General features: G+C 46.2%; 1 protein-coding gene across 1 annotated transcript; it reads right to left on the bottom strand.

Annotated features, from left to right (window-relative positions):
• Positions 1-35,315: 35,315 nt before the first annotated feature.
• Positions 35,316-70,310, bottom strand: TMEM260 (transmembrane protein 260). The gene is made up of 16 exons (XM_050336457.1): positions 70,157-70,310; positions 65,370-65,401; positions 64,428-64,579; positions 52,514-52,691; positions 49,993-50,106; positions 47,165-47,344; positions 44,877-44,917; positions 44,427-44,510; positions 43,935-44,052; positions 43,412-43,584; positions 41,923-42,094; positions 40,833-40,981; positions 39,332-39,508; positions 38,532-38,585; positions 38,026-38,116; positions 35,316-36,923 (listed from the first exon to the last, which is right to left on the bottom strand). Exons 1-16 carry the CDS (start codon positions 70,308-70,310, stop codon positions 36,651-36,653), a joined length of 2,142 nt encoding a protein of 713 aa, XP_050192414.1. The 3' UTR covers positions 35,316-36,650.
• Between the last annotated feature and the right edge of the window lie 1,577 nt (positions 70,311-71,887).

The raw sequence follows: 71,887 nt of genomic DNA, 5'->3' as shown, positions 1-71,887 counted from the left end.
TCATCGTGCACCATAACGAATGTTTGCTTAAAGATCAATAGGTGAGGCCGGTGTTAATTGTTAAATTAAACATAAACACTGTCAAAACACAGCCCTCGTTATTCTTCCACCTGATGACATGAACCTGGAGGTCCCCTGGTGACCTTATATTCGGGCTCTGTGACCTTCAGGTGGTTTGCATCAGATTATCTGTACCTTATGCAAACTTAGTGTTTTAATTGATCATTTCAGAACGCAGCAGATTGCAGAACTCCTGCAGCTCTCAGGAGGGTTTTCTTTGAAAAATGGTCTCTGAGGAGGGTAGAAGCATCTGTAGGGTACTTGGGAACGTTTGTAGGGCACAGAGTAACCTGGAGGTAAATATGTCACAGTTTGGCTGCAGCTTTTCACAATAACATCCATCCCTAACCTGCCTCAGTTATCCACTGGACTCACCAGAGCCAAGGAAGTGCTGCAAAACAGAGTATTTCAGGTGGCAATTTCCAGATGCTTTGCCTGGTGGGATTCTGTTCCTACTGAAGTCACGGGAAGAGTCACAGTTCTGAGGATGGGCACCATGGATGATGCAGGAAGCCTTTACTGGTGAAATACAGAAATATTTAGAAAAATCACACTGGGCTCCAGCACAGCACAAGGACATTGCTCTCAGTGACTGAGTGTGTACTTGCATTCCTTGCAGCAGTGAACAGGAACTGTTTCCTGCCCTGCTCCACCTTCCTACTGTGCTGCTACTCCAGGTAATTAGAGCTTGCCAGAGGCTGCAAAGAGCCTAAAATAATTACTCTGACATGCATTATCTGTCATTTGCATCTTAGGATGTCAAACTCGCTGTAGAATTTGAAGGGCTGTTCTAAGTCTGGTCCTGTCTGGTTCTTTACAGCACAGGGAGCAAAGCTGCACAGGTTTCACCGGTTTATCAAACAGCATCTTAGAACTATTGAACTACTTTTGTCCCACGAACACTGGTGGGGTCTGTTGCAGAGCCCCTTTCCTCTGTCAGTTAAAAGCTTCCCTCCAACTTCCAGCCTTGATTTATTCAGAGCCAGTTCCTGCCTATTTGTTCTTGTGCCAGCATTTCAGCTTATATAGCTCTTATCCCTCCCTAGTGTTTACCCCCCCCGCCCCCGATGCATTTCTGGAGAGCAGGCCTATCTCTTCCCAGCCTTCATGTTATTAGGCTGAACAAGCCCTGCTCTTTCAGCCTTCTTTCATAAAACAGGTTCTCCATTTCCCCAGTCAGCCCAGTAACCCTGCCAGTCTGAATCTTAAAACACGGGGAACCACAACCGTCCCACTTAGGTTTTCCTCCGTGCCTCCTGCAGCAACATTAACTCTGCAGCAGCTCTGCAATGAAATGGATGTATTCGAGGGCTGTGCTTTGCTCTGCCCACAGCCAGGCTGCACAGTGGCCCCTCTCCATTCCCTGAGCTTTTAACACGGTCTTTCTCAGCATCTGTCTTTCAAGATGAAGAGTCCATGGTTTAAGGCAGCAACTTCTATTATTGGTCCCAACGTGCATTGACTTTGTACTTCACGATACCCAAATTCTGTGTGTTGATCCGAATCACCAACGCTCCCAAATTTTCCACCAGCCCTGTGTTTCATTAGCTCAAGCAGCTCCATAACCGCTTTCCACCTCCTCATTTCTTCTTCCCAAGTCACCCTCCATCCTTGCCCCCTTGAACACTCTTTGACCCATGACAGAACGCTGCTTTTAATCCTCACCTTCTCCATCGTCATCACAGGCTCCCTGCACAGCACAATATATTCAGTTCCCCAGAGGAGCCCAGCTAGTCTGGGGCATCACACTGTTCTTAACTTCTGCTCAGCGAAAGCTCTCCAAGGAGCCCAGCACTATCTCGCTCATAACTTGCATTTATCCCATTTTCATGAGCCTTCACATGTTCAGTTATTTTAAAAGCTGCTCTAAAGCACAGCACAGCATTGAGGTACAGCCAGGAGTTTCCCTAATCACTTTTCAACAGCTGCTCCATCCTTTATTACAGGTGCCTTGAGTGCTACTTCCCAGTCAAATGCTCAGGGCAGAGTACTCAGGCTTTGAACAGTTTATTGAGAGTCTTTGCCACAGGGATGGTGATTTCATGTGTCATTTCCTTCTGCCTCCCAGGGCTGATCTGATGCTTACAGGTTTGAGCACACGAAGCACTTGGAGCTCTGCATGTTGCACATGACCCTCTCCAGTTCTATTCATTCATTCCCATTATCCCTCTCCATCCCTAGGGAAAGCCAGGTGGTGTCTCTTCAATGTCTGAGTGACACACACTAATCCCTAACCCATGCAGGTAGACCCATCCATTCTTTGTGTTTTCATTTACAGGGCCAGTGAGCCTTTTATTGTGTGTGTGTTTTTTTTCCTTACTGTACAAGGTCCTCTCAGTTTCATACCCCAACTTCAGAACTTCATCTCCAAACCTTCAAGACATGGCTTCTTTCCCTGGTCTACCTCTTCTCCCATTCCCAGCACATTCCATCTCACTCCATATACCCATTTCAAAGCTATTATTTATCTGCTAACACCTAAATCACTTCCTGGCAGTTTTTTTCTCATTGGATGCAAATTCTAGATAACTTTCTAGATAAACATTCTTTTTAAAAGAAAAAACAGCATTTTACATGTCCAAACCCTTGAGTTGTCCTACACCCTGGAGGTGTTGAATACCCTGGAAGTGTTCAAAACCAGGCTGGATGTGGCTCTGAGTAAGCTGGTCTAGTGGAATGTGTCCCTGCCCATGACAGGGGGATTGGAACTGGATGATCTTGAAGGTCCCTTTCAACCCAAACCACCCTGTGATTCTACGATATGATTCTATGATACCCTAATTTCACCTGCTTTAGACACTAGCATGAGTTGCTGCTGGCTGTGGAAATGTACAGTCTGGACACTTTGCCTTTATTCCAAGAGGTTTGAGACCACTATTAGTGTTAACATTTGCAATCCCAATGGTTGTACACTCGAGCATCTTCACAGCTCAGGGCAGCTTTGCAGTAACAGGGAACGTGTGAAGCTTTTCCTGCCTGGATCCTGATGTAAAACCTGCTGCTTTTTATAGTCCCTGAGCTGAAGCAAAGGCAACACCTCACATAACAGCTGAGGCTTTGAGCCCAGGTTAACAAGTGACAACCCTTCAGCACCACCATCATCCCGCAGATCAAACTGCCCGCCTGTATGGCTGAGGTTACACTCACATCCCTCTCTCAGCACGACCCAAGTGTTATCGGTGCTACGCAGAAATAAAGTCACCTTTTGATGGGTTCTCGAGTGGAGCCCTGTGCAAACCCTGCGGTTTTAATGTGCTGGAAGGAAGAGCAGCACTTTGATACCCCCCCTCTCCCTTCTGCCAGACATGATTCGTGCTCTGATCTGCCATGACTTGCAATTTCATAACTTCAGAAGTACCACGCAGCAGCAAGGACATGGCTTTTGCTGAAGTCAACAACAAACCCAACACGGTGCTGGGTAAGGCTTCCTGATATTTTCCACTGTATTGTTGGATTAAGGGCTGTTGGTCCTCTTCTAATAAACACGCTTATTCACGTTATGCAGATGTGAGAGCTGATAATTATGTAAAAGCACTTGAGCCTCAGTCATAGCAGGATCCACAATGAAACAGTGATAATAAACACTGAATTTCATCTGGATAAGAAGGACACGCAGAGCCAGGTTTACAAGGACTGCTAAAAATTTAAAACAGCCTCCTCACCCTCCCTTCTTCACGAAAAACTCGGGGAATTAACAACGAAGCAAAGGATGGGAAGAGACAGAAACCTCCAGAATTCAACTTCTCCACACCATTAATTATGGCAGTTAGAAGAATCAAGCGCTTTGGACAGATTTTGCCCGGATTCAGGAAAGCGCTTTAACATGGGTTTAAGTTTACCCTCTGTTTGGAAAGTACTTAAGTATGGGCTTAACTTCGAGCAGACGTTTAAGTCCCCTTGACTTTAACATGTGCTCAAGTGCTACCTACAAAGGAGGCATTTTCCTGAAGCGGGAGACCATCTTGGCTTAGGCACTGGATTAGCTGTCAAGAGACAGGGATTTGTTCCTGGCTCTACCCCTGGCCATCGGCAGGGTGAGCCCAGGCAAATAACATCCCTTCGGTTTCACCACCTGCAAAACGGAGCAAACTCCGCTGCCCTTTTGCAAAACGCTCCGGTGTCGAGGCGTGGAAAGCGTTTGTTTAAGAAGTACACATTCATGTAATTATTTTCGGGGCTTTTCTTATATCATCCTTTCAAAATGACTGGTGCTGGCAGCCGCTGGATAGTGGTGGATCTTGGCTGTGCACCCCCCTTATCCATCCCTGTTAATTCAGAATAAGGCCTGACTTGTTTTGTCTGATTTCCACTCTTTACACATCCCTTCAGAACACCTTATTTTTTATTTTAACATTAAAAAATTCCGTTGAATTTAATGGGTTATTAAGTTGTTGGATGCATTTTACACCTTCATATGTGAAGTGAGTTTGGATTTTCATTAGTTAGAGCTAACACCAATTTTCAATAAAATATTAACCAAACACACAGAGAAATAGTTCATGTGGATCTATCCACTACTTCAATAAAATTAACAGACTTAGATATTTACTCTTGCCCCAGCAGTAATATTTTCCCACATTACATTTCAAACAATGAAATGACACTAAATTCATTTAAAACAAATTTATATTATTGTTATTTTAAACAATACTTAATTCAATTTCAGTGTTTGGCATGCAAAGTTCGAAAATATCAATATTATTGTTTAATGTAAAAAAAAAAATAATAATTCAGCTACAAACTATTAGCATATGCAAGCCTCCCAAATGATTTTCCAGGGCTGGTATTTACATTAAACTGAAAATGAGCAAAACCAGCCAGATGTAACTGTGCCATTCAGAGAAGGGGCTGCTAAGATTTGAAAACCAGAGCGTTCAGCCCCAGTTCCAGCCCTCTCACCTGCACTTGGTGGTAGCTCGTCCAGGGGAGTGTCACCATGGGTTTGCTGCGAAAGAAAAACAGAGGGACATGAAGGTGAAGAGAGATGGGGAGGCAACCCACACACTGCTCACTGGGGAGCTTTATGGCCCATATTTGTTACCAGAAAACCTCCAAATATTTGGCAAATATGTGAGGTTGTTCAGGATGGGGAAGAAAAGGCTCTGGGGAAACCTTAGAGCCCCTTTCAGTGTCTAAAGAGGCTCCCAGAGAGATGGACAGAGCTGGAGTGACAAGGGGTAATAGTTTTAAATTGACAGAGTTAGATGGGATATCAGGAAGAAATTCTTGGCTGTGAGGGTGGGGAGGCCCTGGCACAGCTTGCCCAGAGAAGCTGTGGCTGCCCCATCCCTGGAAGTGTTCAAGGGTGATGGTGTTTGGAGCAATCTGGGCTAGTGGAAGGTGTCCCTGCCCATGTCAGTGGGTGTGGGACTGAATGATCCTTTAAGTTCCCTTCCAACTCAAACCATTCTGTGATCCTCTGTATGACTGGTGGGGTAGCCAGCCAGGATCACCCCTCAACAGCAGCACTGTCCCACAGCCAGAGCAATCCATGGGATCAAACCCTTCTGCACATGGGATTTAAGACCAACTCATGGGGAAGCAGTGTCAGCACAGAGCAGGTAAATTCCACTCTGGCCAAACTGTATTTGAAACAATAGATATTTCTAAGCTTGTAAGCCATGTAGAGAGTCAAGGTAAATAATGTGCTCACGTGTCCCTGAACGCTCCACCAACAGGGAGGAGGTGCTCCATCACCTGGAAACAAGCTGCTCCCTGAAAATTGCCAGGACAGCTCTTGCTGAGCTTTTCTGCCAACAACAACACATCAATGGAGCCTGGGAGAGCCCGCAACAAACCTGTGATTCAAGGCAACCTTTGAGGAAATCACAAAGTATATTTAGATTTGATCTTTAAAAGGGTCTTTTAAAACCCTTCTAACAATGAAGCAGTTGCCCTCTGAGGATGCCTTCCCCATGCTCAGCGCTCAGAGGAGCTGTGATTCAGAATAAAACAAGTGGCTAGAAGAGCATGTGGGTATTTAGTTAATTATATGTCTGGTAAATTTGTGTTTTAAAACAATGCTGCTTGTCTCCTCCCTTTGCAGAGTGCCAGTTCACTGGAGTGCTTCCCATGGATTGGCAATTAGATGTAATTAGGTCTTGTGATTTCCACATTTGTCCTCACGTCACAAAGTTTACTACTGAAAATGCTCATTTTGGTGGTAGGAGGTTTCTAATTGCTCAGGGCCTGCAGCAGTAATAGAAACCATTGGCAGCTGCAGCACCTGAGTTTGCTGTTGGATCAGGTCATTGCTCCTTGCTCCCAACATTTTGGGTGGATTTCGTAGCTCCAGAAATCTCAGCCGGCTCTTTGCCTGCATCAGGGACAGGGGACTTACACCTGCCTGCTGTCTGACAGGTCAAATCAACTAGTAATTTGGGAGGTGGGGAAGGAGTTAAAACCCAAATTGAATAGCTGCTAAAAAGTTAGAGAGGGTGAATTGAGCTCATGTCAGAATTGAAGTGATAATTTACTTTTGGAATTCAGGTCTGTCTGTGACTGCCACTGCCTCAGTTCCCATGCAAGGTGTTTTTCTGCAGTTTGTAGCAGGGACTGGTCCGCTTTGGTTTTCCAAGGACAAGGTGCAACAGGATTAGGATGCAAAGGAAAATATGATCAATCTGGTCTAATGGAAGGTGTTCCTGTCCATGATGGGGGGGTTGGAAAGAGATGGCCTTTAAGGTCCCTTCCAACCCAAGCCATCCTAGGATTCTATAATTCTAAAAATTAGGAAAATCTCTGCAGGGTGAGAATTATGACATGATGAACTAGGCTGGTGGTGGCACAGTTGCTTCTAAGATTTAGGTCTTTAAAAACATTTAGGGAAAGAATTAGCAGGAGTGATTTCAGTTTCCATTGGGTGCTGGAACCGGGAGATGGACTGAATAGCTTCCCAAAAGCCTTTTGAGCCTTATCCTTTGGTTTTGTGAGCAGCACAAGCCTCTCTGAGCCCACCATTGTAGGCATTGTTTCACTGTGTGCGCATTTGTCACGTTAACTCGTATGGGCACCAGTCTCCTCTCCTGGCTGGGTCTTCTAAGCTCTTAAATGCATTCCCCCGAAGAGTGCATAGCAGAAGGGCGTATTTGACAAGCACAAGTGGAGATAAGCAGCCCTGAGGAGTTTCAGGACATCGAAGAAAGAAAATAATCTTCTGGTTTCTTCTTTGCACAAAAAAAAAAAAAAAAAAAAAAAAGATTTAAAATAACTCCATCCCCTCTGGACTGGAGAAAGAGACACTCTAAACCAGATAATCTCCAGCTCTTAGACAGAACATTTTCTCGGTTGATCTCCAAGATCTTTGCTAAGGAGGTCGGCGGTGCGATCCTGTTTTGCTGATGCACACAGGTGTGCAGGTCTGGGTTGTGATCACAGCCCCAGGTGAGGAGGGCCGGGAGCTGTTTTTTCCCCCCCGCTCGTAGGCAGATGCAGGCTGTGCTCAGCACCCCCTGCAGATGGAGAGCACGGTACCTCCAGCCTGTGCATCTGTGTGGGCAGACCTGCTGGGCCCCAGCAGAGCTAAGCTTGCCATGTCTAAGTCCATCAGCAGACACCATAAGACCAGCTCTTTCTTAGCCCAGTGCAGATGCTTTGTGCCCCCCTGACTGCTTGGCATCGAGGACCAAAGGCATGCCTGGGTCACAAAATTCAGGGACTGCTCTTCATTCCTCCACCTCACCACGCTGTGTGGACACATCACTAACAACTGGTTCGTGTTCACCCCACGGGTCACCAGGGTGGAGGAGAAGTAGAGCTGAAGGTGCCATCCGGTTGTCCTGATGCTTTCCAGGCGTGTGTCTTTGCCAGGAGCGGGCACACTCATGGATAACACATGTGGCTGTGCACGTTCCACCTGCAGAGACGGCAGCTCTTTGTCTCAGGAAATGCTGCTGTGACAAAGCTGTTCCCCATCACTCCCTTTTATTAAATATTTGTGACAGTGCTTTTCCTTAAACCCCGCAGTCTTGAGTTCAGGGCTGACAATGGAGAAGAAGCACAGAAACAGTGCATGTGCACAGGGATAACACCTAAAAATCTGAAGTCTGGTGGTCCTGATATCATGTGAGACTTTATTTATTTCTTCAGTGGAACCTTGAGGGGGGAGAAAAAAACAACCACAAGAACTAAAAACTATCTATTTTATTTTTGTCTGGAACTGCAGGGCAGATGAGTTTTGCAGAAGGAATATAAGGCTGCCATCGATTTTATTATTGAGTCAGTTTTAATGAGTCACAGTATTTTTGGAAGGCTTTTAAGATTACTGTAAAGTGCTTAGTTACAGTGGCTACAGGTGCCAAGGCAGGAAAGGAAACAACAAAGAAATGCACAGCAGCTGTATTGCTACGCTTCCCCTCAGAACTGGGATCAGCAGAACAACACACATGGCAAATGCAAAAGAAAATAGGAGAAGATGTAAGAGATGACAGAAGTCAGCATGGTCAGCTGCTACACTAAAGCAAAATGCGTTTTATTTAAGGAACTGTCCAGTGCTCCTTGGCTGCAAGTTGGAAAGGGCCACTGACAGACTCCGGATTGCCAGACGTTCAGTGAATCGTGTGCTTGCCTTTCAAGCTGTCCTTTGGTTGTAAGTCATTTGCTCCCAGAGCTGCCAAGCTCTGCCACTGCCATCCTGCGTTGAATGAAACTGTGGAAACATCTCATTTAGCAGATGAGAGAAGGGAAGGCAGAGAATGGGGGAAAAGAGATGGTGCGAAGAGAAAAAAATATTATTTTTTCTTTGTGACTTGAACTGACTTGCCTTTTTTTTTTTTTTGGCCTGCATCTGAAAACATAGGGAAAGATTTTCAGAGCTCATAAGGATGATCTGTGTTGCAAAATTATTCAGTGTTTCCCACTAAAAAGAAGGTACTAAAAAGCACATTCTAAATATCTGGAGATGGAAAACAAAGAACCTCAGAAATTTCTCGGTAGAGAAAAAACTTCCAGTCACCGTATGATGTGCCACCTGGATTTTCAGATCCTTCCCATGATGTCTGGACTCAGACAGAAGCAGCAACCGTGATTTTGGAGAGCTGGAGCTGGAGCAGGACCCGTTAAACACACACAGGGCTCCTGCATAGCAAGGGATGGGATGCACAGCTGGACGCTCCCGTGTGCAAACACCAGTCTGTACATGCAGATAACTGCACTGCAGCCCAGAAATCACCTCTGGCTCTGCAGGCCCATTTTCAATCTCCTTCTGCCACCCCACCCCTTTCACCAGTGGGGACACAGGCGGAGTTTCCTCCCCGCGGAGGGGCCACCGGCGGCTTCGCGGCCCTGGAGATGCCACACAGCAACCTGGGCGCACAAACAGAGGCGGGGAGAGCAAAGGAAACCACTCATTGTCCCCAGTGGAGCAGGCCCAGCCTTGTGTCTGCTCTTCATGCGTGACTGGCATGAGTCCCACCGCTAAGTCCTTGGCCGGCGGCCAAGCGTGGAGTGGCAGGCACCTGTCCCTGCTGGGAGACCTGGCGACCCCGGCGTGCCCTAACGGTTAGTTCTTTTCTAACATCACGTCTACTCGAATTTACCTCAGGATTCCACACCCCCCCCGCCTCCCTCCCTCCTCCCCTCCGGGTGCCAGGGAGCCGGGCTGGTGCCAACTGCTTCGCCGTGGATAAAGCGGGGAGCGTTCCCGAGCTGCGCGCGGGCACCCTCGAAGCGTTCAGCTGTGCCCTGCTCGCCGGAACAGATGGGGCCCATCAAGGTGTTGGTGTCCTCCAGCACATCAGCAAAACGCCCCAGCACTGGGACGAAGTCAGGGGAGGAAAACAAAAGCCCAGCAGGGATCCCTCTGGACTGTCCCTAAAACATGGTTTGAGGCGTGTGCTGAGTGGTCCCACCGTGGGGGTGGCAGTGGGGCTGAGATCCCTCCCCCCGCCCACTGAAATCCTTCACCCAAGGTCAAGGTCTCTGCACCCAGGGAATCGCAACTCCGTGTTGTTGTTCTTTCCCTGGGCTGCGTTTTGGTTCAATTTCTTTGGGAAGCCCGTCCCAGCATTTCCCTTTTCTTTTCAGCACCTTGCAACGCACAGATCAAAACCTTTCACGAGTGGCCCTGCTGGAAAAGGGGACAAGGAATTTCAGTTCACAGAGACCAGCCAGGAAGGGTTTTTTTTTTTCAGGAAGTTTAGAGCAGAGATAGGACTAGGACATGAATGTCCTTATTCTGCAGCCTGTTTCTTACATAAAACTCCACTTTCTTCAGCGTTTCAAATGCGAGTGGAAATATTTCCAAAGCGTGGAGAATTTTTGAGTGATCTCCCATTATTTCAGCTTTATTTATGGTCTCTTGTCCCAGCATAGGCACAGTTCACTTATCCTTCTGAAGAAAAAGAACAGAAGCTTTCGCTTTCTGACAAACGATCTGCCTCAGAAATTGGGAAGTTCTGTGCACCTCGTCCTCAGTTTTAATGGCATGAAGTTAATCAGATAGAAATAATGACAAATGGTTTGTCTTTGCCAATGAAAATGGAGCTTTATTGTGTGCAGCAGAAGCTGCCTGCTCTGTGATGACTCTGCAGCCACCTTTCTCCTCTTGGAACCAAGGTCTGGAGGTTTCTTTTGTCTGTCCTGTCTCCCTTGACCATGAAGCTTTATGGCCCAAACCCTCACCTGAAAGGAGGATACAATACCTACATCCTTGAAGCGTTATCTCAACAGGCTCTACTACAAAAGAAATAACACGAGGAAAACTAAAGATCCAAATCCTCCCTCTTAGAAATCGATGTTCATTTTGCATTTCAGTTCAAAGAGGCGCAGAAGCCAGCAAAAACAAGGCTGGGAAAACAGAAAGGACTGAGCAAAAAGCACTTCATTCTAGAACCACAGCCCAAGACTGGAGCCAGTAACATTCTCAGGCCTGCTCATCTGTAAAAACAGGCTAAAAACAGCCTAACAGCAGCGAGATGAAGGCAAAGCCATCATTTAGGGCAGTGGCAACTCGTTAACCCAAATGACCTGCATCTCTGGCGAGCGCTGACCCAAGGACTTGCGAATTTACCTCCACTGCCCAATAAACTGTCGCTGCCCGGCTTCTCTAATTAAAATAGTCCTGGATTTGGAGGACCTACCCAGAGAATAAACTGGAATTTATCAGATTAGCTAAGCCAGATCATACGCAGAGCATATAGGCTGGCCAACAGCCTACTTTGGACCAGATTAACCAGCTAAAATAATTGGGGATTTTTGCAAAGTCTGCCCCTAAAGACTGGCATTAAAGAAATGCACCAAAGACTGAGCATATAGTGCAGCCCATTTCTCTTTACCCTGTTTAGTTCTTAGCTTGATGTTCTTTGGCAATTGCTGGGAATCAGCTTTTTATCTTTCGCTAACCAGTGGAAAAAATTCTCTCTCTGCAGCTCCTTCAGGTGAGCTGTGCCAATGGGAACTGGCGGCTCTCTGGAAGGGTAGGGAGGCTGTGTTTAATGTATTCCTACATCAAAACTCAGTTCCCCTCGTTCCTACACTCTGGTCCCTGCATTGTCAGCCTTGGGTAATGAGGAATGATTATTGTGGAGGCTGTGGACTGATGTCTGAGTGAGAGCAGAGCTGTGTTTTGTCCTGACCCAGTCAGATGTCTTTGCTGGAAAAGGATGAGGAGCTAAGAAATTCTTGCAGACTGAAAAGGACAGAACCCAGGTGGCTGTGGAATGCCTTGGGGGCTGTCTGTAAAACAAGGGGCTTTTTCCTGGGAATGTGGTGCAGTGGTGCATCACCCCCACGTGCTCTCAGCCGGTTATGGGCACAGGAGCAGGCAGTGACATCCTGGCAGATGTTTCTCTGTGCCATACAGGCATTGCTGCCACTCAGGCAAAACAGGTTTTGCTTCCAGAGCCAAAGGACTGCAGCCATGGGGAGGAGCAGGAGGAGGAGCAGAGCCAGGAGACACCTGAGAGCTGGATATCCTGCTCCTGTTCTCTGTTCTCCCCCTCCCTCAGCAGCCCCTGCCCAAGCCAGACAGACAGCAGAGCCATGGACATCTTGTTCCCCTCTGTGGGTGCAACCACCCACTTGGCTTGTGCCTGGAGCAGGCTTTGGGCATTCTCAGCACTGCTTTGAACCTTCACACAGCCACTTCAGAGGGGAACCAAGCCTGAAATCTTCTAGCACAATTCTAGGAGGCCCTGCTTTTCAGCATCACAGGTTTCAACCTTTTCCTTTCCTTTTCCTTCAATATTTACTGGGTTTTTCTTGCTACACAGAAATCATATTTAATAAAATGTGTGAAATATCCTAAAACCAGGAATACTGTATTCTACTGACCTCAGCTGTCAGATGCATTCATTCATTTCCCTTCTCCTTACCAAGGATCTTTCTGAACATGAGGGAATAGAAAATAGCAGGGGACAGTAGTAGGGAAATAGCAGGGAAATAAGATGCTGCTGTCCCCAGCCAGCACTGGTCTGGAGCCCATGAGGAAGAGAGGAGAGTAAGTCATTAAAGGACAGAAAAAGACATTCTCCCTCTAGTTTTGACTTTGTCAAGAACATCAGGAGGTTTCTGGTTTGTTATGAAATAAAAGGAGTTAAAAACTCAGCAGGCAACCTTTTCACACAGGAGAACCACAGCTTCATGAGAACTGTGACTGGTTCATCCAGCATCTCATATCACCATATCCTATAACTCATTCCTCCTTCACTCACATCTCTGGACAGGACTGGTTTGAGCCCCACAGAAAAACATGGAAAACCTCACACACCTCTCACCATCTGAAAGCAAATTTCCTTTCTCAGGAGCACACACCCACCCAAGCTCAAAGCAGCAGGCTTGGTGAAGCCCTGGCATTTGCAAACCCAGCCCTGCATGTAGAAGCTGACTCCTCTTCTGAACCCCTAATGGACACCCAAAACAACTCTGCACTTCCAGGCTGAAGTAAGGGAATCTGCTGCTTGCTGCTGGTTAGAGGATCTGATCCCAGGATTACCACGAGGCAAACAAACCAAATGCTATCTGGCCTGCAAATGCATCTTTACATACCCCAAACCAGGGCAGGCATCTGTTTTTTTGGGCAGAGGGACAGCTGCCACAGCAGGAGAGAACAGCTCGGCCCCAGCGTTCGGTCTTGGCCACAGTGACCTGGCTCCTCAGCTTCCACATGTGAAATTTCTTCTGATGTAAGCGAGGGAGCTCCAGGTTCTGAACAACCGCAAAACGGGGATCTGAGCGCTGAGGTGGCTCCCCAGGGTGCTCAGAGAGCTCCCCCAGCTCTAGCTGTGCTCTTACCCAGGAGTGCTCAGAGGATTTGCTGCAGCACCCAGGGCTGAACCCTGAATTCTCCACTGGAGTTAGCATTTCACCCTCTTCTCTAGAAGCAATTCCAGAAGCTGACCTAAGACACCCACATGGGGGATATTATATAACAATGGAGATTGTGTGTGTAGTTTATGTAAAAACACTTAATCTCACAGCTGCTTCCCTCTCCTGTACCCTGGGCAAAAATTCTCCCTTCCATCTCCCGTTTAAATACCTGGTATTTGATCATTTCACAGGCTTGGCAAAACAAGCACAATGGAGGCAATGTTTGCTCAGATCTATTTTTGTGTGTATGTGTGCGTGTGAATTTTTGGCAGAATCAGTGTTTGCAAGGAGCAGATAAAACTTTTCTGTTGAAGAGCCACGGACAGCCAGGAATTGCTGCCTGCCAGCAAATCTCTGCTTGCTGAGGGAGATCATGGCATTGTTAGCCAGGTAGAGGGGCTGGAGACAGGAATCCAGAGAGCTTCCTTGTTAGGCTGTAAATGAAAGAGTTGTCTAGCAATTACTCTAAGACAGCAAATCTCTGTGTGTGAACCCACTCCAAGATAAAATCCAAACTTGGTTTGCCCTGCTTATACAGCACAGATGCATATGCACCCTGGAAGCTACATAACCCAGTAATATTTTATTCACATCACACTCCAAGGAGCTCACTGACTGGAATTCAATAGAAACTGTTCTCTGTGTGAAAGTAATTTCAGAAAGTAATCTAGTTTATGGAAATGAAAGGCATCAAAACACAAAAAACACTGTTTCTGTACAAGTGCTTTGCTTCAAATATTTGACATGGAAATTTATATAATCCCTCTGGGGCACATGGGTTTCACGAGTGTTAACATCTTTTGAAATGAATTTCACAAATGTTTATTTGGAATACCAGGCATACAAATAATTTAGAATATCAAGGCATCTTGTTGAATCAGTCTTAATGATACAGATCTCAGATGGCTGTGGAGGTTAAAAGGTATGAATTTTAATTGGGTGTATGGAAGATGTCATTTTCAATCATTGCACTGCATTGCCAAAGCTATCACTTTCCAATTCTAAGCTTCCTGCTACCTCCTCCTCGGGCTCCTTCTGTTACTTAAAGACCAAAATGAAACATTTTTCACATTTTATTTGTGCGCTGGGCATGTATTAAATGCAGACTTCGGCTGCCTATCTTGGTTTATACAGGACCCCATCACCGCTGTATTGCAACACTTCTCAAGCAATAAAAAGAGGGTTGACTTTTTCCAGACTGATAGTGCTACATTGTCATTCCAGCTTTATAAAAAGTTAAAAGATTGAAGGCAAACAGTGTCGAGGCCATCCAGAGCTCAAATGGTTGCTAAGACTCTGGTCAAAGCTAGATTTTACAGCTACCTTCTCTATTCCCTGCTCCCATGGTGGGCCCTGATTACATTATGGTATAAATCAGAAGTAAAATTATTTTACCATTTAAAATCTGTCCTTTAATTAGTAGATTCCATATTTACTTCTGGCTTTGGGTAACGTGATGGACAGGCATGAAAAGAAAAACTAACGGGGTACCTGTGAAGGGATCTTTGTCCATCCTGTGTGACAAAGTAGCAAGATCCTGTGGGAAAAGATATCGTGTGATTGGGTAATTAAAAATTATCATAAGCCATAGGCAGTAGGAAGGCAAATTAAGCCTGCAGAGGCAGCCTGAGTTCTGAGAGCTCCTCGGCTACTGAGGGCTCAATATCCAACTTTAACACTCATTTTAAGTTTGTTCATAGCCTAGATTTGTAATCAGCGAGATTTTATCCAAGATACTGGGGTTTTTTTGCATAAGAAAAGAAATTTGAGAGAGAAAAGCAGAGTGTGGTTTGTTCACATGGAACAAAGTGTTGGGCTCTTTTTTGGATCACTCAGTGGCTACCCTCAGATGTGTTCAGTCAACACGAGGGAGTAAAGTCAGGAATGTTTTGGGGGGAAGAAAGTCCCTCTCCCAGTCAACAGCCTTGGGCAGACCATGCCTTCAGAGAAATGAAGCAGCCAAATTTCAACAAACCTCTAAAGAACATGCACATTACTGATAACTTGGCCAAACATGGGTGGATTTCAAGAAGGGCGTGAAAAGCACTTTGTTCCCAGGCAGCACACGGCCAATTTCCTCTCTGCTCCCAAGAGCGATGATAAAAGCTCAGCAAATGGCTCTGAGTTTTTTTTTCTTTTCCTTCTCTACAGAAGCACATTTTGTTCCAAGAAATCATCATTGTTTTCCTTGAAATGTCCACTGTCGGCAGCAGGAGCAAAATGAGCGTGAGGCAACCATCCAACCCACACAGGTCTGAACCACTGGCAAGAAATAAACACCTTGGTCTTCTGGTAAGGACACATGAAAGATGTCCTGGTATAGACTGAACTGTCAGCTGTACCCACACCCAGAGTGATGCTGATTTCAAACACTTTATATGGCTAGAACTGATAGCCTCAAATATTTAAAATTAACCATTCTGAGTCAGGAAACTGGTGGTCAGAGCAATGACTTTGACCACTATTTATAGGATCATATGAATGCTAGAATGGTTTGGATTAGAAGGGACCTTAAAAGCCATCTCATTCCAACCCCCCACCATGGACAGGGATGCCAAAACCAAAAAGAAAATAAATATGTATTTGTGCTTCCTGCAAATAAGTTCCCATCATCTGGAAACCTCTGCCTTTGGGATTTATGGACATTCTGGCCATAAACAAGTAGGATTGAAGGGGACTGACCCCTTGTCTAGACCATCCCTGTGAGATGCTGCACAGAACCTCCGGTGAAAGGGGAATCCACAAGCCTTTGGGGTTGGCTCAGAGTATCAACACCTTCACGAGCAGAAAGTGTTTCCCGAAAACACCTTCAAGAAAACCCCGTTTTAGAACGCACGGTTTGGCCACAAAATTCCCATTTTGCTTTTTGCCCTCAGTTTCCCAGTTATCCCCACACCGGTGGGTGGTTTGGCCCCGCTGCTGTAGCCTGTGGTGCACGTCCCCTCTCCACGGTGTGTGAGCACACCCTGCCCACTGCCAGCCCCGAAACTCCCCCCTCGTTAAGGCGCTCTGGGAGGAACACAAAGCCCTGCGTTTTGCTTGAGTATCTCCCGTGAATAGGCGGAACAAATGATAAGCAGGGAAGGAAAGCGGGAAAGTTGTCCTAAAGGAGGCATCAGTTTTCCTCGTGGGAAGGGCTTTTCAAGTCTTCCCCTTCCCGTCTGCCCTGCTGGGTTGGGAGTGAACTTTCTGCTGAGCAACTGGGACATCAGTTCCCTTCATCTCTCCACTTTCTTTCCCCTTCCATTCACACTTGTCCTCCCTTGCAACACTATCAGGTGGTGTCAGGCCATGAGCAGTGACAAGGTGGTTGGGTTGGCTTCCAAAACTCCTCAGTTAGCAGAGCAGTGGCAGAAGCAACCCTTGGAAGGAAAACACTTCAGGCAGGAGATCCTGAGAAATGCTCACGAGTTGTGATGCCTTTTCTGTGGTACAAACCACGCTCTCCAGGCAGCAGGGCAGGGACAAACAGGAGGGCAGTATCTGCCACAAAGCTGCTGGTTGGGCTGGAGAACAAGTTCCAGTTGCAGGCTGGAGGGAGTAAAACAATTCCTTTGCTGGAAATGAGGAGGCAAAATGGATCTCCTGCAATGAAATGACTTTGCTGTTGTGAGGGAAGGAAATCCCCTGGTGTTACTGCTGCTGGTTTTCGATGACATTTGGCTGCATTTGCCATCAGTCACACATTGAAGATCTGTCCTAAGGACACTCAAAGCTTTGGGGTGCAGAGGGGTCCCTGACATGGAGAAGAGCTGTTGGTGATGTCTGACCCTGTCTGATCCTTCAGCAGTTGCCAAAAACACATCCCTTGGCTGAGCTGTGTGCTTGGGTTGTGAAGCATTCTTTTTGTTCCCAAGAATGTACTTATTTGTCAACATCCAGAGGAAAAATACTTTTACGTGGGTTCTTGGAGGGGATTTCACCATTTCAGAGATGAGTTCAACCCCAGCCTTTCATTGCACAAGGACAGCAGCACCATTTCACAGGTCAGTCCCACTGTGTTCCTCAATGCACTGCAGCTACATCTACTTGCCTGGCATTGACTGATGCCTTGTTTCTTCTGATGGCACTGATTTTACAGATAACTAAAGAAGAGGGAAACCATTTCAGAAAGAACTCTTTCTTGCTTAGGCTATCTATGTGTCTGTATATTGTAGGATAAAAGCCTTTGGGAAAACCCAGAGTCTTTATGAAGCAAAGGAACTGTAGGATCCCACAACTGACTTACTGAGGAGCAGCTGAGAAGCTGAGGAACAGAGGAAAAGGAATGAGTATCTTCCTGCAAACCTGCAAGAGAAAATGAGCATCCAGCAGTCTGAGTTATGAAATCCAAACTCCTGTCGGCAGTCATGTCACACACTCCCTTACTCAAACCCAGAGCCAAGATGCCAGTGTGTGTTATGGGAAGCAGGATAGGCAGCCATTGGACTGGCTGCTTCAAACGCAACATTTGAAATGCTGAAAGTGTTAAAAAATGGTCTTTTGCAATGCCTGTGATGTTACATTAGAGACCACGGTTCGAGGAAAGGGATATGAAGGCAGTGCAAACCACTGAGAGGTCATGATGGAACATTTGAGTATACCAAAGCCACAGCCCTTCATCTCACAAGCAGAGTATGACAACACTTAGAAGGCATGTGTTTCTTCAACCAGGGGCACAGACAGCTCAGTCAAGTCACAAAGACTTCAACCAGGGCACACACACTTTGTCCGTGTTCGCCAGAACATACCAAAAGCCTGAAAAGCAGTGTCAATTGCCATGGTCATCAAAACATGACAGCAGCTCCAGGACTTTCTGGGAAGCACCTCCAGCACCAAAGAGGAAACTAAAACGTCCTAAAACCCATTTGAGGACAAGAAGGGCCTCCTTTAATCACCAAGTCCTTCCTGTCACATTCCCCGGCAACCAAGTCCTACAATCCCATTTCACAGGCTGAACAAGCATCAGCTTCAAATGAGCTGGAGCATTTGCCCCAAGGCCATTCCCAAATCTCCGTTGTCTGAGAGTCTCAAACTCCCTTCTGATATCCAGCCTGAATATATTCTTCATCAGTTCATGTCTCTCTGTATTTGCAGCAGCACAGTTCATTAAAGCTCGGCAGCCTCACGCCTCTAACACAACAGCCTTCAGCACACATCAAGCCAGGATAAATCATCCTGGCTGTGCCATCCTCTCTCTTCATTCCTGCCTGAATTTAAAGCAGTCCCCTGTTCCAGTTCCCATCTGACATTCCCAGTCTCAAACGCAGCCATTGCACCGAAGCAGCTCATGCAAAGTTTTATCCCAAAAGTTGGAGACTGATGCAAGAATGAGATCGTGTCCTTCACTGCAGACGTCAAGTTGGGGTGGACAGATGTCCAGATGCTGGGACAGGCAAACCAGCCAAATGGCAATCTTGAAGATGTTCATCCTTTGCAGAATGTTTCTGCTGCAATGTTTCTACGGTGCTGGTAATTTTGGGAATCTCTCTTAAGCTGGGACAGGTGATGGCTGCTCTCATGAAAAATGTTTTGGAAATGAGTTTCACAAGCAGTCTGGATCTGGGTTGCTCACCTGGTAATTGGGACATACATTTTTTTTTTTCCACCACTGGATACAAAGCCCCAAATAATCCAGCTGTGCAGGTCAGCAGAAGTTGGAGTTTCTTCCTTTTTTTTTTTTTTCCTTCTCCTCCTCTTTTGTTGTAGAATTGGAGGCACTGATTAAAAATAGCTGTGTAAACCCACTGCAGGGAGTGAATGTCCCTCCCTCAGCACTTTCAGGTAAGTCTCTATCCAAAATTGTCCACCCCAAGACTGTGTGTGCTTTGGGGTCAGCCTGGGCCACCCATGGCACCCAGACAGGCAGAGCAGGGCTGTGCACCCCTCAGGGGCTCCTGGTGGGAACCTGCCATCAGGACCTGTGTCTCTCCCACCCAGCAATCCCATTCCTCACTGTCCTTTGGCTAAGAGCAGCCATGGGATAGTTATTCTCCTTAGGTAGATGCTGACCCTGGGGAATACTCCAAGCCCCCCAGGTGAAGGGAAGCTGCCAGAGGACAGATCAGGCTCTTCTCCGTGGTGCTGAACAATAGGACAAGAGGCAGAGGGAATAAAATGATGCACAACAAGTTCCACCTGAACATGAGGAAGAACTTCTTTGCTGTGCAGGTGACCGAGCACTGAACACGCTGCCCAGAGAGGGTGTGGAGTCTCCTCCACTGGAGATATTCCAGAGCCATCTGGACACAATCCTGTGCCACGTGCTCTGGGGCACTCTGTTCGAGCAGGGAGGTTGAAGTACGTGACCTCCAGTGGCCTCTTCCAACCTCACACGTTCTGTGATGCTGGGAGTTCCCAGTCTGTCCAAATATTTGGGACAGAGTATAGGAGTCAAGGTGGGCTTTCCAAGCCCTTGAAGGCTACCCTAAACACCTTCCCCCTCTCTGACAGATGTGCCAGTGGTCAATTAGTCACACTACCCAGAGGGTGGTTGGCACTGAACAGGCTCCCCAGGGCAGTGGTCACTGTCCCAAGGCTGCCAGAACTCAAGGAGACTTTGGACAATGCTCTGAGGGACAGGGTGGGATTGATGGAGTGTCCTGTGCAGGGCCAGGAGTTGGACTTGATGGTCCTTGGGGGTCTGTTCCAACTCAGGATATTCCATGATTCTGTGATTCTCCCCATCAGGAGGGAGCTTGTCCTCAGGGCTTCATCCTTGGCACAAAATCACACATGAGAAAAACAGGACCCCTAGAAAGGCAGGGCTTAGAGTTAAGAAGATGACAAAGAACCACCAAATTCCTTCCCACCTATTGATTCTATTTCACTGTTGTTTCAAGAACCTTTTGGTAAAATTTCAAGCCCTGTTTCAGTATTTGTGTCAGTTTGATCACTCTCATTGCAATCAGTATTTATTTGAATTTGGACGAAGGTTGTTGTGAATGATGTTAAGGAAAGGTCATATCTACAGGTTGTCATCTTGCTGGCAGAAAAATAAGTTAAAAAACCCTCCAATCATCCTCAAGTGGATTGCTTGGGAAATAATTTTCGTTCCCAAATGCAATCATCTATATTGGATACAATGTTTATTTGTTAAAAAAGAAAATAAAAATGGAGTTTGGGAGCTCTCATGTCTAAAAAAAGACTACTTTTCCTGGCATTTATAAATATTAATTTGGAACGCTGGAGAGGAACAATACATAACAATAATGAGAATCACCAAATCCCATCATTTTTGACATCGTCGCATCAACAGCTTAAGGATTAAGGTGAACTTTAAACATATTGCTTCCAAATAATAACAATAATAATAATAACAGTAACGATAATAACATCAAAATGAAAAAAAAAAAAAAACAAAAAAAAAAAAAAAAAAAACCACAACAAAAAACAACACCCCCCCCACCCTTACAGCATTATATATTCCTGATGGTTTTCTTCTTCTAATAACGTTTACAGGATCATTGCTTTGAACCGTTTGGATGACGTGCTTAAAAAATTAACCTGGAGAAGGGGGAGGTCTTCTTATCTCTTCCCACTCTTGCAAAGCTTTGCTTAGCCTTGTCTTTGTTTCCCACTAACCCCTGACATTGACAGAGTCAAAGGCCTATCAACTAATACCCTAATTTCAGGAGGATTTTATATATACATATATCTATGCTCATCTGCACGTGGGGACGTATATGCATAAAACCAAGCAGTGTTTGCAAAGATAAAGTTGCACCAGGTGTCAATTTTCACACCTCCTACTGAATGCTCGTGGTGGGAAAAAAAAAAAAAACAACAACAAAACACAAACCACGATGCCACAATTTCATTGAAAATCCAAGCTATTGAGATCTAATCACCGCTTAAGCTGTGGCTTTATTCAAATCTGGATCACCAATAGGGCTCAGGATGTAAATGAAGTGCAAAGAGAAATAAAGCAAAGGAAGGGGGGGAAAAAAATCTATGATAGCCCTTTCCTTTAGCCATTTGATTCCCAAGTCCTTATCAGTCAATTAATGCATACTAAAACTTTAGTGGCAGCCTCAGTTTAACAGACCTAATAGCTCCAGCGAGTCCCAAGCATTAGCCAAACAAAACACACTTTCAGCTGCCTTAATATGAGACTGAAAAAAGGTCAAAATAGACAGGCTTTACAGAATAAATCCTGAAGATCCATTCTAATTTCCACTCAAGGATCTTTTAAGCAGTTCTTGGATGCTCTTTATGGTACTTTGATCCAAGCATAGTTTCATTAAAACTTTGTGGCTTGGTATTTTTAAACCTGATAGCTTCACTAAACTAGTTCTCAAAATGTTAGCTAAGCCGCTATGCATAAAACTATTTACTGTCATGGTGTCTTCTAATATCACCTAAGTACAGGCTGTTGCAATTTTGAAAATGAACCTTTTCTGCATTCACCAGATCTCGGCTTGGGAATTTCTGCTTTCACACTTGAAGGCTGTCTCATGGTATAAAGGGAAAGGTGCTGCCTTACCCCCTTCCTCTCCCCCTCCTTGAAACCTAAAACTAAAATTAGCTGCTGTACCTTATTTGTTCTGGAAGCAAGTTACACAGTACTTTTATCCACTGTGGTTTCCAATTGCAGGATTAACACTGGATGCTGGAAAAAAAAAAAACCAACAAACCCATACCCGAGAAAAAAAAAACACAAAACATTAAATGGTGGTTTAAAATCCAGTTTAATGATGGCAGGATAAATTCCCTGAAGACCCAGGAAAACAAATGTTACTTCCCACCTTCATAACGTGGCATGTTAATAAATCTGATTTAACTGCCACAGATAAAAAAAACAAAACAACCACCCCGTGTCTGCAGAGATTGTCCTTTGCTCCCCTGAAAATGAGGATGGCTGAAAGGTTAGGCGACAATTTTCTTCCTCACGCCTGGCGTTCACAAAAGCCTTGATTTCTCGAGGAGCTTTTGTGGAGAGTTTGCGTTACAGTAGTTAAGAGAATTACCAGAAGATGGCTTCAGAAGAGGCTGGGCTGGGTTTTCGAGGGAAAATACAAACAAAGGATTATTTTAAAAAAACAGCAATAAAACTGAAGAGGTCGGATTGGCACAGGCACCCCGAGCAGCCCTGGCCCGACCTGAGCCCTGGGCCAAACTCACACCGGTTTTCGTGGGAGCACCTTGGTCAGTGTTGGGAAATAAACAACATAAAAATTACAAGACAGCCCCAAAAACTTGTCTGGGTGGGAGACCAATTTCGTGCATGACGGGCATTTAAGACCAAGGTGAACATTTAAGGCCAAAACAGGAGTTTATATGATTTGTATAATTTGTATAATTATACATGGAAGTGCAACTTCTGCTGTCTGCACAGTCACTCCCTGTCCTTCATGGGAACAAAATATCACCTGATATGGACCTTGTGCTGGTTTTAACCACAAACCAGAGACTCTCCAGGGTCTGAGCCGAGGATCCCACCCTGTAACCTCAGCTCTGGCCCCAGCACCACCAACACAGGAGGCAGAAGTGAGTGTGAAACCCTTGGGCAGACAAAAGTTCAGGAGATATTCATGGGTTTGGGATAAAAACTGTCCCGGTGACCACTTCTTGGGCAAGGGCTGCTATTGACTATGTCATAGGAAAGGCCCCCAGCTCTTTGATCTTTAATTCTCTCACATGTTCTCTCAAAAAAAAAAAAAAAAAGATTACCAATTTTTGTGAGCAGCCACTGCCCGGTGGGGTTGGGATAAGGTTGTCCCACTTCTCCCTGAGTCCTCGTCACCTGGCAGGAATGGTTTGGTTGTTTTCACTGCTTCACACACCTCCGAGGGGTCAGCAGAAAATCCTGTCAACTGAATGGCGGACAAAAGCGTCCTGATGTCAGGTATAAAGAATGCCACCTACAGCTTAATGTCTGCACAAACCCCTCCGACTTCGGGCAAACAATGAGCGGTTTTGTCTTCTTAATGCCCAGTATGCAATCGAGTGGAAATGCTACTTCCATCCTTAATCTACAAATGAAATTAAAGTTGTTGAAAGACACACGATAAACCGGGATCCTTTGTTTCTTGCGGGAGAGGGGGGTGGGGGGAAAAATTGAAACCACTAAATATTTTAGCAGATTTACTAAATTTCCAATTAAATCTGGAATTATGGGAGAGCCTGTATCTCCCTCTCACTCCACCACAAGCATTTTTCTATTTGAATAAAGTAGGTTAAACGCGGCGCTCCCTCCCTCCACCCACCCACCCACCCACCCGAGCAGGAATATTAATGAAGCAGATCCATCACCAGCGCCGCTGGACCAGCGGGAATGCTCGGGCATCCCCGGGCCCGGAGAGCGTGGAAAGGGCTGGTTTACAGGGGAACAGCCTCGGCTATCCGGAGGGAGCGGGATATGCAAGGCAAGAGCACCCTCTGCCCGCTGGCAGGAGGGTCTGGCTCTATTAACGTGCCCCCCCGCCCCTCCATCCCTCCCCCTCCTTCCCTTCGCCGCGGAAAAGGTCACGGGAAGCAGCTTACACAAGCCAGATGAGGTGGAGACCAAATCAGGACCAAGATTATGTGTCAGGGACTTAAAGGCAGGAGCGGAAGGACGGCGTGCAGCGCTGGTGCGTGCTCCCTGCCTGCTTCCAGCCCTTCCTCTCATCCCACGGAGCACTGGGAATGTCACAGTGAGGCTCAGGCTTGGCCAAAAGAGGTTTGAGAGACACAGGTGTGCTCATGGCTCTTCTAACGTGGTCCAGCCCCGTCTGGAATGGAAGGGAAAAGGGGATGTGGTGGTTGGGCCTTGTGGGAGACACAACCTCACTGTCCCTTCATCTGCCTGGGGGAAGGGTGGGGATTCCTCCCCTGCCACGGGTCAAGCAAAAAGGGACAGTCAGTCCCACAGGGAAGTGCTGAGCCTAAAGCCTAAACCTAAAGAGAGGTGAGAGTGACTGCTAGGACAGGGTCACTTCTCTGCTAGTTTTGGGTCCATCAAGTGTGTTGTTCCACTTCCAACATCAGCCACACTGTGGAAATGAGGTAAAGGAAGAAGCACAGAGCAACCTTCCCCGTTCACATCTCTCAGCATCCAGCAGTCAGAGCTTTAGGGATGCCTTGAGCCAGGATTCTGTATTTTGGATCATCCCCTCTACATGTAATTTCTGACATCTGTGGGGATGTCACCTCAGAGACACACAGACCCTGGAGAGGCCAGGGAGACTCTCACCATGAGAGTGGGACCAGCCACAGGAGCATTCCACACAGGCAGCTGCACAAGGAATGGGTGAGGAAGGATTCCCACCTGCACAAGGGCATGGACAGACCTGGCTCTTGGTGTAGCTTATCCTTAGGCACCTTCTGTCACCCTAGGGTGACATCCACTGCGTGGGCAGCACTCACAGGCACAGATCTCTGCTCCACCACTGACTGCATCCTTGGACATCCCTTCACATCTGCAGGGATGGCTGCAGCTGAATTTCCTCCAGGTTCATGCTACAGCAACGTCTCAATGGAAAGTTTTGGAAAATACTCCTTGTCCCGTGGTGAAACCTGAGCAATTAAACACCCAGTCCTGGGTTCCTCCTCATGGGCCACTGGGATGAATCAGGGTACACTATTTGTTGCCAGGGCACCTGGACAGCTCTGGGCACGCCAAGCCTTCCTCAGGGGAACTGGAGGGACAGGAGGGACTCACAAAAACTGCCTTTGCCTCATTACTGACCACAGCTCACTTTTCTTATGCATAAGTTGAGACTTCCCCTCCCTGGACTCTCTGCATCCCTCCCTCCCACTCCATCTCTGCTCCCACCACTTGCCACAGCGCTCAGGGCTCTTGGGCACCATCTTGCACAGGAGAGGGAGTTTCTTGGTACCACTAAACCAAAATAAAAGCCAGGAAGATCCTTTTCTTCCCTTTGTGTAGCAGCTAAGCCCATGCAAAGTCAGCACAAGGCTTTGCTGTGGCACAGAGCAGTTGAGAATAAGGCCAAAGAAATCAGCAATTGGCCTTATTTTCTCCTCCTAAAAACAGCTCAGTTGTTCCATTGTACCTTATTCCTGCTGTCTCTATTCACATCTTTTCTTCTAGGCAGTTGCCAGTTGATGTTGCATGTTTGCTTGGAGTGGAATATACCAGTGGGCCTGAGCTCTAAAATGTTGTTTCAGTCATATTTCAATATTTAGTTTGCACACATCTGTATAAATCCTCTTTTATTCACAACCTAGTACACCAAAAAGAGCTAAATGGGGTTATTTGCTTATTTGCTGTGGCCAGAAAATGCAAATTCCAGCTGCAGAAGGGTTTGCCACCTTGTGTGGGATTCCCCACACTGCAGATGCCCTCGCCTGAGCTGCCAACCTGGGCTTCCTCCAGTGTGGACCAAGAAAAAGGGATCCCCAACCATGCAGTTCCCTTGATTCCTCCAGGATTGCTGCCTTGGGATGGGGTGGATCACCTAGTTCTGTGCCAGCTGGGGTGTAGCCTGGTGTCCTTCCAGGAGAGGCTTCCTTGGGCTGCTGGGAAGAGAGAAATCTGAGATGCAAAGGGATTCATTTGAAGGGCTATTTGGAGAGGTTTCTTCGTGCTTCCACCCTGGGAAGCCAGTCAGGAGTTAAGTCAGGATACATCCATGAGATGTATCCATGTTCCCATGAGACATCAGTGAAGCCAAGGAAACAGAGGCAACTGCAGGAAATTCCAGGGGAAACCTGCAGAGATGTGAACTCAGGATTGCAGGGATGTGCTGACCTTCCAGAGTCGCCTTCCAGCTTGAGCTGGACGTGACTGGAAACCACGGGAGGGTTTCCATTCTGTACCTCAGGGTGAGGGGGAGTGGGAGAGCCCTGCCATGGGGGTTTTCCTGGAAAAGAGGAGCTGTAAGGCAATTTAGGGCAGTGTGGGCCAGCAGTGACAGCTCAGACACAAGCAAAGTCCTCATGTTCTCTACCACCTCCCAGCACAATATTTGTGGCCCTGGAGAAGACCACAAGGCAAGTAAACTAATTTTTATTCTTCCTATATTTTTGTGTTCCTCTGCTCTAGCAGTAAAGGACTGGGAAATACATCCACCTGCCCCCACAAGGACTCCAAATATTCTTTGCAGTGGCAGGTAAAGGTACATAAAACGTTTTGAATATACACTATCTAAATTAAAATAGTCCTGGGACACCAAACCCATTGCTCTGTGCAGGTTGATTCAGGACATTTCAGCCACAAGAAATGCATTGGAAATGTATTTAAAAAAAAATAAAAAAGTGCAAACATATAATTAATATGATTTTATTTTTTCAGAATTTAGGTTTAAAAATTCAGGGGTGGGTTGTTCTGTTTAAATAAAATGTATGACTTTCCCCTCTGAACGCGGACAGTTTCAATTTTAAAAAGGTCCTGTAAGGAAGAAGACTTTGAAACCAAAAGGCTCAAATAATGCTCCAAATGAGGCAAATCATTTCACTGCCAGTGAATGGAGCAACACAAGGAAGAACAGCAGAAAAAAATTACCTAGTCTAATCTAAACAGAATTCAAATAATTTCTGTAGTTCCCAGGGGTAATTCCTGCTTGCCACTGTCATGTGAGTGGTAGAAATACCCAATACCATCAACCTGATCTGGATACTTCAGTGGGACATGGACAATGGCAGACATCAGGACATTCCTCTTGGCTTAATGCTGGAGAAAGAGCTGCAGATGGGAGGTCTCTGGTGAAGGATGTGGGCAGGGTAATGAAAACAATTTACCAGAGAAGGTTCTGGGTGCCATGAGCTTGTGGAGAGCAGCCAGCCTGTCCTGACCGAGGGAAGGGGACACAAAACCTCCCCATAATAGGCTGGGTCAATCTCCATGTCTCTTAATCCCTCTCAAGGGAAAAGGAACTACCTGCCAGAACTACTGCACATTTCCAGCATATTGGGGGAAAATTCACCAAAGGGAAGGGCAGGAGCAGCTTTCCCTCGTCCTCAGACTCTGCACCTCCAGTTCTGGGGGTTTCAGTTCAGAGCTGTGGGTTTCCACTTCTCCCCAGTCTCAGGGTGGGCAGAAGGTGTGGGAGGCATTTGGGGTCTGAGGGACAACTGTGACAACCCAGTGATTGCACAGTGGCTTGGGACTGCAAGAGTGAGAGTCACAGGATCATTTTGGTTGGAAAAGTCCTCTGAGATCATTCCCCCAGCGCCACCAAGCCCACCACTAACCCGTGTCACCAAGTGCCACATCTACTCAACCTTAAATCCCCTCAGGGATGGGGACTCCACCACTTCCCAGCTTAACAAGTTCTTGGATGCTTTCTCTTTCTAGAGATCCACAAATAGATCATGGACCCTACAAGCCTGAAATGGGGGACTTAGTGATCTCTGTCCCTAAAAACAGGGACAGCAAGGGTCCAGGACAACTTGCTCCTGTAGGTCTTGTAGGCACTACCACGGGTTATGTGATTAAACAGCAACACTGAGTTTGCAAAGCTGTCAATCCCATACCTTTCATCAGCACTTAATTCATAAAAAAAATAAAAAAAAAATTAAAAAAAAAGCCACACCAGCCCTTAAAAGCTTTGGAGCTGCGTTTCTCATGGCTGCAATAATACTTACTTACAATATGGACTCTATCTGCTTTTTATGTAACTGCTGCTCTTAATCAGCTCAGTATTAGCAGCTCTAACCTGCTCTTGCTTGATTTATTTTATTTTATTTCTAAAACAAACATAGATTTACAATCTCTCTGATTTCCCAGCTTTTATGCCACTCCACTGAGGCGCTTTAAACATCTCATTTATCTCCCATACGTTGGGAAATTACAACCCCCCTCCTCTCCAAAACAAACAAGCAAGCAAAAAAACCTCCAGCTAAAATCTACACAGTTGGAAAGTGTTGATTTAAACAAAAACCCTGAAACGAGGGAGGGAGAGACTAGAACATGAAAACAGACTTCTTTTTTTTTTTTCCTTGCACAGATTGAGCTCTGAGGTTGTTTGCATCAAATGTTGACTTGTTCCAGGGCAGCATCTATTTAGATGTTGTGAAACTGGAAGGAACCAGCGTGAAATACATTTTTCAGTTGTTTGAGAAAGACTGTGCTGTTCTACTTCTAGCACATGTTTTCCCTCTCCTTCCCTTCCTTCCCACTTCATCCCACTTGTGCCAAGGGTGGCTGGAAGCACCGGGAATAACTTGAAGCATCAGGCTTTCCAAACGAGGATGGGTGGGGAGAACATGCTCACAGGTTTCTTTTCTGTTCTGTATCGTTTATGAAAAAAATTCTCCCCTAATCAGAGAGGCTGATTTAAGGGTTGTGTGCTTGTCCCTGGGGGATGTGTTTCTGAACACTGACTGTGCTTAAGAATATCTATCCATCCTGCATCAGCAAAAGCCCTGCTGTGCCCCAATGTCCTGGTCCATTTTTCATAATTCATTGAATCCAAATAATTTTTAAAAAAATTATTAGCGATTTTTTAAAAAAAATTGTTGTTTTAGGCTTCTCTTACATCTTCCCCCCATCTATCTCCTGCCTAATGCAATTGCAGGATTTATTCCATAGTATGTGAAACTAATGGGAAACTTTCTCTTCCCAGTTACTGTTTTGCTATATATAAACCGGCAACTCACATTTTTCCATTAATAGAAGGGACAATATTCCCCTCCTTATCATTATCTTCAACCTGTTTTGTTTTGTTTTTATTTCACTCTGTAACAACATCTTTATTTACCCACAGAAACCCAGGTAAAAACGCTGCTGGAAGATCACGCTGCTGAAAGATGCACCCTCTCCCTATTAGCAGCCAAGATTTGAATTTTTAATTGAAGATATCCAAAGACCAAACCAGCTCCCTTTACTTTTAACGAGCAAACCCAGCAATTTAACGAAACATAAAGCGGGCAGAACATCAAAGTCTCCCACGTATTGATGGGGATTGTGAAAGGGGGTGGTGAGGGGGGTGGAGGGAAATGGTTATAAATCTAAACCCTCCATTCCAGACCACATCCCCAAATGTAAATAAGCACCAAAGCATGTTGCTACATATTTTTGCAGAAATAATTACAAACAAGCCTTATCAGCGGCGGCGGGTTCGGCCTCGCACCCATCACTTATCCGTTGTGCCCTCTGCTGGATACAGCACACAAGGCAAGCAAAGATTATTTCCAATTAATTTTTGGCATCATCCCTTGGCACCCGCGTCAGGAATGCGAAGCGTGAAATTTGTAGTAGCAGGTTTAATATTCGATCCGGCCAAAAATATTTTTTTTTGGTTTTTTTTTCTTTTTTTTTTTTTTTTGCTACAAGGACTTACCTTTGGTAGCGTTTTCCTCCCTCTCCCCCCCGCCACCCACCCATCTCCTCCGCTCCGTGTTGTTCCGTTGCCACCGAGCCTTGTTTATGGTCCAAACGGGAGAAATCTGCCACCGAAACGCCGTACATGGCAGGAATAATTTCATGCTGTGCAAAATTTGTTTCATTTCACATCCTGTAAGAATAATTACTTAGCATAATGCCACTTAAGCTGCGTTTCTAGCTGCAAACATTAAGGAAATGGTAAAAAGCTCGAGCCCGGTTGGGAGAGGGGGAAAAAAAAAAAGGGGTATTTAGGGGTCCCCAGGGTTTCTTAAAACTAGTGGCTTTCAACACCATGGACAAGGAGAAGAATTAAAATGTTGTAAATGATGCAACTGAATTGAAAAGCGCAACAAACCCCCAATATTTTCAATGATATTCGAGGTCACCTATTTGCTGGGGACTTCCATAGGGCACTGCCTTCAGAAATCAAGGACAAAACACCTGGCCCATATTGCCCACATTTCTCCTGTTTTCTGTAGTTATTTGAAGGTGACAGCTGCCCAAATGACCCTAAATAAAACAGCCAGTGAAGAACCTAAATCCTCCCCATCCCATGTCATGGATTCCAATTTTCACGTGACAAAAAAAAAAAATAGTTCTCCGTAGGTTTGGAGGAGAGTTGATGTGATGTGTGATGGGGTGTATTGATCAAATATCAGCATAAGTTGTGCAAAACATACCTAAGCCCTTTGGAGCAGCGGGATACAACGTGCCAAAGGAGGCTCCGACCTCCCTCCTGGGCCCCCACGAGAGAGAAAAATCCTCTTTCGTATCTAGTCAGAATTATTCATGGTTCCCTCTTCCCTTCCAGCAAAACCAAACTGCAGTCTTCAATCAAATGCAAGACTGGCATGGTCTAATTGAATTAGTTCAATTAAGTTTAAAGATCAAAATTATGATTGTGTATTTCTTAAAAAAAAAAAAAAAAAATCCCATTTTCTCGATGCCAAAGCACAGCTTGTAATCGAGTGGTGAATTCTTACTTTTTCTTTCCCAAATACTGGCAGGAAATAATTGCATAAGGAGAACTTCTCTTCCTCCAACAACGACAACCAAGTATCCAGGCTGACCTTCATCTTCCTCAAGGCCATTGTGTCTATTCCTCACTCACCAAGATTTGCTGTGGTTTGACCATCAAGGATTTACTGATAAAATTCACTGATAACGAGTATGTTTGTCTTGGGTTTGCTCAAATCCCCAGTTTGTTTAAAGTAGGTTGTGAAGGGTGGCTGGATAGATGGGTGGACGGATGGATGGATGGATGGATGGAGGGATAGAGGGATGGAGGCTGTCAGTCACAGCACCACCTCCAACTAACTCTCTGCTGGCACAAATTCCCCCAGCTCCACTCATCTGAATAAAGTTATTCCAATTTACACTCATTCCTTGTTTTCAGTCTGTTTCGAAAAAGCTTTTATTGAAATGTCAGCTTTGAATATAACAGGAAGTGTCAAGAGGCAGCAAGGGAGAAATAATAAATTTTAGGAAAAAAAATTGGCAGCAATTTGGGCCCACAAGTCCTTCTGGCCTGAAACAGGCAGCAGATCCTCCCTGGGGAGGCTTCATGAGCAGCAGAGTTCTTCAGATGCCATTTTTTTAAGTGGCTGTACTGCTAAATCAAAGGACATGACAAAGACTCCCAAACTCATCCAAACCCATTCTCCTCTCACATGTTTTTCCCCGTTGTTCATCAAGCTGCTGCTGTGTCTGACGAGCAATGACATGTTACAACTCCAGAATGTCCAAGAGCACTTAAATACTCCCACAGAAGGCACAACATGGTGCCACCAGCACCCTCCATGCTCACTGTGTGGCCGGGCAGGGTGTCACAGACACCTGGCAGAGGCAACACCACAACTGCTCGCTCCAGCTTCATCGGGGAGATCCAAACCAAACAGCCCATCCAAGGGTAATGACAATGATGTCTCCATTCCCTCCTGCACCAAGCAGGAGCTTTAGCTGCCTGTTTGCTCACGTCAAGCATCCCAGGCCTGGAGACACCTGGAAAGATGGTGAGGGCTCTGGAATGGGTGGGCTTTGCCAGGGTACGTAGATTGGGATCCCGGTGGGAGATGCCATCCTTAAAGTGGGTACCTCATTTCATGAGCCCCCTGAATGCTGAGGTTGGGGAGGACACCCATAGGATTTTGTGCTCTAAAATCCCCAACTCGATGTCTTCCAGGCAGAGGTGGCCCATGGCATTGTCACTTACCATGTATAAGATGCTTTCACGACCCAGTAAAAGTTTTATTCTGGATTTGAAATACACAACGGGGGACATGGGGAGAGAGGGCAACAAGGACCTTCACATTAATGCAGCATTTCCCAAAATCAACATTAAAAGGCAATTCACATGAGAACATCCAAGTGCCTCCACACTGAAATACTTCTCAGCCATAAATCCTATCACCGAAGCCAGAGAGGACTCTATGGCAGCCAAAATTGTCCTGAACTTTGTTTCAGTCCCTTGGCATATGGAAACCTCAGCACTGCTCTGCTTGACCCTTGAGCGGTCGCAAACAGTCAAGAACGATGGTGCCCCCTCACAGACCATCTCCCAGACTCCTTTTGGGAAGCCTGTTCCATGAGCAGGTCTCAGTAACACACACAATAAGGCATGTGGATTTCAACTGCATCTGGGGGTGGATCATCCTGTGACACGTTTGGCTCTGTGACTCTCTTTTAAAGAGCAAATACAGGTTGCCAACACCCTCATGAAGGACAAGCCCAATAATTTAGCCGTTCACTCTCCTTTTTTTTTTTTACTGATTTTTTTTTATACCCAACGGGATTTCGGGGTTTTGTTTTAAACGGCGAGGCAAAAATTTGCTGATCCTCCCCGTGGCGAAGTTACTTTCAAGTCAGTGAAAGTTCTTGGCCCGCGATGAAAAGTCTTTGCCAATTAGCGCTCAACAACTTCAATTCATCCCTCCTGGTTCAAGATGAGTAGGAACCTAATAAGGCTGCGATAAAAGGGCAAAAGGCACCGAGTACCCAAAGGGGATTAATGGGCTCTTCCATTTATTTGTCTTCCTAACAGCTGAACTGTTACAAGTATTGACGGTCTTCAAACGGGCCCGGGCGCCGGGGTCTCCAATGGCCATCCCCAGCTCCCCCCGGCCCCGAGGGGCGAGGGCTTCCCCCTGGGCGATGCCAAAACCAACAAAGCCCCGGGGATCAGGTAATGAAACTTCAGCTTCACCCCCACCCCTCCCCTCCCGGCCGCCCCAACACCCCCACCACCACCACCTTCTTCTTTGAGATTTATTTACTGGCAGCTGACAAGGGGCAAATTCAGCTGGAATTGTGTAGTCAAGGCCCTGTCAAGCCTTCAGAGGCACCCTTATGTCGAATCACCTTCCTGACTGGCATGTCGCTGAAAAGCCCTCGGCGCTGGTCCTTAACAGCTCCCGACAGCACAAAGGACACTCCAGACAGATGCCTACATGGCATCCTGCAGCATTTTAAAAGAGAATTAGTGGTTTTAATTATGGTCGTCGTATGAAAGGAAACCATGCAAGCTCGGCAGGAGACCTTTGATCAAACCCTTTTGCCAGCACAATGCCGCGGAACTGTGACTATTCCTAGCAAGGGGCCTTTTCTCGCTGAATGACTCACCAGTGATCTTTGAATGCAGACAAGTTCCTCGCCCTCCCTCTTCATTAGCGAGCATTTCTATACAGGCCCTATATAGTGTTCGGAGTCTTGGAGCTATACAATGGGGGGGAAAAAAGAATCCCTACAGATTCTGGCCTCTACTTAGGAAGTGCTGAAGGACTCTGAGTGACTTTATTCATTAAAACAGGTTGCTATTAATTAACTGTCATAATAAAATAAAGAACTATTATTTGCATTTCTTAGTGCGCTCCCTTTAGTAATATGTATAAAAGATGCTTGTAACAAAAATGAATTTATAAGGGAGAAAAAAAAACCTTCAGAAGCCTTTTTTTCCCCTCTCCCCCCACCCCTTTTTTTTTTTTTTTTCTTTTTTTTTTTAAGGTCTAGGCAGCAGGAGACTGACTAATTATTAGGACCAGTTTTGCAAGAGAACAAATAGAGGTAAAACACAAATATGAAAGTAATTAGGAAAATGCAAAATCCTGTTTACTTGGCAACTGATTCATGCAACTGAGACTAATGAAGAGCAAATCAGCTTTGCTTGTTTGATAAACTTCAGGGTGCCACCTAAGAGGAGCTGATAAAAATTAAACTCTGCCAGCATCCCTCTGCCTTTTAGCCAACAGGCTCAGCAACATCCACGCAACGGCTTCGTCTGCAAGCACCAGCAAATCTCATTTAAACAGGTTCAGGGGGAGGAATTTCGGAAGTTCCATCACTGTTAAACTTTTTCCCCTTTGTGGGGTACCTCTGAGCTGATCACCCAGCACAGACACCTCCATCACGTGTGCACAGGATTCATGTGGACGCAGTACAGGTCAACACCACGGCTGTGCCTTCCTCTCTGAAAAGCATCCCCTTTCCACTGCTCTTCACACCTGGGAAGGCTTTTGCCACCGGGAAAGTTCTTCCTGTAGTTTCCATCCCTGTTTGTTGCAATGCAAGATGACACATCAGTCGGTGCAGGCTGCAGGCTGGGATACAGCCCCTTCTTTTCTCCAGAGCAGATAGTGGAATCCACAAAAGCTTCCAATTATTTCAAGACTATGCGGCCAAGGAGGGGCATCTCATCAAGATAAAGAAAACCCTCGGCTCAGTATATTTGCTTGAATGGATTCGCAATAATGCAGGTAACAAAAGCATTCAAAAATTGGATTCCTAATGCTTTTCTGCCAGGCTGAAGGACCGGTTTGGAGAAGGGAGAAGAAAGCCAGCCCTGAGAAAGCTGCACAGAGGAATGTATGATATTCCCCCTGCTCTGTGCAAACACTTCTGCAGGGATTGAGGAGGAGGAAGAGATTTAAGTGAGGCACGGCCGACCTGAAATGTAGTCAATTACAACACAAAGAGTTAAAATGACACCCCTGAACTGCTCCTCTTCCTTCTCACCCCTCTGCTTTGTGGCTTTGCAACCCAGCAGCTGCGGTTCTCCTCCTTTTTACTGCTCATTTCTCACCTGCTGTTTGTACAGGAATGGTTTGCAGTAGTGACAGGGGGAACAGCTCTGAAAGTCATATTACAAAGAATAAATCAGAGTGAGAGGGTGAAAAATAAAGGATGTTACCGTGCAACTGGAGTTAAGAGATTCTTAGACATCAGCTTGATTTTTACACAGGGAGCATCCAATGAAAGTTGGGAATATCAGCACTTGGAGAAAAAAAGTAGTCCACTTTTAAAAGGAACTATAAGGAAATGGGACCACGTGTCCCTACACACACCTCAAAACTACAGACCAACAGAGCATCCACCTGTAACACCCCTTGCTCCTGCCCACACCTCAATCTGCTCCTCCAAGCCTCGGGGAAGCTTCCAGAGGTGCCATTTCATAAAATGGACTTTACAGACTTGCTTCTTTCTCCTGTGAAAATTTCACTGGTCCAAATGAAACCTGGCCTGGCAGCAATTTGTCTGCTGCGAAACACTGGGCTGAGACCTCACAGAACCACAGAACAAAGCATGAAAATTTAGATGAACACAGCTCTCAGCGACAACACCAGAGCTTCAGGTCTGCCTTAAGCATTGGATTGAAGGGTTAACTGGCAACATTTTGAAAAACATGCTATTTTATATAGTGTTTTTTTTTTTTTTTTTAAACAAGTAGCTGAGCTCTTGTTAACCAAGTCTCTTGGCTTTTGGGGTAGATTGAAAGGCAGGATGGATTCACACCTGTTCTTTTGGTTAAAGCCCCTGATATTTCTCAAACTGCAGTTCTGGAATCCCCAGTACCCGTGGGGATGTGGCAGAGTAGATGAGTATTATGGGATCTCACAGAAATAGAGGCCACAGGAGAGATGCCATGAACCACAGGGAGAGGCAGTGTCCCATGGGAGCTGCTCTTGTGTTCCCTTGTGGAGTCTCAGGATCACAGACCCTCCACCCCAGGTGGAGGCAGTGCAGGAGGAGCCAAACTGCTGCCTGCAGAGTCCCAGTGCTCTGCAAGAGACAATACTCAAGTTGCTTGCTCACTGTTGGAAAACTAGAGCAATAAAATCTGTCCAAAAAATAATCCCAGTGTAATGAAAAAAACGTTTGGCACCAGTACCTAAAGGGGCTCCAAGAGAGCTGGAGAAGGACTGTTTACACAGGCATGGAGGGACAGGACAAGGGGTTTGGCGTCAAACTGACAGAGGGCAGGGATAGATGGGATATTGGGAAGAAATTCTTGGCTGTGAGGGTGGTGAGCCACTGGCACAGGTTGCCCAGAGAAGCTGTGGCTGCCCCATTTCTGGAAGTGTCCCAGGCCAGGTTGGATGGGTTTGGAGCAACCTGGGCTAGTGGAAGGTGTCCCTGCCCATGGCAGGGGGTGAAATAAAATAGTATTTAAGTTCCCTTCCAACCCCAAATATTCTCTGATTCTCTGATTATGATTCTGAAGCGCCCCTGGGCACAGGCACAGCCAGGGCACAGAGCACATTCAAAACAGGTTCCTGTGAGGGCACCATCTCACATCCTTGTCCTGAGGGAAACCCACCTAACCACGCTGCCCCATGACCATAAAACCACACAGACAAAGAACAGCTAATGAAAAATGGCTGTAGAAAACCTCTTGGTTCAATAACAGAGGAAACAATGAAATGCTAAATGCATTTTTACATCTATAAAGGATGCTGCACTCACTAAAAAAAAAAAAATGTTCACAGTACAACAGAATCACAGGTTCCTTTCAGAAGAAAATTTTCCTTTTTGAAACCCAGTACTTTATTTAGCGATGAGTTTCCTCCCTGAACCCCTAAAGTTCATTTGGCAACAGCAATCGAAGACCAAACATCAGCATGTTCCTGCACACTTGATTTCCTCTCTGCTGTCAGTTCTGCCACCTTTTAAAAACCATTCTCACATTGTCAAGGACTAACTCAGATGTCAAGCCTTGACTTCAAACTTCCAGCCCTTCAGCAGGCAGCTGAAAGACCGGGTGCTACCCAGCTCCCCGCCTCAGGTCTGCTTTCCTTTTCCTCAGCCCCTGCAGCTCCTTTTCCAGGTGCTTCACAGCCTGCAGGATGTCCTGGCGCTGGGGATCATCCTCTGCTTTCTGGGTGTACAGCAGGAAATGTTTCACAGTTTCAGAGAGCAGCGTTTCGGGATCCAGGTCCCCCCGACGGAGGCGCAACATCCTCTCGCAGGCGATGGCGTAGTTTTTGTGCCAGTTCACCGGGTGATGGGGATGAGAGTTGACAATTTCTTTGTATGACTGTTACAGGAACAAAACAAAACAAAAAAAAAAAAAAAGAAAGAAGAAGAGGGAGGGGGGTGCAAATTAATTGAACTAAGGGGACCAACAGCTCTTAACAGTGTTTCAAAACTGCCCGCGAAGGAACAGATGCTATTTAGAATTGTCCAAGTCCAGAGTCGGAGTATTTCTGTAATTCACTCTGTGTTTGCCATTCAACAGCATGAATCAGAAACCCAAGGGGGGGCTGAAACGTTTCCCTTCCGACAGCAGCTGTTTGTTTAGAAACATTACAGATGATGGTGATAACCCCACGGCACATTATGCGCTTCCCCCAGAGAGGTGTTACACCAAGCTGGGGGAAGAAAAAAAAGAGATTTAACTGCCGCGCCTGGAAGACATTTATTCAATATTTCAGGAGATCAGGACGTCTTTCCCAGGACTTAAGGAGTCTGCTGACTTGAGAGGGAATATTCATAAGCTCAACAGCAGGCACGTGCCTGAGAACTTTGCAGAACAGCAAAAAAAAATCGCAGCAAAACGGGTAAGAATTAAGGAAAATATTTGTAGACTCTCTGCTGGGGTGTGAAATGCTGCTCCTCTCTGCTGACACACACTGATCACTTCGTGCATCTGTTGGCATCTCAGGCAGTCCAGTATTTCCAGAGATACCTACACCAGCTTATGGGTGTTATTCTTTGGTGTGAAATGCAGCAGAATTAATTTGCAGCGAGAAGACTGTCGGATTTTACACTTGCTGGCTCAGACGCACGACTGTGTAATGACAGAGGGGACAAGTGCATAGGGGGAACTTCAGGACAAGCAATCTCTTGGCATGGGTTTGGAGCCCAGCACAGACAACATAATTATAGCAAAAGCAGGGTGTTGACTGGTTAGCTTTTGGCATCCTCTGTGACCGAGGGGGCAAGTAGGAATGGATAAAATCCCCGAGCAAATCTCTTTGAATCGGCTGTGCTCCCGGTTTGGATAAACAAGGGGAATGCAGATTACAGGGCCTGTATGGACACATGTTTCTGTGGAGTCAAGAAATGTAAAAGAAAAAGGGAAAAAAATAAATGATGGAGGCTGCAGGGGGCATTCCTAACCCAAACAGATGACTTACGTTGTATGCAAATGTGTAAAGTTGTGATTTCATTTCTGCACTCACACTGGCACTCTCTGCAAGGTCAAATATAAAGAAAGCTGTTTTCATCCTGGGAAAACAAGAAAAACGTCCATGGAGCAACTGCTTAATGCAACCAGCTCACATCACACACCTTCAGCATGCCTATCCATGTATGGGACAGAACTAGCACCTCCATTTGAGTCATCAGTGACACAAATTTCCCTCCACGATGCATTTTCTCACCCTAAGCCCCAACTACTTTCTGCTCCTTTGAGATACTCTGAGCAGAACCTTTAGGTGAACAAAACAAGCACTCTCCTGAAGGCTTTGCTGGAGTCCTTGCACGCTTCACCTCATCCTGCCAGCCTTTTCCTTCCAAGGCTTGGCACACACGTGGATCCAATAAGGCCATGCCCCATCAAGCTGCCCTCTTTGGTGTGTGTTTCCACACCAGTGAGCTGGCACTGCCCACTGGCTGTTGGAAGGCAGCAAAGGAGAATTACCTGGCTTGCCACATCTCCTCGTTGGCAACAGCTTCCCAGGAAGTGGGGTTGAAACTAAATGGGAAAGAGAATAAAAATCAGCCATCAGATCCATGTCACTGTGCTCCACCCACCACAACCCTTCTAACCCAGGCAGCTACAGGCCTCCCAAGGGGAAGAAAACCCATCATGAAGCCCATGGCTCTGACAGTAGGGAATTCAGCTGATCCTCTTGTCATTCATAAACTTTATTCCACTCTCTCCACAGAAGGAGCCTCTGGCATATCAGGTGTTTCACAGCGTCCCAGTTCTCGAAGTGAGAGATGTTTTTTTACCATGGCAGGTCAGTCTGTGACATTTAAACCTTTGGATGCCTCAAGTCCTCAATGGTTTTAGCTCATGTTCCAGTTCTAAGGTCAGAATTGGAGCTGATAGTTGACTAGAAATGTCCTCGCTATTTTTCACACTAATAAAAATCAGAGATCATAGAATGGTTTGGGTTGGAAGGGACCTTAAGGATCATCTACTTCCAACCCTCTGCCATGGGCAGGGACACCTTCCACTATCCCAGGTTGCTCCAAGCCCCATCCAAGCCCTTGGCCTTGGCCACGTCCAGGGATGGGGCAGCCACAGCTTCTCTGGGCAACCTGTGCCAGGGCCTCACCACCCTCCCAGCGAAGAATTTCTTCCTTATATCTACCGAAACACAAACCATCATGATCCTGGCTCATGGTAATTCCTGCAACACTGCAGGGCACATGACAGTGCTGCTGGCAGAAGAATGATGAGCAGGAAGGAGCAGAGTCTCCTCTGCCTCGTACCTGCCATAGTCTTCAGTCCAGTTATAGAGATCCCTGGTGAGACGAATCCACTCTTCTGGGTCAAACACAACACCAGAAGGAACCAACTTCTCACACGTCCCCCACGGCCAGAGCGAATGGCTCCTTCTCCAGGTCGAGTCACCTTCGTGAAGACCTATGCAGACAAACACCTCCTTACTGCCAAAAAAACCAAGAGAGAGCAATTGTGAAGCTGTGCCAGACCACGGGTCACCCCAGGTCCCTCAGCAAACCACACACAGAGAGTTTCTTAACAACTAAAATATCCTAAATAGTTGTTGAATTTGAGTATCAAAATTTCCATCCAGTGAAGTCTTCTTTGGGAATGTTTCTGTTCCAGTATTCAAGACCTCAAAGAGAGATTGAGGCAACGTACAAACCTACCCTTGGGGCCAAGCATTGACACACACAGGGAAACTTTCCTGTCACAAGAAGTGGTGGTGAACCTTTTGCAAGAAACCAAACAAGCTTTTGAAAGATGTCACAGGGTGAGTTTGCTTCCTGTGATCTCTCTTAGTGATATAATTTTGTGCATGAAATTAAACCTTGAGGTTACCTTTTTGGTTGAGGTGTGATAGGAAGAAGAATGGACACTGTTAAACAAATTCTCCTTTGTGTTTTTCCACTGAAACAGGGTCATACTGGAGGCTGAGGGTTGGCTTTTACATGTGGATCTAAGCTGTGCAGCACAGCTCTTCCTGTGGCACAGATACCTGTCCAGACCATCTCACATCAGAAAGGGCACGTTTTGGGTCAGTTTGCCAAACAGCTCTTCTGCTGCAAGCGAATACCCCATCTGGCATTGCCCATCTTGTGCAGCCAGCACAGGTGGCACATCCTCTCCCCTCTCCTGGACCTCACAAACATGCCAGAAGCCGTAGGAGAAGCCCATTTCTTCCTGACAGCACCTGGCTCTGCTCTTCTGCCTCCCCACACTCACCAGGCTCACCCCGGCTACTCTAAATGCAGATGCTATTCTTATTCATGTGAGTATCTAATCCTTTCTCCACTCTTACTAAGCTATTTTTATATGATGATTATTCCTGGAATACATTCATTCTATGCTAATCAGTTGGCCACAACGTTCACAAAGGAGAAGCAGCAGTAATTTGCTCTCCAACCATCGTCGTTTTGAGTGCACGGGAACGTTCCTTTTTTCTCCGTGATGAATTGTATCAACAACAACAAAAGAAATGATCAGTAAACACTGTGATCACCACCTTCTTATTTTTCCCTCCTAAAAACCAAAAGCAGCCTCAAAACAACAGGCAACATTATATCCGGATGGAGTTACTCCTGCACAGATATTTGCTTTAATTGCAAAAATAATCTCGCCACCAGGGAGGAAGTCAGTGGAGAAAATTGGTCTTTTGGATGCAGTACCAAGCTGTTCCATAAACAATTTGTAGGGGGAAAAAAAGATAAAAAAAAAAAAAAGGTTGAAGATTTTAGGAAAGCTGTTACATATGAAAGAAACGCTTACTGTTTATTTACTTTGAGGAAACGATGGAGATTAAAGGCGAGCGTCCCGTCGGGTAATACTCCTTCCACAGGATTCCACCGGTTCCCAGGAAAATGAACGCCAGGTAAATGCTTTGCCAGCTTGGGTAAATACCATTCGTAAGTCATCATCTATCCACAAAAAAATATCACCGTAATTAAAACAAGAATTCCAAGTTTTCATCCATTTTACATCCGGAAGAAATGGGTTTTGAAGGAGTGATGACTGTTTGCTCAGTGAAGTCACCTCCCTGTCAGCAGTGGCTGGGACCACCCCACCACACTGGGTCACCAGTGCTGACTGATCAGAGGCAAAAGACACAACAGAGGGATTTGGTTTGGTTAAACAGGAGGTTTTGGGTTTGGGGGTTGCCAGCAGGTCACAAACTCCTGTTGCAAAGCCAAGTGCGAGGATGACATGGTGGTAGAAATGTAGGTGTTGCTTTCTGGAAGAGGGGTTTATTTTATTTTCCCATTGCTCAGTGAAAAATGAAAGAGTGAAAACATCACCCAGGGACATGCAGCACCTCAATCTTATCGTAAAAAAACAGGGAAAGAAGTGGGTAAAACCACCAGGGTAACAGAGGGGATGCAGGGAATGAGCCTCAGTATGGTAAAGCCCTCGGGAGAAACCCCAAAGCTGCATCATCCACGGGTCAACTGCTGCCCTGCTGCCCTCCAGGCTGATCCCAGAAGTCTTCTTCATCTGCCCCAACATCTGTATTTTGGGGTAATTGCAGAAAACAGCTGGGACAAACTTCCTCGGCAAGGTAAACAACAGCCCTGTGGCACATTCGGATATCTGCAGTGATGAAGGAATTTGGCTTTCCCATTTCTCCACCTACTATTGCCTCACTGTTGGCTTTTTGGGCTTGAACGGGCCTTGAACACCATGTTCCCTCCCAGGGCTACCTCCACAACCCTTTTAGAAAACACCAATTTTATTTATTTCTACATCGCGAGTTTTATTCGAACAAAGAGACCCTCTCAGGGAGATGAAGGAACAACAGAACTTTTGCTTCCTGTGTTTCAATCTGCCTGTTGACTCCATCACCAGCACTTTCTGAACCTACCTCCTGGTCCACTAAGGTGACATCTGGCCTCACCCCTTCGCAGTAGTGAAGGTAACGAAGAGCATTCCCGGGTAAGTCTCCTCTCAGCAGGATCACTGCACCCACGGGCATAGAGGACAGCAGATTCCTTGCAAACTTGTCAACAACGTAGTTGTTGCTCTGATCACAAGCACTTAGGAGAACAGACAAAAACCAGTCTCTTAAAACCAGGTATTTGCACGGCTTTGCATATCTTCACAACGATTTTATGCAACCACAGAAATCCACCCCAGTCAGATCTTGCTGGAAGCATCACAGAATCACAGAATGGTTTGGGTTGGAAGGGACCTTAAAGAGCATCTTGTTCCACCACCTCTGCCATGGGAAGGGACACCTTCCACTATCCCAGGTTGCTCCAAGCCCTGCCCAGCCTGGCCTTGAACACTTCCAGGGATGGAGCATCATCAACAACTTAATAGCTCCAATGTAATGATCTCCATTTCAAGAGAAACTGAGATACAGAAATGAAACATTTAGACCACAGTCCCCAGAAACCAGCACCACAGACATGAACCTATACAGTTCAGTCAAAATACGAACTCATTGCACGCCTTCACCTTAATTCTGATTCTTTTTATGGGGCTAAGCTAAAGTCTTACTCGCTGGTGCTGGAAGTGCCAGTACAATGATTGTTCTGTAAAGTACCTGAAATCTTACTCATCCTTTAATGTTTTAATTAAGCATTAACAGTGTTTTTAATTAAGCATTGAAAAGCCAAGTTTTTGTAGCATCAGGCAGAAGTAGATTTACATTACCTGGCATTATATCCTTTTTGTTACACGTTTTTGTGTGTGCACACAATGGACTCAAGAAGAGGACACTCCATGACTTGGCTCAGGACATGAGCTATGACTGGCTCACCTAAGGACAAGCCTTTGGAAAAGATGTGTGCAAAGGAAGAACTCCTGAGGATGAAATGTATGTTTTGTTGGTCAGACTCAACCTGAGCATCCCTTCTAGGACACTGATTCCTGCCCAAGTGACTGCAGGTGCTTGTGGGATAAGGAAGCCCCACATTATAGATTTAACTCTTCAAAGAGGGGAAAAAAAACCAGAAAAAAGCACAGGGCACAAGGAAACCTGAAGGAAAGCAAGGCAAGTTCAGGTCAAATGAATTCTGCAAACCTGCTTAGGAAATAAAGCACAGATTTACAAGGGGGATTTTTTAGAAGTTTAAGTATCTACAGAGTTTTCTTACTTCAACCTACATGACACCCACATTTACAGCCTGGAGCTGGTGCTTGGTGACCCTGAGGGAGAACAAACAAGGGAGTCCTGCAGGCTGTGACCATGCCAGCTTAGGTGGGATGTGAGAAGTGTCTTTCCCATTTCCATACACGGACAGAAACCCCAGGAGCAGGAGTTGGGGGTTCACAGGGGCACCCCAACTGCACAGCACCCCACAGCCCTGCGGGGCTGCCCCAAGACACGTGCCCAGGGGATTTCTTACCTGTAATTTGTCCAAACTTGAGAAGCAACAAGAGCAAGGGCAGAGAGCCACTCCAGCCAGGGCAGCACCCGGCTGCCCTCCAGCACCGAGTTCCCGAGAGAGGTGAGGGTTGCCAACCCCAGCCCTGCCAGCACAGCCACCACAGCGCTGCTCTGCAGCCAGAACCGCTCCACCTGGGGCACAACACCACAGAATCCCAGAATTGGGATTGGAAAGCACCTTAAAGCTCGTCTCATTCCACCCCCCTGCCCCGGGCAGGGACACTTTTCACTAGACACTTTCCACAGGTTCCTCCAAGCCCTGTCCAACCTGGCCTTGGACACTTCCAGGGATGGAGCAGCCACAGCTTCTCACAGAACCTGTTTCTGTGTCCCCAGCTATAAAAAACCAGAATTACTAGCTATATTTTTGCACCTTACGCAGCTACAGGACAATTATCTGTCCCCTGGCTAGGTGGTTTTAAGGTTTTTAATGTTTCTGCCAAAAATTAACACGCCAGAGCAATTTCTGGAGTGCAACTCACCACGCCTAGAAACAGAGGCTTTGTAACATCCAAGTTTGCTCTCCAAGCGAAGAAAAGGGAATAAAGACAGAGCATTCCGGTGAAGAGCCAGATCACAGGTGATTTCTGCTGCCTTGCCCTATAAAAAAAGTCATGTATCACTCCTGAGGCACGATGAAAAACAAAACAGAAGTTACATATGCTTAAAAACCACTAACTCTTTGCACACCTAAATGCATTTAATACAAGGAGCTGATGAGCCTTCCTTTACCTTTGCCATTTATGAAACTTCTGTTTTCAAAGCACAAAACCCATGAGGATTTCAGGATGTTTAAGCTTGCTACCTACAAAGCCACGGGGTTAACCAGGAGTGTCGGGACATTTTGCTCTTACAAAGAGATGACCACAGCCAATTGCTGCAATTTTTGCCCCAGCTAAGGAGAAGGTAAAACAAGCTGCCCATGGAGCCAGTGAGAAAGTGAACATCAAAGCAAATATTCTCCTCCTACTTACAGCAGTGCTGTGCTCACACAGGCCACGAGTGCCAGGGCAAGGACGGGAAGGGAGAGCTCTGACTTCATCTGCGCCAGCTGGAAACTGTGGAGAAATTAGTGCATGGATGTGCCACCCCCAAATCACCCCTTGCACTCAGTTAAAAGTGTCAGGAGAAACTGGGAATAAGCACAACATAACATATTATTCCCATTCTTCTGTGATTTAAGTTTACCAGAAATGGGAACGTGGCTGGTTTACACTGGAAGGATTTTGAAGGAAAAATCGCTGGGGAGAGAGATCCAGCATTTCAATGGGAAAACAGACAGGCATGCACGTTGTCCCTCTGCCACACACAGCCCTAGCTCTGGACCAAGACTAGGAATAGAGGGACAGGAGCCACTTTGGCCGAAATAGCAGCAGCACCAACAGGTTTCTCTCCACTAAAAGGCAGATCAACATATTACTCACAGCAGCATCTCTCTCATACTGGATCCTGTCTCGGACTTGGCCTGTATTAAAAAGAAAGAACCACATGAGAATCCTACATGCTGACTGAGTCTCACTAGGGCAAGGAAAGTCTTTTGATTTTCTCTTTGCAAAAAGGCAGCAAGCTCTACTCAAACCTTCATTGCAAGACTTTCTCCCACATTCCTGTTTTGTGTGACGGGTTTACCCCCTGGATAAGCATTTTTTCCAAGTGCTGACAACACATTACCCTGTGATTTGACCCTGTCACGTGGCTTAGCCGTGATCTCTGCTATACCAGAGAATCATAGAATCAATCATGTTGGAAAAGTCCTCTGAGATCATCAACCATTAACCCAGCACTGCCAAGCCCACCCCTAACCCACGCCCCCAACTGCCACATCCACACACCTTTTAAATCCCTCTAGGGATGGTGATTCTATCACTACCTGGGGCATCCTGTTCCAATGCCTGACCACCCTTTCTGTGAAGAAATTTTTCCTAATATCCAATCTAAACCTCTCCTGGCACAATTTGAGGCCATGTCCTGTGTCTGCATGGTGCAATTATTTTCTGGGACGTCTCCCCACAACCCGAGACAAGCTGTGGGCCTCAATTCCTCCTTGCTTAGCAGATTTGCCCCCATCTCCTCTGCCATGACAGAGTTGCATGAGATCTATATGACATAAAGGGAATTTTTATTGCAGAGACCTGCAATCCATGGCACAAGTCTGGGAAGGAAGACGTGCTCGGTGGAGGTGAGGAATTACCTTCACAGCTGCTTGTTGGAAAAGTGGTGGCTACCAGAAGAAAGATAAGGTAAATAGATTCAGGAGGTCTGGAAGGAATACTTAATCTCAATAAAAAGGGAATAGTTAACTGCACTCAGGTTTCAATTAAAAAATAAGTGTCAGAGGACGGAGAGCCAGCTCACAGCTCCTGGAGCCCCACCCTGCCGGCAGCTGATGGCTTCTGGTCCCAGACACATCCCTCGCAGGAGGTGACATTTCTGATCCCTGGCTTACAGGTGGAACCCTCTCCTGAACATTTTCTGAGGTGAATTTAGACCCTGTCTTCCCTTAAAACAGAACTATGGGATGCAAGGGCTGGCTGTCCATCCAGGCAGTGCTCTGGAATTAGCCCAGCTGGCACCGGGACCAAACGCTTGGATTTTGCTGTATTTATTGCTCCTGCTTCAGACAAGTTCAAATGTGATTTGTGGTGTAGGATTACACGCAGTCCATCCCTAAGCCTCCTGAACATCAACTTGAATTCATCATATTTGATGGAGAGAGGAGTTAAGGGATTTGCATGCCTTGGTATTGCTCTGCCCAATGGAGTCTTATCCTCGGGAGACGGCTGGGAATAGGGCAACAGGGGAAATCACAGAAGTCCTTCAGAGGGTGGACCTTATCTCTGTAGGAGTTTTGGAAAGATTTAGTGGCAGCAGCAGGAATTATCACGTCTTTTGACACACATCCTACAGCCACACAGCCGTAATAGGACAGGGACGGTGCTCGCTGTGTCACGTTGGCCACATGCAGGGGCTTAACTTCTGAGGACGTGGGGCTTCAAGGAGTGACACAACACGTAGACCACTCCTTTTTATCTTTTACTTCCCAGTGGTGCCATTTCCCAGCCCCCTGCACCAAAATCTCTGAAGCAGGAGGACGGAAACTGGGGTGATGGGCACGTGCTTTCCTTGGGTGGCCACAGCCAAACATCCAAGTCAGGGCTGGAGGAGGCAGATGCAAACCCTACACTCGGCAAGCAACCATGTAATGCTTCTCTTCCTTGGCAAGAGCACAGACCTCAGTAACTCAAAACAGAGGTTTCTGACACCTCCCTCCCCAAACAATCATTAATTTAAATCCAATATTAGTAAGTTAAGAGGAACAATTTTGAAACGAAAGCTCCTTGTGACCTCTTTGAACGTCTGAGTTAAAAATAGAGAAACAAGACAACATTTGTCTTAAAACAAGAAAACCACAAAATTGATGTCACCATCTCCCTCTAGCACAGTTTGCTTTTTGGGCTCCTACATACATGAGACACCAGACAGCTCCCAGGAAATAACATGGCTCACCCAACGGAGGCAAACAGAATTATCTTTTTGCTTTCCCGGTCACCTGATCCATTCCCCAGAAAAACCTGACTGGTCAGAAGGTCAAAATCGGAAATAAACGCTTAACAAATAAAACATTTTCAATTTCTTTCCCCCGCAAGCCCTTAATCGTCACAGAGTTGCGTAACTCAAAAGAAAGTAATTTTAGAAAATGACCCTTGTTTACCAGATTGAATGTCCCATATTCTTCCCTGAGAAAGTGGGTCAAAAATCCTTGAAGAGTCGTCTGGTCTCCCCATGTCCAACGGGCTCGATTGAGGTAGGACGAAGCCGGCAGATAGAGATAAGGCAGCAAACCAGCCAAGAAGCATAAACCCAACTTCAGCAAATGGCCCGGGGACAATTCCTGCACCAAAATATGCCATATTGCATAACAATGTTTATTTTAGTTTAATCACGCTGGAACTTCAAGAACAGATAAAGAAAAAAAAAAAAAAAACCAACATCAAATATATTTACACAGAGCTGATCTCTCAATTTATAGTAAGTCCCTACAAAATGCTATGTTAAACCTTACGATTTTGTGGATTACCAGGAAACTGCATCAAACTGATCTCCTTTGCATGGCAGGGTGAAATTTAAGTGAAGCAAATAATATTAGCTAGGACTCATGAGTATCACACTCATTGCATCTTTCACATTTAAATCATGGCATGACATGCATAGATGGCTGAAGCACTGCAAGGCTGAGATAACCCACTTTGCAGCGATTAAGAGTTGGCTGGTATTCCATCTGGCAAAAAAAAAAAAAAAAAACCACCCCACATAAATGCTGCTCCAGTACAACTACACACATCACCACCACCATCATCAGGAGTCAGTTTTGCCATTTACTTCATCGTGATTACAGTGGCTAAATTGGATAGGCCAACTTTTGGGGTGGGATTTTCGAGACTGCCTAAGGGGTCAGGAAGACAAGACTTTCAAAGGGACTTCTGTGCCTAACTCCTTTAAGAGCTTTGGAAAATCCCACCCTAGAATATTGCACACTGGCTTTATTGTTAGCCACTGCCCTGTCAATCAAAGCACTTCCTCAGCATCTGGGGTTACAGGGAAGAGGCACCAATTCAGAGGGATGATCTGTGGAGCAGAAAAAGAAGCTTGATAAGGGTGGTGGCCAGATTCTTCAGAAGAAAGATAGCTCATTTTTACTTTAAAAAGACAGTTTTCCATCAATTATCCTTCTTATTAAGTGGTTTTCTGCAGCAGGCACTACTGGGCTGTCTAAAGCATTTCCCAGGATTATTATATTGGCACAGCATTGTCCTTGCTGGAAATCACAGAGGCCTCTCTGGACCTCCCTGGTTAAAAAAAATAATAAAATAATAAATTAAAAATTCTGTTTAAAGAACACAAATATATTGCAGAAGTGAGTCTTCATCGTGTTAAGGGAATTATGTAGCCAGAAAGAGGTTTGTTGGAGATGCTGAACAGATTTTGGATCAAGCTACTCCGAGTTGCATCGCATCTCTTGTAGCTAAAATGCTTCACTCTGTGCCATTACTGAGAACCAGACAGGATTTATCTGGTTGAGGGTGGAAAAATACAGGCAGGGCTGGCCTGGTAAGCCACCTGCCCAACTGTCACCCTCACAGGGACAAAAGAGAGAGGGGGAAGTAAGTGGAGGTTTCCCAGAGCCAATTCCAAAATGGTCAGAGCACCTGCATGGCTGAGTCGTGCTGCTGTTTCATGGGCAAAGTAGAATTCCTGCAAAACATCTGCACCCAGCCTGGTGCACTGACCCTCAGAAAACCAGCCACAGCAGACAGGAGCATGGCAGGGTCCCTGAATGGCACCCAGGAGCCTCATCTACATCACCTCCGAACACCAGGAATGCAAAAATGTGTTTTCACCTTCTTACACAACGATCAAGTTTCATAAAGATGCGTAAAAGAAGGGACATCTTGAGAAGGGGATAGATTTGAGGGGATCAGAGGCTTGCTGTTGCACTGAAGGTCAGCCTTGCTTTGGTCCTCTCCAGGTCTTCACCTGAGAGCTGATCTCTTGTAGGACTCCTAAAGTCCTGGATACATCAGAGCTGGAGGCCATCAAGCCTGGCACATCCCAAGGGAAGACAAACCTCCGTGCCCTTCATGCTGTGCTGCTTGTTCTGGCTGCACTTTCAACTATTAACAGCAGTCAGAAGATGCTCTGCCATGAGTAGATATGGCTTTTGCTTGCTATCACCACGGAGCCAACATACAGAAGCTCATCTCCAGGTGAGCTCATGGCCTGAGAAAGCCAGTGCCACCAGTCAGGAGAAGCAGCACACACAGACTGGGGGTGCCTGTGACTCTCCCCAGCAGGTATTTATCTGCTCTCCTGTTTGGCAGGTCATTGAACTTGCCCTTATTTCCTACAGGCTGAGCAGTTTTTAGCTCCCAGTATTATTTTAGCTTACAGGGTATTTGCAAACAGCTGGGGCAGAGTGTTCCTGTGCCAGGAGACACAAGTGGGTCACAGATTGCTGGCACAAGCAAAGCTCCTAAATTGTGATCACACAATCATTGATAATTTGGGTTGGAAGGGACATTAAAGATCATCTAGTTCCAACCACCCCCTGCACCTTCCACTATCCCAGGTTGCTCCAAGCCCTGTCCAGCCTGGCCTGCAACACTTCCAGGGATGGGGCAGCCACAGCTTCTCTGGGCAGCCTGTGCCAGTGCCCCACCACTGTCACAGCCAACAATTTCTTCCTAATATCTAAATCTAAACTTGCTTTCCTTCAGTTTAAAGCCATTCCCCCTCGTCCTGTCACTCCATGCCCTTGTCAGAAGTCCCTCTCCAGCCTTCTTGGAGGCCCCCTTTGAACCAGGTCCCCTTTAGATCAGCAGCTCTGGTGTCAGACAGATGAGCTGTAACTTCAGGGGGTTATGAACAAGAAGTTCAGACAGACCATTGACTCTGCTTGCAGATCAACACAGAGGTGGCAACAGTGCTTGGACAGAAGAATTACCCACTGCCTCAGAAAAAGAGGGTCAGCAAAACACGTACCGTCTTTCTGAAGAGCCGGGCGAGAACCCAAGGCACGATACAAGCGATGTAAAGCACTATGGTGTGCTGATTGCACAGACTGAGCCCACAGCAAAAGGCACCAAGCTTAGAGATCTGGGAGGGGAGAAAAAAAAACATCCACAATGACTGTTTACAGTTGGCAAAAAACACCCAGAGACCAAAAAAAAGCTTCAGCGCAGCCCACAGCACCCTTAGAAGAGAAAGGCAAATGCATCAGCGAGCACTGGTAGGTTGTAGCACAGACCACAGGTTATTTTTGGTTATTTATAGAGAGATTTAATTCGATTAACAGAAAATATTCTTTAAGAAGTGTCCAGTTTAACTGCTATGTCTCCATGCACACAAGAGATCCCATGTAGTATCATCACACCCTAATGATGAGCCCAATCCAATTCCCAAACCCCAGCTGCACAGGGGAGGCTGCACAGGGAACAGTTAACTCCAAATGATGCAAATTTTTTCAGAAGTCATCCCCTGAAATAATACCAGTATCTACAGAGACCTCATTTTTCATAACAGGAGTGATTTTTAACTCCTCTTCAGGCATAGAGGGCTAAAGTCAGGGGCTACACAAAATTCCTAAGCAAAGGGAATTAAGGCTGATATCCCTCATTCATCTAAAAGATCAATTTCAAGTATCTTTAAAAGAGTTCTATGCTAAAATAGGTAATGCATCCAGACTACGGAGCACAGTGCAGGGGATTTCTGATATTCACTGAGGAAGGCAACAAGAACAACTCCATACAGAACCCTTGGGTCAGTGCCACCTACATCACTGCTCCTCCTCTGAATTTGCCTCCTCCTCCACTGCCCATTTGGTCCATGTTACATCCCTGAAGCCACGCCAAGGGCAGCTCCTCAGCGGGCAAAAAGCCACCAGAGTCCCACAGACAGGAGCAGACAACCCATCCTCACCTTCCCAGCCATCCCGAAGGAGGACAGCACTTCCACAGAACCCCAGAATATTCTGAGTTGGAAGGGATCCATCAGGATCATCGAGTCCCAACTCCTGGCCCTGCACAGGACATCCCCAAAAATCCCACCATGTGCCTGAGAGCATTGTCCAAATACTTCTTGAACTCTGACAGGCTTGGTGCTGTGACCACTTCCCTGGGGAGCCTGTTCCAGTGTCCAACCACCCCCTGGATGAAGAACCTTCTCCCAATATCCAACTTAAACCTCCCCTGCTTATTTCAGCCACTGGTGAGGGTGGTGTGTGAGATGCAAACACTTGCCTTGGTGTAGTGATGGGATCACCCTGAAATTATTAATTAACTGCTCAGCATTCCATGTTGGATGCTGCCTTGCCATGGAAACACCTGACATAACTTCAGAAAAACCTTTTCAAAGCTACCTGGTAGGTCTCAGAACCACCTCAGTGATTTTTTTACACTGATGAACCCCAAGCACAGCCCTGAAGATGTTTGCAGGACCATCTGATTTACGAAAAGCACCACGAGCTTGCTGATGGCAGCCTGGCTTCTTCGAGGCGTGGGATGCCAGACACCCAAAATACCACTGAAACAAGCTCCTTAACTGCTTCTGAAAATCTCATTTGAAAATCCCATTGGAAATCAGGCACATGAAACATGGGAGCAGGTTGGAAAATGCCCAACTCCATGTCTGTGGAGTTCAGGTTGTGGGGATCTCGGGGCACTGCTCGTTAGAAGATAAACAGAAAAATCCAAGGTCTCTGTAACCATTGACAAAACATGTTATTTGAGAACTCACGAAGCTGAGTAAACTACCACTGCAGACTCCTGAAATTCTAGCCTAGCCTGACAAAAATCCTTTTATTCACACAATTTACAGGAGTCACAGCAGGCAAGTCTGTTGGAGGAAAAGAGATCAGATGTTCAGGCAAACAAAAGTAGAAAGAACAAGACTGCTGAGCAAAAATATCATTTGGCTGCCTAGTCTGTTTATAAAGTAGAGAATAAAGCATGAAATTTAAAGTCTCTGTGTTTAACAATGGCATTATTTTAGGGGCATATTTAATTTCAAAAGAAAAATTGACCAAAAATTTGGTCGCTTCTGTTTTTGAGTAGAAACCTGGGTTCCTGACTAGATGAAGTTTTCTGTAAAATACATCTATTTACCCCAAAGGAAAATAGCAGTTCTTAAAACAAAACCTTGAACACCCACAGCCTAGTTTGTGTCTTCGATGCAGGATGAACTAAAACATTGCTATGAAAATGGTTTTGCTCTTTGTATTTCCACCCTGTGGGTATTGAATAAACCAGCCCCAAATGCATCCAACAGGTCCCAACTCAATCCTTAAACAAAGTGTACAGGTTTTTTTCAATGTTTGGCACTTTTGAACATCCAGGTAGGTTAGGAATGGACATCACCCAGCACAGGTGACGAACCAGGTCCCAAAATTTAGCCTTTTTATTTAAACAACACTAAACCAGTAATAAACTAATAGGAAATTAAACAGACAGGTGACAACTAATTAACAAAAGATAAAGAACTATTCACTTTGCTTGAGATGTTTTACCTTTGATCTCTCTTTTGCAGTGGATGCCTCCTCAAAATGAGCAGTGAGAGCCATCAGCAGCCCCACAAACAGATTGTTTAAGCTGAAAACCTCCGCCGTGATGGACCACTGCCATGTTAGACGAGAAAATGAAAACACCCCCGCAGCAAGGATTCCTCCAGCATATGAGCCAGAAAGCCTGCAAACACAGATAACATGAAATCTTCTTTTCCAACGAAGAAAAAAAAGCCTACTTTATTGTCCTCCTTCTCTTTTTTTAAGTGTTTTTTTTTTTAATTTTTGTTTTTATTTTAAACATACTGTAGCAGCGGCGGCGGCTGCCACCCAGCACCCTGCCAAAACATTATATGGTTAATATCTTCCTAATAATTTCTCTGCCAAAGGATTGCGGGTAGGAAGAGCCAGCCTGCTTGCCAGCCACCCCAACACCAAAGAACTTGCTTCTTGCAAAAGCCACGAGAACTTCCAGGGTGGAATTTGGCCGAGCGATGGCCCGGCGAGCCAGGGAGTCACGCCACTAATGGGATACTCTCCATCGGAGGAGATGCCAGCAAGGGTGCAGCCCTAAATAAAGACTGGATTAGAGTTATTCATGATGGACAGCATTAGCAGAGCTTTCCTGGGGGGTGGGGGAGGGACGAAGGTGTTCAGTGTCTTGGGGGTTGGTGAGGATCGTTGAACCCGCGGTGCCGGCAGGAAGAGGTGCCTAACCCAGGGTCAGGAGAGTGGAAAACGAGTGTCAGCTCCAGTAAGTGTGAGGGAGCTGGGGAAGCCCCCACAGTTGGGATGGCTGTGAGCCCAAAAGCCGGTCATCTCTGCGACTCCCAGATGGGATTATGGCACATGTCCCCCACGGAGCTGCTTGCCCAACTCAGGCAGCCGGCAACTCAGGGAGCACCACAAGATGGAATTTAGCCCAGCAAACCTATTAGGTTCGTTCCGCAATAGTGGCTCTCCTCACCCAATCCCACTGGGAGCAGCTCCAACTCTGCCTGTTTGGAAGGTCTGCCCTTTGTGAAGTCACCCTGAAAAGATGCCACATGGGGCACAACCAGCTCAATTAAGCCTTATCCAAAACCAGACAGAGCTGTGGACAAAGCTTCTCTCCAGAAATTCACCATCCCTCTGTAAGACTAAGCCAGTCTCTGCCACAAATTGGGCATTTTCTGGTTCCATCCCAGAGAGGCACAATTCCTATTTCTAACATTTCCAGCGGGTTTAAACCAAAAATTAAGAGCTATCAAATCTCTTCATCAAGCTACCTCTGTAATTTGGTCTATATCCTCTAGCACAGTCAATGTTCCCAGGTGACTCGTTCTGCCCACCGATGATGGGAGGGTGGATGTCCACATGAGACTCATCCTGACACAACTCTGAGACAAAAGGCAACCGAGGGCACAAAACCTACAGCCCCTGTGAGCAGAGGTGCCTTGCTGGCAGAGCACTCCTCAGTAAGGGCTACTCTCCTTGGGTATGCTTTCCTGCCACCTTCCCAAAATGACCTCAGTTCAGACAACCTGTTTCTGCAGATGTCAAAGGAGGACGGTCTGAACGGGAATTTTTAATCCATTAAAAATTAGAAGCAGGGTTCATGAACCCAGGTGTCTAGTCCTCCTCCTCCTACCTTCAACACTGGACATCCTGGGTAGCCTGGGACAAGCCACTCTGCTGCTTTTTACAAAGTACCTGCAGGTATCTGCAAAATAGGACTAATGATTTATATTTTGTAAAGCATTTTAAGATCTGCAGCTGCAGGAGGCAGTTGGAGGGTGAGAAGCAAGGAGTTAACACTGGAGAAAAAGAAAGCAGCTCTGAGGCGTTCGAGGCCAGAGCAAGATAAGCTAAAGGTGACAGAGAGTTCAACACCAAGATTGTGGGAAGAAGTCTCAAAAAAACAATGAAAGTGGGAAAAAAAACAGCCTGAAAACTCCCAACTGACAGCAAGTGGGATTGTTTCAGATCAAAGGTGAAACTAAAGGGAAGTATTCAAGGCCAGGTTGGACAGGGCTTGGAGGAACATGAGCTAGTGGAAGGTGTCCCTGCCCATGGCAGGCATTTGGAACTGGATGGGCTTTAAAGTCCCTCCCAAACCAAACCCTTCTGTGATTCTATGACTCTAAATCTGTGTCTGCAAAGTACAGATTTAAACATTAAACTTTTGAAGAAAGGTGACTTGGAACCTCTTCAGTAGCAAATCAGGTATCTGCTGTCGTGCTCACTAACTCACATCACTGTGGTGGACTCTTCCGAGGTCTAAACTTCCCCGAGGTTCAACACAGGTCCAGGTGTTAGGCACGAAATTTTCCAAGGCAAGACCCATCCCTCTCTGCACTAATGTAATGTTTCAAAATCCCACAGTTGCAAAGAGAAAAGGCATTCACAGCCATGAACACCATTGTCTTGGTTTTGCTACCAAACCAACCCAGCAGCCCCGAGTCCATCTTCTCCAAGGGAGAGGTGAGACACACACAACCTGTCCAGCACAGTTTTCAGCCTCAAGGGCTCTGCTTGTGCTCTCCTCTCTCCTGTTACAAGAAAGATGTGGCACCCAAACAGAAAATGGAATGATACAATGAAGTTTGCAGGAATTGAGTCAGGAGTGGCTTCTGCTCCTAAAGAAAAATACCAGGAAAGCGGCCATGTGTAATTAAAAACCAAGAGATCCCCAATAAACAAACCCACTATATAACATCCTACATTTTGACTAAACCTTTGAAACAATTCAAACTTTTAGTTATAAAGAAACAACTTTGCAAACCCCTTTGAAATTCTTGCAGGGAAATGAGGTAAAAAAAAAAAAAAAAAAAGGTAAAACGGCCTTCCCAAAAAATCTTCGGATGAAAAGCACCATTTTGGGCAACTGTCCCAACCATTTACCAATTCTCCTTGTCTTTCCCAGAAAATACTTAAGCAAATCATGAGAGTTCGAATGAGATGAAAGAAATCCCATCCTCTTGATAAAAAGTCTCAAACCTGCAAGTCGAGTTTTATGAAATAAGGCTTAAGCAAAAGCTACTCAACCCAAGCTTAAAGACTAATCCCAGCTATGTGGGACAGAGGACACCTCTGCTCACCGAGCACTGAAGGGTCAGGATCCAAAACTAGGCAGAGTTCACTGACCTGCTTTGTCAACAGAGCTGGTGTTGCCTCATAGAATAACAGAAAGAATCATAGAAAGGCTTGGGTTAGAAGGGACCTTAAAGATCATCCAGTTCCAACCCCCCCACCATGGGCAGGGACACCTTTCACTAGCCCAGGTTGCTCCAAGCCTCATCCAACCCGGCCTTGGACACTTCCAGGGATGGGGCAGCCACAGTTTCTCTGGGCAACCTGTGCCAGGGCCTCACCACCCTCACAGCCAGGAATTCCTTCCCAATATCCTACTTAAATCTACCATTTTCCAGCTTAAAGCCATTTCCCCTTGTCCTGTCCCTCCAGGCCCTTGTCCAAAGTCCCTCTCCAGCTCTCCTGGAGCCCCTTGTACTGGAAGCTGCTCTAAGATCTCTCTGGAACCTTCTCTTCTCCAGGCTGAACAAGTTTCCTACGAAACTCATGGGGAAGTCAGGCTGTTAAGCTCACTTTGTGATAGTCCACTGCATGCATGGAGCACTAAGCTCCTGTAAGAACACTGGATGCTAAAAAGACACATGGAAATGTGTTGCATTCCTGAAGAACATCAAGACAGTAGCTTTGGGAAGTGGAAGCTGGAGACCAAGAGGTTTTCTGCAGGTTCTACTAGCAGAAAAGGATGGATTTATGAGTCTGCTGACTTAGAAGAAAACTCTTTCAAAAGTGGAAGCAACCAGAGCAGATATCTCCAGAGGTGGATGAAGATCATATGGCAGAAAAAAATACCACGTCCACCAGGTCCATCCAATGCAACAGTTCAGAGTACCAAGTGGCACCAGCAGGACAAGTAGAAATGAATCCCATGCAACTGTCAGCATGATGCTGGGGCCAAATTAAACCAACCCTGCCTTGAGGATGGGGTAACATGGTCATACAGCTCACTTTGCTCGACCTCCATGCACCACTAACTCTGCCCTCTCGGCAGCCTCTTGGATGTCTCCAGCACAGAGTGACACTGTGATGATCTCAAATGCACACACTGCCCAAGGAGGTGACAAAAAATCTCAGACCTGGACATGGCCTGAATCAGGACTATTTTACCTGCAGGCTTTTATTAAAAGTTTGCAGGAACATTTAGTAAAAATGAAATTCATAATTTTAATCTGTTTTTTTTTTTGCCATTACAGTTCTTAGCTTCTTATTTGTTGGCAATCCCTATAACATCAATCTGTGATTTAAAATTTCACCTTTCCTCTAAGTTTGGTAAAACTTTCTGTTAGCCAAGAGCACAGGTTACATCTGCATGGATTTAACAAAAAGCTCTACCAGTGTTTTTACTTTTAATTTAGAAAATAATGGCAGACATTTTATATTTCACAATTTGCAAAAAAAACACCCAACTTATTAAATGAGTGGTATAAAGCCATACATGGATGGGGGAATTGGAATTTAATTAAAATGTTTCCCTCCAACGCAATTTTCAGTGCACTGGATTCATTAAGAAAAGTAAGATAATTGGAATGGTTTATATTTGAAGCTGATGTATTTAACACTGCAAACACCTATCTGTACCTAGTGAAATAAGCTGATTATTTCTGCCTTCTGTTCCCTCCAAAACTTTGCAGGCAGCAGATCTCAGCCTTCCATCTTTTTTTTTTTTTTTAGGCAGTGGAATAAGAAAAAACTCTCCTGATTTTTTAAAATCCACACTAATTAACTAATTAACTTTTTTTTTTTAAATTTCAGTCTCTCCCTGCATCTGCAGATGATGACCCTGATGTCAGTGGTTCCCTGTACATGTCCACAGGCTCCAGGTACATCATCAGCAACTTCTGCCTCTGCAGTGCTGTGACTGCACTTTGCAGCAGCAAAGACATATCCCTTGAATGTATTTTTATTTCAAGTCCATTAAAAATTTAACATTTTTGAACATATTAAGTTTCACTTGTTAATAAATTAATTTAAAACCCTTTTTTTTTTTTTAATTTAGGCTAAAAAGAATGGGATGTAGAAGACCCAACAACCAAGCTTCCCATGGACAAATTTTAAATGTATATTTGCACTGGTGCTGAAATAGAAGAATTATTTAAAACCAAAACACAACAAAAAACCCAAACATGAGTTTAGGACCAAAATAACAATGATTATCCCAAAAAACCCAATCCCTCTGGGTTTTCCTGCCTCTCAGTCGCAAACACTCGATGACAAAAGGCGGTTTCTCTCTGCTCTCAGCGCTGAAGAGCCAGTGCAGGTACTACAGGGAATAGCAAACCAGATTTTATTCTTCCTCAAGGACCTGCAGCTCAATAGCCACTTAAGCCCTGCCTGCAGCCTCCGCTCCCGGCGCTGGAGGAGGAGGAAGGAGAGCAGGGCTTGGCTTATCTGTCCTGGTTGAGTCTTCCTGGTCACTAGGAGGGAAGAGAAACCAAGCAAAGAGGTAGGAAAACCACAAGAAAAAGAAAAAAACAAACAGGCACTATGGTTATAACTGACTGATGTCCTTCGTGCCAAATGGGACTTCAGCACCCAGCTTCAGCATTCCCAGAGATTCTTGGGATTTGTGGGGTGGGGGTGAGCAGGCAGCACCCTCACCTCCCACCACACGCATGCAATGCCACTTCCCCCACACCCTCCTGACTTCTTTCTTTTAGTTTTTTCACCCAAAGACCGCAAGTTGAAGAGGGATGGCCCAGGGTGGTTAAGGAGTGCTGAGCTCGAGAGGATTTTGGCAAAGGGGAGCTGGTCCTTGTACCCTCTTGTGTATGTCCTCCTGGACTGGAGGTGTCCAGTAAGGACACCACCTCTGCAGGACACTGTTGAGGCTCTGTCCATCCCCTTGGTAAACATGGGACTGTGAATGTCACCAGCACATCCAAGAGGCATCTTGCACCCCATCCCTTTTGTCCTGGGGCCACATCACCTTGGATCCTCTCACTGGGAGGATCAAACTGGCCCTGCAGTGAGGTGCCCTGGATGGCAGTGAGGACCTCGGTGGGTCCACAGTGGGTCTGGACACCAGGGACGGGAAGAGCTCCCTGTGAGAACTCGTCAGGAGAGTAAGGAACAGGACACCCCACCCTGCACGCTCCTGGAGATGCCCACCACCATGCTGGAGCACAGCCTGCCTCCAGGAGTCCCTTCCCAAGGAAAGTTTGGTAATTAAATTCAACGCCTCCGTGCCAAGCCATTCCGGAGCAGTTCAGCGAGCGGAACAGCTCATGACAGACGGATCAAACGCGGCTGCGCTGCTTTAATAAACACCCCCCTGCACTCACACTGGAGTTGTAAAAACTGTGCTTCCAGCCATTACAAATGAGAACTTCTCTCCCGGTGTCTTTGCAAGCGGAAAGGGTGTATTAGTTCAACCCATTATTTGACTCACAATCCTTAGAAAATGGGTACACCTTTATCCCGGTCGCCTGCAATAACCAGCAGCCAAAAAAACCCCAACCCGCAGTAGGAACCGACTGGAGCTATTTAAATGTTGTATAAGTTTTTTTTTCCTCTCTCTCTTTTTTTTTTTCTTTTTCGGTAATTGCAGAAACTTTTCCTAATCTGACATTTTGTTAAAACCCCTTATTAGAAATTATGCAGCCGCAGAAGAAGAAGAAGAAAAAAAAAAAAAAGAAGAGAGAGAGAGAAGAGGGGGGAATAGAATAAAATATAAAATAAAATAAAAATGAGCTGGCTTCACAATTACCAAGTCAGCCCATGCAGCCCTTCGCTATTGTACGAGTGGCATAAACCCCCCGGCGGCCTATCAGCTCCCTGGCAGGCAGGGGGCTGCGCTATTCAAAGCGAGAGATACAAGCTGCAGGGCAAAAACCTGGCAGCTCCCATCTGACCCCCCAATCCCCGGCTGGTGACAGCTCCAAGCTCCATGGCAAATTAGCCCTTCTCACATTACAATTGCAGGAGACAGATTCCATTAGCGGTATCTGAAATTGAGTGGAGAGCTGCTCCGTTATCAGACTTGACTCATAAGCGCCGCTATTAATCAGAGCTATGATAGCATTTATATATTTCAAGCTATCTGCCGCCGCTGTGATATTCTGCTACAAAGGGTTGATGGGACTTAGGGAAGGGAACAATGGAGCTTTCTGGGAAAAGCAGAGTAAATCAAGAAAGTCTGTGACTTCCGCACATTCTGAAGGGATTGCGGTTTACATAAATTTTCTCCCAATTGGAGATTGAGCTCTTCCTCATCTTACACATGGGATTTAGTTGTCACTCAATGGTAACAGCTGTGAAAAGGTGAAGCGGCCCACCGCTCAGAATATTGCCTCCGCTTTTAAAGCAATTAACCCATGAACAGGAGGATACCTGGTGATATCAAAGGGATTAAGCCAGGCAGTGCATTATTAACATTTCCTTGAACTAATTCTAACTCTGACTAGCTGTCAGAAAAGACTCTTCAGTCTTTAAAAAAAAAAAAGAAGAGTTTTTTTTTTGCCCTGCTTCCCCCCCCTCCCTCCCTTCCAAACGAAGTAGAGTTACTGCAGCCTCATGTGCCTACTTTAGAGAGCCAAATGCAAATGAACAGATTTGGTAATGTCTTCAAACAGACTGAACTCGGCGCCGGTTTATTATGGGGACGAGTGGGAGAAAAAGAATAAAAATATACAAAAGATCAATTAGCCAGAGGCCATGGGAGATATTTTAAAAGCAAATTAGTGCCTGAGTACCTTCCTTTCTTCTCTCCCTCCTGAAAGTTTATAAGTACTTGTTACTAAGCACATCTGCTTCCCAAATGCCCGAGATCCTCCTGCTGTGCTACAACAGCGATAATCTGTGATCATCTGTAATCTGGAAAAACCCAAATGTGCCCCTGCAAAGAGATTCCTCCTTCCTCAAAGCCCAGTTTTTAACTTCCCACTCTGGCTGAGCGGGCACTGGCTCCTCTCTCATCCCTCCATTTTCCCCAAACCACGGCCACAAAAAAAGGGGTCAAACTGTTCAGGGATGACTCCTGCTCTGGCAAACCCATGTACCCCAAGGACATGGAGTATTTCCTCACTTAGCAGAGGCAGAAGACAACTTTTCCCAGCACCAGTTAGTTTTCAGGGAGCATCAGCCATGAATAAGGTCCCTCTGGGATGTCCATGAAGGTCACTCATCCTCCTGGCCCTTCTTAGGGACCTTCTCACAAGAGCTCCAGGACACACATCCTGGGAGCCAGAAGCTCAGAACCATCAGGATGGTCAAGTGCCATTTCCACAGCATTCTGATGGTTTCAAAATGATCAAATAATTTTGATGATTTCATTATGCAACACGACTAACGCTCCTTTTTGTTGGCAGTGGGAGAAGAGTTGGATCTGGTTTTTATTTTTATATACATCCACAGCGTGTTGTTTGGAAGGTTTAGAGGGCACGGAAATATATATATATTTATATAAAATACATATAAAAATATATATGTATGCATAATGTATTAGTCCAAAAGTTAACACAATACCCAGAACAGCATAATGAAGAAATGTGAACTGCTTAATTTAATGCAACATTTTCCCCCTTCTCCAAACCCCGTGTCCAACTCAGCCAGAACAAAGCTGGCAAAAACTTACTAGAAGCACTTGGGCAATGACACCACCTACTCTGCTACAGCCCCTGCAATAAAACAGTTTTGTATATTTAAATACCTCAAAACAGTCAAACTATGGGGAAAAAAAACCACTTCAAGCAGGGGAAAGCATCCTATTCCTCTTTGCAACAGAGAAAGCAAAGAATGCATCCCCTGTGCAGAAAATGACACTCTGGCAATCATATTATAAGAAGATAATTGGTTTACTTTGTAAACTTGCTATGCTTTGCCTCCCACAGTAAAACAAATAAATAGTTGTTTAAAGAAAACAATCCTACAGCCGCGCTCCTGCGTCCTAAAAACATAAAGCAGCTCCCCCCTCCTCCAAAGCAAAGATGAATTATTTGCCTCACTTACAAGCAGTCCGGGAAAACTCTTTGTAAATGCCATTTTACGATAATTACAGGCGGTTTATTAAGACTGTGCAGGGCGGGGGGAAGAAAAATCCATATTTGAGAACTAACTCAAAGGAGCGAGCGGCTCGCTCGGAAATAGCCTGGATCGCTGACAAAGGGGCTTTTTACACCAACGTGGCTCGACATAATTTTGCTTTAAGAGGAACAATCCAGGCTTAAAAAAATTATAATTAAAGGAATAATATGGTATACTGTAATATAATGAAATTAATAAACAAACATGCGGAGCATCCCGCCAGCCATCACCTGGCAGAGGAGGAATCTGTTTAAGGAATACATTCGATCCTAATCCCGCACGTGCCGTAACATCCCAAACGCCACCCAGCCGCGGAGGGAACCACTCTGTCCTTAAGCAGCAAAATTATCCTGACCTGCCAAGGAATAAACTCGGGAGATGACTCAAACAAAAAAAATCGATGGGGAAATAAAATAATAAATAAATAAATTAAAAAAAAAAATGGGGGGAGAGATTTACTGTCCGGGGATGCTGGAAAAACCCAGCGAGGGTAAACAGCAACCCTGCCCGGCTGGTGGGGAGAAAAGAAAGGTTTTAGAGGTTAAGTTCAGGTCAGACGACAAATGAAATTGTAACAACCCAACTGACATTGTATAATGTCTTCTTCACTCGATCAATAGGGCAGCGTCGGCCCCATTTCCATAGAGATGGCTTCCTCCCCGCTGAAGGGTGGCTATTGTTTGAGGAGGGAGATTTGCCACTTGAACCGTGCTGCTCCCGAAGGATGTGTACTTCATCAATTATTTGTGTTCCTAACATCTACATATTTTCATATTAACGTCCACGTTTCGCTCAGCAAGAGGAGCAGGTGCTGATTTTTCCGCCGGTACCTCGCAGGGGTCACCCCGTCAGCTGATTTTATTTAGAGGCAAAAATGAGGGGGGGATTTGACAGACCCATTTAGATTTGTGTGGACAAACAAGCCCAGTTAGAAACACACCACATCACCCACAGATAGTTATGGTTTTCATGCAGTGAACACTTTGTAATTTTTTTTTTTTAAAGTAGATAAAAAGGCAACAAAACCAATTTTTTTTGGCCAAATGAACGTCGTAAAAAATAAAGCAGCTTTAAGGTGCTTGAAAGGAAAATGTAATGTTGCAATTTGGACATAAAACTTTCCAAAAAAAATCAACCCTTGCCTGGCTGAATAATTGATTCTGTCACTATCTATGAAATAATTTCTGTAAGTCCTAACAGTTTTTATCATCTCTTGGTTCCAGGTTTCCCATTCCTTCGTGCAAATTTTAAATTTAACAGAAGCACTATCTTCCAAATCCAATTAAACAACAACAACAACAAAATTAAACCTTTAGAAGTGTAAAAGTTATTCCCAAAATAATTCCCAAATTTAGCCTTTCGTTCCTCTCCTGTATCCTCATTCCTGTGAAGCAACGATCGCATCATTTCATGTGCAACAAACTGGGCGGGAAAGGAACCCGTCTCGCTGCAGTCCCAACTAAAATCTGAGGCTGAGCTTCACAGTAACTGCAATAATGGGAACAGCCATCCTTAAAAAAGAAATCAGAAACCAAATATTAAAAACCTTCAGCAACTCCTCGCAGGAGTTTTTAACACAATCGAGTTGTGCTCTGACGCTGTGCCGGGCACTGTGCACGGGAGGGCAGCGCCACTTCCAGCTCCCCAAATACGCTGCAAAATACAGGATATTAAATTAAATAATGCTGACTTAATTACATATATTAAAAGCAATCACTTTAAATGCCTATGGAAATATTAAGGAATTACTTAAGCAACTCCATGAGGTGAACTTAGGAGCTGATGCTACGTGAAAGGTGATGCACAGAAAGCAACTCCTCTGCAGCAGAGGAAGAGGCACCGGGATTTGGGGGATTTTGGGACCGAAGTTTAAGTGAGCTCAGGCCTCTCAGGTTGTGCAGGATCTGGCCCCTCACCCCCCATTTACTCCTGCTCTCGCTCTCTGAGAAGGTTTCCCTGAGAGGCGACGCAGCTCTGGGGACAGGTGGGAGAAAAGGGCTTTTGTCAAAATAATCTCGGTGAGGAAGCGCCCCCCGTCTCATCCCGGAGCCCCCCATATCATTTGCAGCCTCAAAACGTGCCCTATTTTCCCTGCAAAAAGAACATCAGAAATTGTTTATATGGGTTGTGATAATCCTCTCAAATATGGGTCAGGCCGAGGTTAAGAGCAGCCAGAACTCGCACATCAAAGACGAGCGGGGTTAACAAACCACCTCCCCCCCACCCCCGACCACGTGCGCATCCCGATTGTTCCCTTTCCTCCCGAGGTTAGAGGTCCGGGGAGAAGGGATGGACTCGGGCATCTCCCAAACCCGCAGCCAGCAGGGAAAGGCAGGGATGCTCTCCCTGGTCCTTGGGTACCACCGGCAGGCAACTGCCCATCCGCCTCCGCCGGGAGCTGCAATTAAACCAAGTTCACGGTTTCCCGATAGGTGAAGCTCATCCTGTTAATTTAAACAGACCATCTGCATCTTTCGAGAACGACAAACTTCATTAGTTCTGGTTAGTTAAACCGAGCGGTGATTTGTGATAATGAGCCTCAACAACCTGTCACGTCTGTGGAAGGGAAAGGGCGCACTTTTTATTATTGCTATTATTATTATTTAACAGAAAAGAAGAGGGGGGAGAAAAAAAATAAAGGGGGACCTTTTGTGTGAGAAAGAAGGTCAAATTCGGATTAAATCGCTGTTAGGTTAATCAGAGGAACTAATTAGGGAGGGGTAGGGTTGGGGGGGGAAACACTAGTCCGAAGGCCAGAGGGGAACAGAGGGAGCCTTCGGAAACGTCCCGAGCCAGCCGACAAACAACCAAACACCCCGGATGACTTTACCTGAAAACCGTGTAAAAAAGCAAAGAGGCGGCAGCTGCTCCCAAGAAGCCGCAGAGGAGATTGACTCTGGAGGCGGGGGAGCCGCCGGGCAGGAGCCCCGTCGCCACTTTGGCCAGCAGGGTGAACAGGGGGTAGCCGGGAGGGTGGGCGACCTACGGACAAGACACCAGAGGGGTTGGAAAAGGGCTGGAATTCGACCAGATCAAAGCAGAGCAGCACGCCCCAGGATCCCCCCCCCCGAGACCCACCTTTTTGGTACCAGTTTCAAGCCCGTAAATATTTTTTCCTTTCCCTTTAGTGGATCTGGCTCCACGCCTCTCTCGCCCATAATAATGAGGCGGGGAGAAAAAGGAGGTGCCACGTTTCATTAGCGTGCCTTAAAGGGCTCCTTGTTTGGGTTCACAGTATATTAGGGTCATTTCAAAAGGCTGTTGTTTTTGTGGGTTGTTGGTTTTTTTTTGGGGGGTTGTTGTGTTTGTTTTTTGTTTGTTTGTTTTTTGGTTTGGGATTTTTTTTTTTTTTTTTAAAGCAGCTTCTCAACTATTTTATTGGTTAGCAAGTTGAAAGACCACACTGCTATCGGATTACCACCGCGCTGACAGTCCTAAGGTCTTGCCTAAAGGGATCATGCACCATAATAAAGTTTATTAAATAATAAAACTTATTAAAATTGTTAACCCGATTTATTTTATTCTCCCCAGCTTATACAAAATTTGGGTTGATAATAAGCCAGCTACTGTATATACAGTAAAGCCTTTGCTTTATAATTTAGTTTAATTGGATTTAAAACTTGAAGTAAATTGTCGCGTGCTGTACTTATAAGTTAGTAAAAACTGTGGTTTGAAAATAAATTAATCTACTTTACTCCATGCTTAATTAAACTTCCTTAATTCCTAAAACTGTTAATGAGAGCATTGATTAAACAATAAAACTAATACTTACTCCAAGCTCATATGCGGCTGTGATCAGCTCCCCTGTGAAAAAATAATGTAAAACCAATAATTACTATTAGGAAATGACACTCCTCCAAAGTTTTCAAAATCCAAATGCTTGCATTGGGGTTTTGCATTAATTTGACTGGATAAAACTGTAAATCTGTGGAGATTTAACAGCATGAAATTTTCTAAGAATATTTTCTCCCTCTGATGTCACTGCACAAAATATCTTTTGTGTGTTTTCGCGAGACTTTTGTGAACAGATAAGTGAAAATATAGGTAGGCTCGGGTAAAGAATGGCCTGAGATACTCAAAATACAGACATTTGTGTGTGTGTGTGTGTATTTTTAATTTAAAACCAACTGACTCGGTAACTTTCATGCACTACAGTTTACAACGCTTAAGCTGCATTGTCTCTTCCACAACCCAGATGTTTCTCATTAAAAAACAAAACAAAACAAAACAAAACAAACAGCTTTACAGTTTTAAAGAGGGAAAATATAATCACTAATCGTGGGAATCTGCATCCACATGTTTGGGAACGCTGCTCTGCCCTGATGCTAAAGCAATTCTGCTTTGCAAGTAACTCCTTTACCTGTCAGTGGATGCTGCATCCCATTAGAAACACCATTTAGATTTTGCATTTTGTTTGTATTTCACACCAGGACAAATAACTGCCACAAAAGACCCGAGTTAGCCTAATAATTATTAATACCTGGCATTTTTAGAGCAGTTGATACTGAAGCATTTTGCAGAGAACCCTCCCTAATGACGTACATTAAATACATTCAGTAGGCACAACACGTCCAGGGACGAACCAAGGGAGGACGAAATTAAAAAATTACGCCTGGTTTTCCTTCTTTCCCCTGAAATTTCATAATCCAATTTTGCAGAGCCCGATTTTACCAGTCCTGCTAATTTTGCAAGTGCCAAGGTCACAGCAGCTTTGTCCCATCGTTAGATGGGAAAGGTACAAACCAAGGGCACTGCTGGCTTTAAATGCTAAATTAGGAATATTTTACATTTCCGCACAGTTATGTCCTTACCACGCAATGCAAAGGAGGACATTGGTACAAATGGCACCTTTAAATGCTGACATGACAGTAAATGGTGCATTTTAAAAGGAAGATGCTGCTGGCATTGCTGCTGTTGGCTGGGATACTGCTCCCAAGCCAGGCATGGCTTCACCTTCATCAAAGTCCTTTTGGGATACGGCAACATGTGCATCTAAAATGGCTAAAGATTAAGATTAAACCCATGCACATCGCTGTGACATTGGTTCATATCACAGGCAAGAATAACCCCCAAAGCAACACAGCCACAAACCAACCACAAAGCTGAAAAAAAAAAAAAAAAAAAAAAAAAATACTGGTGGATGCCCCCGCCAAGGTTTGAAAGACAACAGCACAACTCTGCCTTGTAAGAATTAAGGAAATAAAAGTAACAAGACCTGCAAAAATAAGCTCCTGGGCTGCAGGCCTGTTGGATTCCACTGGGAAAGCCAGAAGGAAGACCCACTGCTTTGGATAAGGCTAATTCTCCATCTCCCACCCACATACCTGGGCATCACTTACAGCCTCCATGGGCTAGAAAAGTGAAGAGTACTAACATTAAAAAACCAAAACACACAAAGGAAGACTGCAGCATCCACAAACTTGATTGAAATGTATTTCTCATGAGAGAGAATGACCTCGGGCATCTTCAGATGCCAGCTCAAGTTGAAGGGTTTATTTCCTCCAACTCCAAGGGACCAGGACTTAGACCCCATGATCATTGCGGGTCCCTTCCAACTCAGGATACTCTGTGATTTCTGATGTAAATACATTTCTGGCTGTCCAGATTGATTCACTAATAAAGGTGTTCAGGCAACAGGCCAAATGCTGCCTGAAAACTGATTTATCCCCAGCAAGGTTGGAGCTGATGCTTGAAACACCACAGGGAATGTTTGGTTTTGGTGGCTTTTTTCCTTTTAACTTCATTTGAACCCTTTTTAAGCTGTTTTAACATCTGTGCATGTTTCTGAGTTATAATTCATTCCCTCATTTCTTTATTATAACAGTAAGTAACACCAGAGAGCTGCCAATGGAAATACCGATTGCCTTTGACACTTCTGGATTACTGCAAACTTCGGGAACAATTAAAAAATATACAGATAGCTCTTAAAAAAAAAAAAAAGAAAAAAGCAGGCTCCCTGCCTGAAAGCAGATCCAGCAAATCCTTAAGCAGGTCTTTACTCACACAAGTAGCTTCAGTGCTTTTGGTGGCACAAGTTTGAGCTCCGTGCTCAGGTGCGGGGCAACTTAATCCCCTGTGCAGAGACTTTCCAGGGGGATTCCAGCTGAAGCATCCCATGGGCTGCTCAAGCCATGAGAAACAGGGGAATAACCTCCAAAAAACTCCTAAGTGATGGGGTGGCTGCTGGCTGGGACAGGCACAAGGGGACAGCAGGGATAAGCCCATCTCTGTTCAGCCCCAGCAAGCACACACAAGCCAGGCAGTAGATTCAGGAGAAAATGCAAAAAAAGACAGACAGGGAGCGAGGACACCATCCCAAGAGATTTTTTTTCTAATATAATTCCCTCTAATGTGGGTTCTGGAAGCCTGTTAAAGCATCCAGTACCCCCAGGCCACTCCTGGAGCATCTCTCTGTGACACACACCGAGTTGGTGTCCTTGATACCTCTGACTCTTCCTGGCAGAGGAGCGATGCACATATATATATATATATGTGCACTTCTATACACACAGGTGCTGTGCTAGGAAGAACCTTTGGAAATGAGGGAAAGAGCAACCCCCCTCCTGCCTCCAAAATGGGATAAAATAACCACAGTAACCCAGGGAAAGTGGGGTCAACCCCTGTGCTCACCATATTTACTAGGATAATTCACATCAAGTAAAAAAAATAAATCCCAGCATCGATCCATCACCTCACTGGGAGAACCTGCATCCCTCTTGGTAAAGGGTGCTAATGGTTATTTGCACCCCGGAGGGAAAGCCCAAGCTGAAGGACAATTAAAAAACCAGGTTCCAAGGCTTTGCTCAGCATGGAGCACAGGGACCCTGCACATCCACAGACATGTATTTTCCATCAGGAAGAGCTTTAACAGACAAAATGGGAATAACTGCAAGTATATCAACCATCACATTATTAACTGATACACCCAGAAAGTGCAAAACCAGCCCTTTCAGTAGCGTGGGAGCAGAAGCAAAAGCTATCAGGGTACATGCTGGCCAGCCTTGCCAGTATTTCTCTCTCTCTCCACACATACTGAAGCTGTAAAATCTATGCAACCATTAAAAGCCCATTTATTTATAAGGAATTTCATGCACAGCTTGGATTTGAAACCAGCGATGGCCAGGAGGCACAGAGTCAAACAGACCCACTCAACGCTCTTCTGGGATACAAAAGAAAGAAAGATAGTATCCTGGACACTTGTTCCATCAGAAAAAAAATAAATTATCAGCACAGGGAGAGGGTCAGGGCAGTGGGGTGGCACCAGGGCACAGCCCCAGGGGGACCCGGAGCACTGACCCCACAGGGGGAGCCCCAGACAGTGCCCCAGTCCCGGGGGGGAGGGGGGAAAACACCCCAATACAGGGTGTCAGTGGTGCTGTGGGGCAAGTGCCCCCATGGGGAGGTTCAAACGCACCAAGCCCACTGGGGTGAGCCCCCCAGAGAGTGCCTGCACTGCACCAGTGACTGTGGGGTGTGTGAACTTGCGGGATGTGCAACCCTGTGGAGTGAGGAACCCCATGGGGTGACGACGACACAGCAGTTGCTATGGGGGAGCAACCCTATGGGATGACAGCAACACTATGGAGTTAGAAACCCTACAGAATGACAGCAACCCGATGAGGGTGACAGCAATGCCCCAGTCCCTACGGGGAGAAAGCCCTTTTGAGGTGACAGGAACCCTCTGGGTGTGACAGCAACACACCAGCCCCCCTGGAGCAAGGAACCCTATGGGGCGACAACAATCCTATAGGGTGACAGCAATGCACCAGTCACTATGGGGGAGAAACCCTATGGGGTGACAGCAACCCTATGGAGGTGACAGCAATGCACCAGCCCCTCTGGAGTGAGCAACCCCATGGGGTAACAGCAACCCTGTGGCATGACAGTGGTGCCCCAGCCTCAATAGGATGAGCATTCCTATGGGATGACAGTAACTCTATGGGGTGACAGCAGTGCACCAGCCCCCCTGGGGTGAGCAACGCTATGGGGCAACAGAAAACTTATGGGGAGACAACAACCCTATAGGGTAGCAGCAACTGGTGACAGCAACCCTATAGGATGAGCAACTCTATGGTGGGACAGCAACCCTGTTGAGTGTGACAACAACTCACCAGTCCCTCTGAAGTGAGGAACCCCATGGGGTGACAACAATGCACCAGCCCCGAGGGGCTGAGAGCAACCCTATGGGGTGACAATGATGCCTTATAGGATGAGCACCCCTATGGGGTGACAGCTACCCCGTGGGGTGACAACAATGCACGAGCCCCTGTAGGATAAGCATCCCTATGGGGCGACAGCAAGCCTATGGGGTGACAGCAACCCCACGGGGTGACACTGATGCACCAGTCTCTATGGCGTGACAGAAATCCTACGGGGTGACAGCGATGTCCCAGCCCTGATGGCTCAACCCCTAAAGGCTCAACCTCCCACCCCGCCCCACGAAGGCTGACCGAAGGCGACCAAGCCCCTACGTGGCGAGGGTCCCCAGGGCGCCACCTCCCCGTGGGGTGACCCCCCGCCCCGGCCCCAGGGGCTGCCCCGCCGCCCTGGCTACGTTACCCGCATCCCCGCCGGGCAGGGCGGGCGGCAGCGTGGCCGCGTACAGAGCGGCCACGGCAGTGCCCAGTGCCCCGGCGGCTCCTCCCGCCCCGATCCCGGTCCTGGTCCCGGTCCCGATCCCGATCCCGGTCCCGGTCCCGGCCCCCGTTCCCATGTGCGCCGCCACCTTCCGGGTTCGGCCGGGCCGTGCCACTCCACCGCCCCGCGGGGGGGGGAGAGAGGGGGGAACATCCCCGTGCCGCTCGCCTCCCCGCTCCCTCCGGGCCTCTTTCCGGGAGCTCCCGTTATCCAAAAGGCTCTGATAGGAACAGGGAGAGCCGCGAGTGCGCCGAGGCAATTCAGCGCGGCCGCCCGTCCTCTTTCTTCACCCCCCTCCTCGCACGGAGGAGTTGGTACAGCCCAGGAGGGCTATTGCGGCCGAGCGGCTGGGCGAGACCACCGCGCTTTCGGGTGGGGGGTGAGGGGGGGAGGCGGGGCGAAACCACTGGGAGAGGCTGGATGTGGTGGGGAGGCGAGTCCTGCCCCTCCTGCCGTCCCGGGATCGTCCTTCCAGCGAAAATATATGTTTAGGGATCAGCACTTTCTGCCCGCTCTCAGCCACGCCAAACCCCTCCTGTGCTGCTGCAGCTGGTACCGGTGGGTGCTGGGTGCAAGACCCAGCCCGTGGACATCCCCCCCCCAACCCCACCCCAAACCCCAATGTGCCAGTGCAATGGTAATAAAGATTTTAACCCCTAAATTGGGGTTTCCTTCGCCGGCACGAGATGCTGGTGAGGGAAAAGATTGGAGGTGTCAGCGCACGGAATATTAAAAGCAGCGATTCCCGCTGCGGGAGTAGTTAAGGAAGGCAAATAGCATCCCGAGACCTATCGATAGAGGACTAAAACACATCCGTGGAAATCATTATGGGATTGTACAAAAGAGCGGCGAGGCCATACCTGGAGAATTGAGGCAGATTAAAGAGAGGCTTTTGGATACAAATGAAAAAAAGGTATAGAAGAGGGTAACGAGGATAATAAACAGCCTCGTGGATTAGATCTAAGTGGAGACGTTAGAAAATTAGGTTTGCATTTATTAGGGAAAAAAAAAAAAGAGCAGGATTAAAGGTTGACATGACTGAGAAAATACACACATAGTGTTCTGGGGACTGGAGAAGCTGCTGCTGAAGAGCCCTTCTGAAACAGCAGCACAAACCTCCCCCAAAAAAGACATAATCTGAAGCCAAAAAAGGCATTGAGGGAGTTCTGGGGTCCTGTTGGAGTGAGTCCAGAAGAGGTGATCAGAGGGATGGAACACCTTTCCTACAGGGAAAAGCTGAGAGAATTGGGATTGTTTAGCCTGGAAAGGAAAAGGCTTTGGGGTTCCCAAAGGGAGCCAAATAGAAAGATGGAGAGGGACTGTTTGAAAAAGCATGGAGTGACAAGACAAGGGGGAATGGCTTCACACTGGCAGAGGGCAGGGTTAGATTGGGTACTAGAAAGAAATTCTTCCCTATGAGATTGGTGAGGCCCTGGCACAGGTTGCCCAGAGAAGCTGTGACTGCCCCATCCCTGGAAGTGACCAAGGCCAGGCTGGACAGGGCTTGGAGCAACTTGGGATAGTAGAAGGTGTCCCTGCCCGTGGCAGGGGGTGGGACTGAATGGTCTTTGAGGTCCCCTCGAACCCAAACTGTCTATGATTCTATGAATTTAGGGAAGGTCTTCTCACACAGTCCAGAGAAGACAAAAGAAG

The sequence above is a fragment of the Myiozetetes cayanensis genome, unplaced genomic scaffold, assembly GCF_022539395.1.
Source record: "Myiozetetes cayanensis isolate MyiCay16 unplaced genomic scaffold, myiCay2020 scf6-25, whole genome shotgun sequence".
NCBI classification, from domain to species: Eukaryota; Metazoa; Chordata; class Aves; order Passeriformes; family Tyrannidae; genus Myiozetetes; species Myiozetetes cayanensis.
Note: the sequence above shows the minus strand (reverse complement) of the source record. Positions and strands in the feature narration are given on the sequence as shown.

Coding starts and splice junctions, on each gene's coding strand:
- TMEM260 (XM_050336457.1), bottom strand. CDS start 70,310: ATGGGAACGGGGGCCGGGACCGGGACCGGGATCGGGATCGGGACCGGG. Junction 52,692..64,427: donor CTTTTTTACACGGTTTTCAG/GTAAAGTCATCC, acceptor CTGTGTTTGCAG/GCTTTCTGGCTCATATGCTG. Junction 44,511..44,876: donor AGTATGAGAGAGATGCTGCT/GTGAGTAATATG, acceptor ATTTCTCCACAG/TTTCCAGCTGGCGCAGATGA.